Source organism: Trachypithecus francoisi, unplaced genomic scaffold (assembly GCF_009764315.1).
Source record: "Trachypithecus francoisi isolate TF-2019V2 unplaced genomic scaffold, Tfra_2.0 Lachesis_group20, whole genome shotgun sequence".
NCBI classification, from domain to species: domain Eukaryota; kingdom Metazoa; phylum Chordata; class Mammalia; order Primates; family Cercopithecidae; genus Trachypithecus; species Trachypithecus francoisi.
The window spans coordinates 66,233,192-66,304,382 of NW_022681466.1; the positions used below are offsets into that span (position 1 = coordinate 66,233,192).

The 71,191-nt window shown below is 50.2% G+C and overlaps 1 protein-coding gene across 2 annotated transcripts; it reads right to left on the reverse strand.

Annotated features, from left to right (window-relative positions):
• Positions 1-5,866: 5,866 nt before the first annotated feature.
• WSCD1 (WSC domain containing 1) lies at positions 5,867-60,407 on the reverse strand. Of its 2 annotated transcripts, none has more exons than XM_033184886.1 (9): positions 60,148-60,407; positions 49,826-50,540; positions 42,362-42,476; positions 40,293-40,477; positions 35,197-35,318; positions 20,639-20,798; positions 19,470-19,634; positions 12,231-12,431; positions 5,867-9,950 (listed from the first exon to the last, which is right to left on the reverse strand). In XM_033184886.1, the coding sequence occupies exons 2-9, from the start codon at positions 50,250-50,252 to the stop codon at positions 9,598-9,600; spliced, it is 1,728 nt and encodes a 575-aa protein (XP_033040777.1). In that variant the 5' UTR covers positions 50,253-50,540; positions 60,148-60,407; the 3' UTR covers positions 5,867-9,597. The 2 variants fall into 2 exon arrangements, with proteins under 2 accessions (XP_033040777.1, XP_033040778.1); XM_033184887.1 differs by lacking the exon at positions 60,148-60,407 and adding an exon at positions 52,792-53,011.
• Positions 60,408-71,191: the final 10,784 nt, after the last annotated feature.

Below are 71,191 nucleotides of genomic sequence, written 5' to 3' on the forward strand. Positions count from 1 at the left end.
GGTGGTTAATATTAACAGAAAAAAAGTTTTGCTAAAGGTTTAATGAGCTTTAGATAATGAGCTACAGAACCAGAAGAGGAAGAGACGCTGCTGTTTCTCACCTACCCCAAGGCAAAAAAGAACAGTGCCCATCTGCAGTGGAGACTCTGAGTTGGAGCCAAGGTGTGGATTGTGCCATTAAACTGTCGTTCTGAACATCCATGAACAGAGATTTTGACAGGCATCCTAACAACGTGTTTCCTATTCATCAAGAGTTGGGAATAGGTGGTTGATCAAGAACTGTGGCAGCTCAGAACAATTCTCCAGCAAAATGTGGTGGCTGCCACATTTCTTTGCCTTTTACATCTGCAGCACGGAACGATTATAGCTCGACTCAGCTCCTGAGCTTCTCAGTAAACAGCTGGTGGAAAAACCACATATCCTCAGCAACATATCCTCAGCTTGTAATTGGAAGAGAAAGGTACTATTTTCCAGGAAGATATCATTTTCTTGGAAAACTTTAAAAGCCAGGTGATTTAGAATTTTAATCCATCCGTCCTTCTATTTCATTAACATTTCTTGTGCTTCCTGTATACCAGGTCCTGGGCTAGGGGCTAAGGTTACAAAGATAAATGCAAAATACAATACTATCCCTGCCTCTACTGGCTTAAACGTATAATGAAGGCAATATATAAATATAGCTTTTCAGTCGGGCGCGGTGGCTCACGCCTGTAATCCTAGCACTTTGGGAGGCCAAGGCAAGTGGATCACCTGAGGTCAGGAGTTCGAGACCAGCCTGGGCAACATGGTGAAACCCCATCTCTACTAAAAATACAAAAATTAGCCAGGCGTGGTGGTAGACGCCTGTAATTCCAGCTACTGAGGAGGCTGAGACAGGAGAATCGCTTGAACCCGGGAGGCAGAGGTTGCAGTGAGCCGAGATTGTGCCTCTGCACTCCATCCTGGACAACAAAGAACAAAACTCCACTCAAAAAAAATATATATATATATATACACACACATATACATACACACACACATATACACACATATATGTATACATATACATATACATATATGAGCTTTGAGCTGGTACAAAAATCATTCCATGAGATTATGGATATATACACATATATACACACATATATATGTATAGACAAATACACATATACATATATGTGTGTGTGTATATATGTGTGTGTGTATATATGTGCATGTGTGTATATATATATATAGTTTTTCAAGTGAGTAAAAAATGTTGGATAATTCTTTATGGAATCAAACACAGAAAACAAAGAATGGAAGGAATAAATATAAATTATTTTTAGGGTATTTTATTTTTCCCAGGGCACTATCCATTTTGCAGAGGAGACCCGACAAAGATTGAGAAGCCAATTCTTGTGAAGTGAAAGTCTGTCATAATATCATTTGTCGAAGTCTGCGCTTTGAGCTGGTACAAAAATCATTCCATGAGATTATGGTGTGGATGTGACGAGCGGAACTTTAGAAAGCCCAAGCTAGATGAGGATTGCGCCAATTCTTATTTCAAACTTCTAATTTTTAAAAGATTCAGAGAGGGGAAGACACTTGCCCAAGATCACACAGCACATAAATTGTCCTTCTAGATTAGAACATTGGCCTTCTCCCTCCCAGCCAGCATTTTTATGATGATTCTTAGGTCACAAGAGAGCATCAAAGATAAGGTTTTCATGACCAACAACCTGGTTTTCCTGGTGATGGATTAAGCATCAAGGACCTTGTTGACATGATGGTAGGTTCAGTAAGCACTTACTTTGTTCCCTGAATCCAGCTATACAATAACATAGCCACGCTCGAAAATGACAAGAGGCACTAGACTGAACCCAAAACTGAGCTGAAAGACAGGAAGTAGATGGGAAGCTTAGAAGGAACCCACAGCCCAGGACGTAACGAGGAATTCTGCGTCAGAAATACTGGTGCTTCCTACTGGGAGTGGGTGGAATTTGGGGAGCAGGAAGTGGCCTAGTGGTGATTAACAGGGTCATTATTAAGGCGTCACAGCCTAAGACAGCAGGCAGGATGGTTGACACCTCCGCAATTCTCCTCTATTTTCATGAACACACAATCACTAACATTTTGATAAAAATCCAAACCATGAAAAATATAGCAAAATCAACAACTGAAAAAAACTTAACACCCAAGAAAATAGAGTTGATAGAGCAAACAGGACAGAACATTTACATAAATATATTTAATATCTTCAGAGAGAGGTGACAGAGTACCATGGCCATGAAGCACGTCCAGATTGTTATACAAATCAAGTCTCATGAATAAAAAACATAAATATAGAAATCCATAGATGTGTTGAAGAGCAGAATGTGCACAGTGACGTGCAAATTATAAATTTTGACTATTAAGTAAAGAATTCTCCCAGGACCCAGTACAATGGGATTGAGAGATTAAAAGTATGGAAAAAGAGCTGGGTGTGAAAACTAGATTTTTGAGTTCCAACACCAGTGCCAGAATGAGAGATTAAAGAAAAGAGACGGCAATATTCAAAGAGATAGTAGCTAATATGTACTAAAATTAAAGAAAGAAATCCAGCGTAATCCCAGCACTTTGGGAGGCTGAGGTGTGTGGATCACAAGGTCAAGAGATCAAGACCATCCTGGCCAACATGGTGAAAACCCCATCTCTACTAAACATACAAAAATTAGCTGGGCATGGTGGTGGGTGCCTGTAGTCCCAGCTACGAGGCTGAGGCAGGAGAATTGCTTGAACCTGGGGGGTGGAGGTTGCAGTAAGCTGAGATCACTCCACTGCACTCCAGCTTGGCAACAGAGAGAAACTCCAAAAAAAAAAAAAAAAAAAAAAAAAAGAGGGAAGGAAGGAGAGAGAGAGAGAGAGAGAGAGAGAGAAGGAAACAATGAACAAAAGAAAGAAAGAAATTGAAAGATGCACTATGTGCCGAGCAGAATAAATTTTTAAAAATAATACAGATCTGGCCAATATAAATTGGGAATGTTCCTTTACCTTCACAAGTAGATGATTCTACTAACGTCAAGGCAGTGGGTTGAGGACATTAGCTCTGAATTCATTATTATGACTTGGATATCACCGATCCTCTTGGATGATGCTTCAAAATGTCCACTCTGTGCAATACGATCCAATGGCCAGTTCTTCCCTATGGACCATAAAGCATGCTCTGATTGCTGGACTTTTTCCTTATTTGTGTTGTGCTGTACAAATGATCCCCACCTCCTGGTGTTCATGCCTTTGTGCAATCCCCTTCCCTTGGATGTGACGAGGGCCTGTGACTCGCTTCTAACCAGTAGAACGCGGCAAAAATGAAGGGATGTCACTCCTGTTGTTACATTATGAATGTTAGACTGTCTCACTCTCTGACTGGCCTTGAAGAAGCAAACAGCCATGTGGTGAACTGCCTATGGAGACCCCCACATGTCTAGGAATGGTGGATGGCCTCTAGGAGCTGAGGACCTCTGTCCTACAACCACATGCGACTTAATTCTGTCAACGATCTAAGTGAGTTTGGATTCTTCCTGGTCAAATCTCCAGATGAAAATGCAGTCTGGCTGACATCTTGATTGCAGCCTGATGAGATCCTGAAGCAGAGAACTCAGTTAAGCCATTCACAGCCTCCGGACCCACGGAAACTGTGGAATGATAAATGCGTGTTGTTTTAAGCTGTTCCACTTGTGGTCATTTGTTGCTCAGCAATAGAAAACAAATACAGGTGATTCTGGTGAGGGATGACTTCAACCTTTGGCAAGTCCCATGGTACAACTGGATGGTTGAAGGCTTATTAGAAAGTATGTGTATTAGCATCACTATTCTGCTTCCCTGGGCTTCCTCCTAGACACATACTAAATGTGTACCCTGCCTTCCAAAGTGAGGGTAGATTACCCTGTCATTTGGGTACCACAGATCTGACTGTGGGAGGAAGAATTATCTAAGTGAGTTGATGCCAAGGCCCAAGTGACCAGGCTCTTGTCACTTGTAATGCTCAGGATGGCTGGTGTTGGATTTAGAGGGGCAGCTGTCTGCAACTGGAGCTCTTACAAATACACACATACTGCTGAGCTCAGACCCATCAAAGATGCTTGCCTATTAATTAATGTCTTGGAATAACAGGACCTTTCTTTGTCTGGCATTTGGTGACTTGGGGTGAAAACTCTGTGCTCCTATCTTATGGCATTATGGTCCATCTCACTGAGTTCCCTTCTTTGGAAAGGGATTTTTCTTCTGAGCAGGTTGTCAAGTAGTGGGGATGCTTGATAAATGGCTCTTAAAAGTGAACTCAGTTGCCCACCAAAATGTATTCTGGCAAAGAATGAGCGGTGAAATTAATGGACTTGCTTCCAAATGAGCTGTCTGTGCACACTTGTCTCATTTCCAGCAACTTCTTGAAGAATTATAGGTATGCAGTGTGGGGCCAATCAGGTGGTTTAGTGGAAAGAATCCACCTTCTGGTCCCAACTCCACCACTCACTCCTGCAGCATGTCCTCGTATGAGACCCTTTCCCATTCCAAATCTCATTTTACTCTTCTATAAAGTAGTTAAATTTTGGCTAACTCAGTCTCAGACACCACATTTTCTCTTCCCTCCACATGGAAATAATAATGTTTGCCTCACTGAGGCACATGTGGGATGATGTTTGTGGAACTTAGTGACCCAAAAGAATTTTGTTCACTGTTATTGATTACCATTATTCACACCTTCAAACCATGGATCTGTCACTGCTGATGCCTAGACCTGAAAAAAAAAAATTCTTAAGTACTAAAGACACCTTGGAAAGTTAATGCATTCAGCTCATGGTTATCCTTATAACATCAACTGGGATTCTTTTTATTTTTGACAACAAGATTCCTCATTTTATATTGCCTGTCATTTAAGCTGGATCTGTTCATATTTCCCAGGGCAGGGGCCTGGATGTCTGCAATATGTCTGCACATTTGGGCCCCTCCTGAGAACTTCCAGAAGTTCAAAATCTATCTTCAGTCACAAAAGGGAGCACTGTGGACAAATATACTCACATAAATTTCCTGGGATCCTGCCCTTTTTCTACATATTGTATAGATTTTCATCCTGGCATACTGTATAATAGACATTCCAAAGAGAGTATGAAGTCACATATAACTCCCTCTCTTCCTCCGATTTCTGGCACACAGAGGGCTAAAGAGGGAAAGACAGAGGGGGGATCTCGTAGTGGCATCATTTACTTCTCCTCCAACAGCAGCAATTCAGCTCTGCCCCAAGCTTGCATGTCCCACTTCGCAAAATCAAAGCTATATGGTTAACTACACCTACCCTCCCTAGAAGGGAGTTTACTGTCTATAAGCTGTTACTCAAGCATGTCCCCTGAAGGGGCTAAAGGGGTCTAATCCCCAATCCAAGTAGTTTATCAAATAATTCCTTCCAATACCACATCACATACTCCATACTGTAACTTTCAAGAAGTTACAATAACTACAAAAGGGCCATACACTGACAATCATTACAAATTGGAATCCCAATCCTCTCATTTTTCAAGCAGAGATAATAAGTAATAATCACACCAAAGGGTTAAGCATTAAATGAGACAACTGATGGTCTGGACTGGGCACCTCAGAAATTATTGCCTATGGCTATATAGGTAACCTCACCATGTACCAACTTAAAAATGCTACTTGTATTGGCTAAACACAGCTTTCTATTGAGAATTTTGCACTCAGCTCAATTCCTGTGAAAAGCAACCTCCCAATCCTACAAGCTCAGGGTGGACTGAGTTTCAGGCTTTATCTACATCAGCCACAGAGATAGAGAATGTCAGAGTCCCAGGGCTTTTCAATCCAACTCATTTGCACCACATTCTGAGTTATAAGTAACAGAAATTAAACTCAATACAACTTAAACAATAAACAGAATTTATTAGCTCATATAACAAAAAAAGTCCAGAGGTAAGGCCAACCTCAAGCAAGGCTTGATCCTGTACTTAAACAATTTCACCAAGGACTTGATTTCTTTCTGCCTCTCGACTCTCCCTTCTGTGGTGTCAGCTTCATGTGGCTCATGGTCATGATCCCAAGGCCCAAGGTGGTCATCATAAAGACTCAGGAATACTACTACCTTTTTCACATTCAACAGGGGAATTAAAACAGCTTCTACCCAGCATTCCCAAAAGTCTTGAAATTCCCTCTGGCTTCATTGCCTTAACTCACAAGATCATACCTAACCCAGTCAGCATAGCTGGAAAGATGGAAGGTGTCATTGGCTTAGTCTGGGACATGTATTCCACCCCTGGAGAGGCTCTGGCAGATCATAGGAATCCCCAAACAGAAATGGGGGGTTGCTGGGAAAGGAAATGGGGGAACGAATGTGGATGCAACCAGCAAGACCTACCACTTCCCCCATTTTAAAAATGGGAAATTGAGACTGGAGATGGGAAAAGTCTTGTCCAAGATGGCAGACAAGAGCCGGGACTACAACCTGGCCGTTCAGTCTGACGACTCTACATTATTTCCACTCCACTTTACCCCCACCTTGTTCAGACCAACTCACTCAGTATTGAGTGGTGATAAATAGGAGGTCAGATGAATCAATTTCTCCCTATAGTGAAATGAACCCCTTTAGAGTCATCACATTTCAGATACCTCCAGTGGGTTTCCAAACAAGTCAGCAGAAAACAAACCTGTGTCCCAAGAATTCTTGCAGTGATAAGATCAGCCTCGGCTCTTCTCCTCTCCTCTTGGGGACCCCTAAGAGCCAAGTGGCTATTGCTACTTTTAAGGGGAAAATGCATTCTGATATGCAAACATTATCACATATTCATGCACTCAAAATCTAATTTTAGCTGCAAGAGACCTCATTATAAGATGTTCACATAATTAAGCAGCTTTCTTCCCAGGGTTTGGAAGCCTGTCTATTCTTCTCTCTCATTTACACATCACTGGGATTACCAGAATGTGTTTTAGTTTTTTAAAATTATATATTTTGTTTTTCCAAATTGATCCACAACAGGAGATGAAATCCATAAAAATTACATGTTTTAACACAGGTTTGTGTAACTCTGCAGCCCTGCTATTAAAGTTGGCATCTGTAAACGGTCAGGGTTTCTCTGTTCTATTCTAACCGGTTCCTGATGCATTTGCCACACTTCTGCCCTACATACAAATCAGCTTTTATTCCTTGGCTGGTTGGGAGAGTGTCCTCTTTACTGAGAAGTTAAGAGCTGTAGATGAGACCTAACTTGGACAGAAACAAATGGACTTTCCTGCAAGCACAGACAGATCCCTGTTCCTGTTTCTGATGAGATCTCCTACATAGGCAGACCTGGGATGAAGGCTGTGAGGACCACTGCCAGCTGATGGGGCCTCTGCTCTCCTTTGCTCATCCAACATCTGGGAGCACCTGCCAAGGGCCAGGTGCCTTGCCATATGGAGTGACTCAACGTAAACTGGATGAACCCTGACCCTATCATTCTACTTGCCTGCATTCTTCACTAAGGTACACAGTTGTCTACAAGGCCACAGGAGCAGGTGACACTCTACCTGGAGGGAGATGACATCTCTGGGCACCTGGCAGCAGTCAATGTACCAATCCAACTACCAGGAAAAGCCTGGTGCTGTTGCTGTCCCCAGACCCCGGCTCCAGTCCCAGTCACTCCTCTCTCCACACTTTACCCTTCCCAGCCTCCATGGCTTCCCCGCTGCCACGCCTGCCATCGCTTTTGAGGATCTAGGTTTGCTCTGGGATGCAGGTCTGCCCTGGCTACCCCTCCCAAGGCAGTGTGGAAACTCCCAAGGGGTCTCAATTGCCCCATCAGGGGCCTTCGCGGATTAGATCCTGAGCCAATGAACATTTTCAAAGACCTTGGTGTTTCTAGCTTTGAACTGAACTGAGTTGATGCTATGGGAGGGTCAAGAACAGCTTCGCATCAGTGTGGGTTTGGGGGAATCCCAGGAAGGATTTAGAGGCCAGCAGGGGCACAGATGCCCAAACCCACCCACTGGCCAAACGGAAGGTTGGAGGAAGCTTCCATGTGGGGAAGGGCATCTCTCCTGGGCCCTCCACCCCCTACCTGTGCTCATGGCGGGTGGCTCTAGGTTCCCCATCATCAGGCTAGGGAGCAGAAGGTCAGGACATCTCAATGTCCAGCTCTCCCAAATCCCTCACCCTGCCTTCTCCTCCCAATGCAGCTTCGCTCAGGCTGAGGGGAGGTCTCCCTGACAGCTGACCCAGAGCAGGACCATGGGGCCCAGCCAGGGTTATCCTAGGCCTAGAAAAGCCACTGAGGGGCTTCCTGAGTTCAGGCCCACTCACCTTCCCCATCTTCACAGCGGCCAGTGTGCAGCCGGATTGCCACAATCCTCCCTGCATCTCAGCCACCTTGAGCGTTGCTCCCGGGTTGCACCCCTACCCTCCACACTTGAACCTCCTGGCCTCCACAGCCTCACTTGTGAGCCCAAGATGTGTAGCATACGTTGACCCCCCATCCCAGGCTGGCAGGGCCTGACCTAGGGGTCAGACTGAATACTAACTGGCTCTCATGACCCCAGTGTGGGTCCCCAGAGAAAACAGGGCCCCTATGGCTGGGGCACCAGTCCCAGTGATCTCCGAGACACAGCCCTTACAATCTCCCCCGTGCCAACTCCCAAGACCCATCTGCTGGTGTACAGGTCCCCAGGGGTCCTGGGCTCCCCTGGAACTTCAGCTCCTGCCCTCTTCCCTATGCCCCTACGCTTACACCTTGCTTCTGGGGCATGACTTGAATCTCCAGCTTCCCTGGGGATAGTTGGAGGAAGAAGCCAGGCAAGGAGGCCCCACGCCCTGGAGCATGGGGCAGCGGGGGTTGAAGGGGGTGGAGGGCAGGGCATAGACTTAATGTGGCTGGTCTTGAGGTCAGTGTCTGTATTGGCTTGGGTGGGGTGTTGGGCGGTCCTCAACTCTGCCCATGGTGCGGCCAGCCCAGCCACAGAGAAAACAGGGGCAAGGCTGCAGAGTTTGTGGTGCCTGTAGTCACACCACACATACATTTATGGGATGTCAGGCACATGGCCAGGGCCGCCCAGCCCAGCAGCAGCAGTCTTTGCGCCCACCTCCATCCCAGGGGTCCTCGCGGCTCAGAGCATAAATGCCCGCCCGGCCCAGCATCCCAGAGTCAAACACCCTGACGAGGAAGTCTATGCCGGGGCTAGACACAGGAAGCCCAGGACCTCCTAGATCCCAGGGAGTGCATGTGTATCTGTGTGAGGGAGACAGCCAGCCAGCCTCCAGGAGCACATGGCCTGGCACCTGTGTGTGACATCTGTGCGTGGCTGCGTTTGTATCTGAGGGCGCCTGGCACACCCCGCGTGGGTGGCTTCGCTAAGATGGGGCTGTGAGCCTGGAGTGGTGTCTGAGTGTGTCTGAGGAGGTGTGGGTTGGTGGCCAGCTACGTGTCCTTTTGTGTTTGCCTTGTGATGTGTGTCTGTTGTGTCCAGGTCTCCTTGTGCGGGAGGCAGCACCAGGGTGGGCCTGGTCCGTCCACCTCACCCACGGTTCGTCCCAGCGAGGCCACAGGCCTGAGCATCAGAGTGGGGTGCGCAGCCCCGTGGTGAGATTGCGTCACTCAGCGGGGGCGGCGGCGTGGGCCAGGCCTATCATCTGGGCACATACTCCCTGGGAAGCCCGGTCCAGTTGTGGTCACGCAAAGCCTTGTCCACCGTCCGGATGTAGCCATTGATCAAGTCTTTCATTTCCGGGGTGAAGGGCTCAGGGTCGTGGGAGCGCCGGCCGCGCCGCCGGAAGCTGCCCTCCTTGTTGTTCTCCACGCAGAGCAGGCGCTCCTCGCTCACAGACACGTTGAGGAAGGCCACCATCTCCCGCAGCGTGGGCACCAGACTGCGCCGCAGCTCCTCGTAGTGCACCACCAGCAGCCGCTTCCCGTACTTGAGCCAGTCCAGGACGTGCGAGGACCACCACGAGGCATAGCTGTTGACGAAGTCCGGCCACTCTAGAGTGAGGACAGGAGAGACGCAGAGTCAGGGGCTGGCCCTGCCAGGGCTGCCAGTCCCGCGGAGGCTGCTCGGGAGAGGGAACTGGGCAGGGTTTTCCACTGTCCGCTGCCTAGAGTCAACCTGGCATTCCCCATGGAGGAGGACCCTTTGGTGGCCGAGCAGTGTGTCTGTGGTGGGCGGGGGCAGCTCTGGGCATCCTGGTGGGATGAGGACACTGTGCAGGCTCCATTTCCCATCCTAGGTCCTCCTAGAAAGCTAAGTCAGCGTGGTGCCTGATGGGCACGTATGTCTTGTGGTTTGATTGCCAGTTTGAACCTGTGAAACTGCCAGGCAGTAGGACATACAGTGAAGCCACAGGCAGGGGTGGCCTTGGACTTTTGCAGGTAATCTACTTTATGAGCTTTCTTTTCCAGAAAATTAAGAAATTAATTTTTGGGGAGGGCTGTGCAGGGTCCAAATATCAGAAATCATCTCAATAAAAAGTTTCCATAATTGGGCTATTAACATACCTCAAATGCTGTGTGAAGCGTTTGCTTTCTCTAATCTTCACAGTGACCCTAGAAGACAGGGCCTATCCTTATTTTTAAGATGAGAAAACAGGCTCAGAAGACAAGGTAAGCAGCTTTCCCGGAGCTATACAGCTCATAAGAGGCAGAGGAGGCATCAGAGATCAGCCTGCCAGACTCTCAGGGGCTGTCTAGGTAGACGATGATGGGGGAAGGGGAAGACTAGAGGCCAGCAGAGGCCACCCACTGGTTGATCCAGTAACAAGCAGAAAGGGGTGCAAGCCTGCCTGGCCACGGGCCCCTGTGACTACCCCTCTCATCCCACCCTGCCTGGAGACTACTTTGTTTCTGACCGACTTCATTTCTCATCACTTACCACCCAGACTCTATTCGTCACCACCCAAAGGCTCAGCTGTGCGTGTCTTGAGGGCAGAGACCCTGACCCCATTAGCCTGGGCTCCTGGCACCCTGCCCCATGCCTGGCACCCAGGAGGACTTCAGCAAGTGTGAGTCAGAGGACTGATTCCATGAATAAAGCTGCAGTGGGGAACAGGCCAATCTGACCCAGAATCAGACACTCTGGATGTTGGGGCACAAAAGGCTTGTATGCCCCCCAAATTCATGGAGTCCTAACTCACCATATCATGGTATTAGGGATGGGGGCTTTGGGAGGCGATTAGAGTCAGATGTAGTCATGAGGGTGGGGCCCTTGTGATGGAATTAGTGCCTTTATCAGAAGAGACACCAGAGAGCTTTTGGGGACATGTGAGGACACAGTGAGCAGCCATCTCCAAGCCTGGAAACAGGCCCTTCCTGGGAATGGAATTAGCCAGCACTTGGATCTTGGACTTCCCAGCCTCTAAGACTATGAGAAATAAATGTCTGTTGCTTAAGCACCACCCCCTTACCCCATCCCCCAGTTTTGTGGTGTTTTGTTATGGCAGCCAGAGCTTAAGACATTGGGTGTGAGTCCCAGCTCTGCTGCCCACCGCCAAGACCAAGTCCCACAGCCATGTTCTCTGGACTCATCTGGAATGTAGAGCTGATGTGATTCCCCAACCAGACACTGTGAAGAGTCAGTCAGAGACAGCTTAGGAGGGAATTAACATGCTGAGCTCTGACCAGAGACCAGGCAGGCACATCATCTCACTGCTCCCTGAATGCCCCACGAGGTGCAGGTCTCATTCTATAAAGGAGGAACCTGGTGCTGAACACAGAGGAAGGTGCAAAACAGGGCCATGTGCAGCCCATGTGCTCTTCTCCCAGCCCTGCATGAACTCCACTGCTCCTTGAATGCCCCACGAGGCACAGGTCTTTATAAAGGAGAAACCTGGTGCCAAAGACAGACAAGGGTGCAAAGCAGGTCCATGTGCAGCCCACGTGCTCTTCTCGCAGCCCTGCATGAGCTCCTGAGCAGAAGCAGAGATGCAAAGGGGTGCATATCACCCTACTATGCACTCATGGAGACAGAGAAGATTCTTGGTAATCAAGCTGGCATCTAAGTAAAATGCCTCGACATATGGACCTCAGCAGGCATGGGGGGCAAGGGGAGGAGGTGAGCTCAAGCCCAGGCAGAGCAGCACTAAGTCCCTAGCAGGATGGGGTTTGAGTGCCTACCTGTGTATACTGATCCTGCATCCTGCAGTGCCTACCTGTGTATACTGATCCTGCATCCTGCAATGCCTACCTGTGTATACTGATCCTGCATCCTGATGGGCATCCTGCCTGTACTGACAAGCCTCCCACCCCCACCGCAAGGTCCCTGATTACCTTTGCTCTTCCAGTTGCGGTCAGCTGCATACCCCAGGTGCCCGGCACATTTCCTGTTGAATTCTGCCACCAGGGACCTGTATGGGTTCCGGATCAGCAGGATGGCTGAATCAAACATCTCAATCTCCCTCCTGCCACTCTCGTGGGTTTTGACACAGATGGTGCGTCGGCTCCGCCAGTGGTCCTTTTCGCCCTTGAACCCTGCAGGGAAAAATGAGAGGGTCTCTGTGGAGGATGGTGCCCATGGGGCCCCCTACCACAGCAGCAGACAGGTTGGGGAAAGCCAGCATCGGGGCATAAGAGAGGCCCCGTGGAAGGCACAGAGGGCACTGAGAGGACCTATGGATGGTGACAGGAACAGCTTCCACAGGAGTGACCCTTTCCAAGGGGAAGTGACAACAGGAGTTGTCTAACAGTGGGGAAAGATGGCATCTGCAACAGAAATGAGATGAGGTATCCCCTGAAGACCTCCAGGAGTCAGGAGGCAGAGGACCTGTCATTGCAGATGCACGCATATATTTTGGGCGTCTTCATAGAGATAATTTTACGTAAGCATCACAAACAACCTTTGATTTAACCATAGCTGCAAACATAGCTGAATGAACAGACTGAGGCGCCGAGTGAGCAGAGGACTTGCCCAAGATCACACAGCACCATGAAAACAGCACCAGGGCTCTCTCCACATGCCACTGTGTGCCCCTGTGAGGCCCCCAGCTTCCTCTCACCTCCCCACAGTCAGGGCAGGATCCTGACTTACAGGTTCAATGGCTGTGAGCAGGTGTAGATCCACCCTCTGACCTGATGCTGTGGTCCTATGACAGGGCCCAGCCTTGCCCCAGAGCAGGTCTGGTCAAAGCCTCATCCACAGCGCTTAAGCCTGGCCCTGAGGACCCAGGGCCCAGTTTCTATGAATGGAGACTTGTTCCCATTGATCAGCCTATCTGGGACCCTCTCTTTCCTTGGTCCCTTACTATAGTACTGGGCACTCAGAACCTGAATGACTACTGGCAGAGAAGGCCAGACTCCACCCATTCATCCAGAGTCACACATTTATCAATGAAGGTTATTGTGTGTTTGCTGTGTTAGACTTTATTTTGGGGACAGAGGATTAAGATTCAGACCTTGTCTTTAAGCTTATGTTCTAGTAGAGGAAATAGCCTAAGTGCAGGCTATAGGGGCTTATGGAAACAAAGAGCAGGGGTTCCAAATAGTGGGATGTCCTAGAAGGCTTCCTGGGAAGAGGTCTCCTGAAACTAGTCTCCTGGCCACATCCCACATAGCCCACGCACCCAGCTCTGAGACATGTTCCATAAGTGCTCATGTGCTTATCGTGGGCTCTTGGAGACAAAATGAGTGCTACCACCTGCCCATCTGCAGGAACGGCTGGAACGCATTTGTATCTGCAGTGAGCCCTGAGGGATGCTTTGATGCCTGGAAAATGCAAGTCTCTTTTGAATCTGGAAGTCCGGGTTTACCCATTGAAACTCAACAAGCTTCAAACTCATCTCCGCCACAGGCCAAACACCAAAAGGCCTCACTTTCATTCATTCTGTCAAACAGCTGGAAAATGCTATGAAAGGAAAATGCTATGAAAAGAATGAATAAACTTGAGATCTAGTCTTTAACAACCCTGAGACCCAGGGTGCCTTCCATACTGCCTCGGCCTCTTCCAACAACAGCTATTCTGCCTTGCAGCTCAGACCACATGCGACCTACCACAATAGATTTGGCGGTTCGGCATCGGTGATGCTCTGTGAATTGTGCGTGTGTGTGTGTGTGTGTATGTGTGTTATCACTCTGTCAGTGCTCTGAGGCCACTGGCTACATCTAATGGTGCTGTAAGGCTCAAAGATGTGTGTGAGGTATCTCTAAAGTATTTCTGAGGCAGTGTCAGCCCAACCTCTACAGCTGGCAATACCAGTCATTGGGCGGCTTACCTTATGTAGACCAAAACAGCCAGCTGCTTGAATAAGGTAAGGGCCTTGGAGACGAACAAGGTGGGTAACTGCAGCTTGGGCACAGTGGGTGAGTCCCAGGGGACTAAGCCAGAGTGGACGGGGCCATGTGCTCATGTGACCACTTCCTCCCTTACCCGGAATGCGCCTGTAACACTCGAGGCTCCCGGGGACGATGAGGCTGGGTTATATGGACAACGATAGCTTTTTCTCAGAACCAAGATGGTTATGAGTGATTCCAGAATCCAATGCCAAGCTCAGGAAGTTTCTGTTTCTCTAGGATGTTCCTGACAGCATCAACTTTCCTAAACCAAACTCTGGTTAAGAAATCCAGAGAAAATGGGCCGGGCATGGTGGCTCGCGCCTATAATCCCAGCACTTTACGAGGGCAAGGGAGGCAGATCACTTGAGGTCAGGAATTTGAGACTAGCCTGGCCAACATGGTGAAACCCCCTGTCTCTACTAAAATACAAAAATTAGCTGGGCGCGGTGGTGGGTGCCTGCAGTTCTAGCTACTCAGGAGGCTGAGACAGGAGAACCACTTGAACCCGAGAGGTGGAGGTTGCAGTGAGTTGAGATCGTGCCACTGCACTCTATCCTGGGCGACAGAGTAAGAATGAGACTCTATCTAAAAAAAAAAAAGGAAGAAAGCAAGCAAGCAAGAAATTCGGAGAAAATGTTGCAATGCTTGACAACAGAGAAATACATTTTAATAGATTTTGCCAAATTTTATGCCAATGGACTTGTCTGAGGTTTTTCATCCTTAAACAAAACACAGACTCCCATCATTTAACTTAATTTCTCTTATTTCTACAAGGGAAAGATTATAAATCAAAACTCTTAAAAGATTTTTGGAATTTTTTATTACATTTTGATGAACTATTTCTTGCCTCAAAAAAGGAATGAGCAGATTAAATCAGTTTCACCCCTAATTATTGAGGGTTCTAAAAATTAAGGAAAATTCCAGAAATGTTTATAGAGAGAATATTCAAGCTGCTAGTCTTTCCCTTTGAATCCAGAATAGGCACGATCTCATGAAGTTCCACTCTAAATGGGGTCCTAGAACTGCCTTCATCAGGATCACCTGGGAGCTTGTTAGAAATAAAAATTCCTAGGCCCCACCTCAGACCACCTGAGTCAGACGGTCAAGGGTGTGGGCCAGGAACTTAAGTTTTAAAAAGCCCTCCAGGTGATTCTTTTTTTTTTTTTACTTAAAAATATTTTTATTAAAAAAGAATGAGTTCATGTCCTTTGCAAGGACATGGATGAAGCTGGGAGCCATCATTCTCAGCAAACTAACACAGGAACAGAAAACCAAACACTGCATGTTCCCACTCACGAGTGGGAATTGAACAATGAGAACACATGGACACAGGGAGGGGAATATCACACACCCGGGTCTGTGGGGGGTAAGGGACAAGGGGAGGGAGAGCATTAGGACAAATACCTAATGCACGCGGGGCTTAAAACCCAGATGACGGGTTGATAGGTGCAGCAAACCACCATGGCTCATGTATACCTATGTAACAAACCTGCACATTCTGCACATGTATCCCAGAACTTAAAGTAAAATAAAATAAAAATAAATATTTTTATTATTATTTTAAACAGACACATGATAAATGTACGCCTTCTTTATGGGGTGCAATGGGATATTTCAATGCATGTATAAAATGTTTAATAATCAAATCAAAGTAATTAGGACATCCATCACCTCAAACATTTATCATTTCTTTGAGCTGGAAACATTCAAAATCCTCTCTTCTGGCTACCTGAAAACACACAATCAATGATTGTCAACTGTAGTCACCCTACAGTGCTATAAAACACTAGAACTTATTCCTCATATCTAGCTGTAATTTTGTTTCCATTAACCAGCCTCTCCCTATCCTGCCCTCCCTCCTACCCTTCCCAGCCTCTAGTGACCACTATTCTACTCTCCATGTCAGTGAGATCAACTTTTTAAGCTTTGACATATGCATGAGAGCACGTGGTATTTATCTTTCTGTGCCTGGCTTATTTCACTTAACATAATGTCCCTTAGGCTCATTCATGTTGCCGTGAATTATAGCACTTAATTCTTTTTTTATGGCTAACTAGCCATTGTGTATATGTACCACATTTCAAAAATTTACCTATTGATGGATACTAAGGTTGATTCCATACCATGGCTATTGTGTATGGTGCTGCAATAAGCATGAGAGTACAGCTATCTCTTCAACATACTGATTTCCTTTCCCTTGAATACATACCCAGCAGTGGGATTGCTGGATCATATATATGGCAATTCTAATTTTTTTTTTTTTGAGGAGCCTCCATACTGTTTTCTGTAACAGCTGTACTAGTTTACATTCCCATCAACTGTGTATAAGAGTTCTCTTTTCTCCACATCCTCGCCAGCACTTGTTATTTTCTGTCTTTTTGATAGTAGCCATTCTAACTGGGGTGAGATGGTATCTCATTGTGGTTTGGATTTGCATTTCCCTGGTAATTAGTGACACTGAGCATTTTTTCATATACTGTTGACCATTTGTGTGTCTTCTTCTGATAAATGTCATATCATCTGTCAATTTTTAAATCAGATTCTTTTGGTTTTTTTGTTATTGAGTTCCTTATATATTCTGGTTATTAATCCCTTGTTGGAGGAATAGTTTGCCAGTATTTTCTCCCATCCTGCAGGCTATCTCTTCACTCTGTTGATTGTTTCCTTTGTTGTGCAGAAGTTTTTCCATTTGACATAATCCCAAGTGTCTAATTTTGCTTTTGTTGTCTGTGCTTTTGAGGTCCTATCTCAAAAGCAAAAACATCTTTGCCCAGACCAATGTCCTGAAATATTCTTATATTTAAGTAAGTCTTAATTTTGAGTTGATTTTTGCATAAGGAGAGAGATAGGGGTATAGCTTCAGTCTTCTGCATATGGTTATCCAGTCTTCCCAACACCATTTGTATAGCCTCAGTCTTCTGCATATGGTTATCCAGTCTTCTCAACACCATTTATTGAAGAGACTGTCCTTTTCCAAATGTATGTTCTTGGCTTCTTTGTCAAAAATGAGTTGGCTGTAAATGCATGGATTTATTTCTGGGTTCTCTATTTTGTTCCATGGGTCTATGCATCTGTTTTTATAGCAGTACCATGCTGTTTTTTGTCACTAAAGCTTTGTAACATATTTTCAAGTCAGCAGTGTGATGCCTCCAGCTTTGTTCTTTTTGCTCAGAATTGTCTTGGCTATTCAGGGTCTTTTGTGGTTCCATACAAATTTTAGAATTGTTTCTCTCTGTTTCTGTGAAGAATGCCATTGGTATTTTGATAGGGATTGTATTGGATCTGTTGATTGCTTTTGCTAGTATGGTCATTTTCCCAATATTAATTCTTCCAATCCATAAATATAGGATGTCTTTCCATTTTTTGTGTGTCCTCTTCAATTTCTTAAGTGTTGTATAGTTTTCTTTGCAGAGGTCTTTCATCTCTTTTATTAAATGTATTCATAGGTATTTTTTCATAGCTATTTAAATGGCACTGCTTTCTTGATTTCTTTTTCAGTAGTTCACGATTGGTATATGGAAAGGCTACTGATTTTTGCATGTTGATTTTGTATCCTGTAACTTTACTGAATTCATTTATCGGTTCTAAGGGTTCTTGGTGAAACCTTTAGGCATTTCTATATGTAAGATCAGGCCATCTGCAAACAGGGGACAAGTTGACTTCTTCCTTCCCAATTTGGATGCGCTTTGTTTCTTTTTCTTGCCTAATTGCTGCGTAAGACTTCCATTACTAGGCTGAATAGACATCGTGAAAGTGGGCATCCTTGTCTTGTTTCCGTTCTTAGAGAAAAGGTTTTCAACCCTTTTTTCATTTGGTATGATACTAGCTGTGGGTTTTTCACATATTGGCCTTCATTGTGTTGAGGCACATTCCTTCTATATCTAATTTGTTGATTGTTTTTGCCATAAAGGGACGTTGAATTTTATCATTTATTTCTGCTCTGATCTTCATCATTTCTTTCCCCTGCTCTGATCTTCATCATTTCTTTCCCCGCAGTGCTTTTGGGTTTGGTTTGTTCTCGCTTTTCTAGTTCCTTGAGGTATGTCATTAGCTTGCTTATTTAAAATTTTTCTACTATTTTGACGTAGGCATTTATTACTATAAACTTCCGTCTTAGAACTTCTTTTGCTGTATCCCATAGGTTTTGGTATAAAATTAAAAACACAGTTGAGAGCTTTGGTAACAGACTAGATCATTAATTTCATTCATTAAAAATTCATTTTAATTATTCAGCTAACAGATTCGTTTGGTTGTTTTTATGATATCTATTTCTATTGAATTTCTCATTCGGATCATAAAACGTTTTCCTAATATCATTGAATTGTCTATTTGTATTCTCTTGTATCATGCTGAGTTTCCTTAAAATCATTATTTTAAATTACTTTTCAGGTATTTCATACATTTCATTTTCTTTTAGGTCTGTTACTGGAGAATTATGTCATGTTCTGTCCTTGCTCTTTTTATTTTATTTTTTTTTGAGACGGAGTGTCACTCTGTTGCCCAGGCTGGAGTGCAGTGGCGTGCTCTTGGCTCACTGCAACCTCCGCCTCTCAGGTTCAAGCGATTCTCCTGCCTCAGCCTCCTGAGTAGCTGGGACTATAGGCGCCTGCCACCATGCCCGGCTAATTTTTGTATTTTTAGTAGAAATGGGTTTCATCATATTGGTCAGGCTGGTCTCAAACTCCTAACCTCAGGTGATCCACCCACCTCAGCCTCCCAAAGTGCTGGGATTACAGGCGTGAGCCACTGTGCCTGGCCTCCTTGCTCTTTCACGTTTCTTGTGTGACTGCATTGATATCTGCACATCTGGTGGAACAGTCACCTCTTCCAATTTTACGGAGGAGCTTTCATAGGAAAAGACTTTTTCTAGTAGATGTATCCTACAGCGTGGGTTGGGCAGCATGCTTAGGTTTTGGTTCTGGGTGGGGGAGTAGTGTAGTCTCAGTGTCATTTCTTTGTCTGTAATCAATATCAGTGGTGTCTGCAACTGCCTCAGTGGCCTAGATTGTAAGTGTTTGTGGATACAATGGTGTAACTTTGCTGTGGATGGGGACCATCAGGCAGGCTGGTCTTCAGTCCCTGAAGGGTGAGTATGGCACACAGTGGCTCCACCTACAGGTGGTTCTTATGTACACTCAAGTCTGAGATGCACTGCTCTAGTGCCCTGAGAAGCTTGGGTGGCAAGGTGACAGTTTGGTCACTGGGCGCTGCCTTCCATTGTCCCCTGTAGCTTTGACTTACCTTTGTTGTAGAGGGTTCCATCAAAGTAGTAGCTCCCTGTATAGAAGCCAGTGGCGTGCTCAATGAGGTGCCGTGCCCATGTGTTCCCAGCTCCTGGGAAGCTTGACAAAGCCACAAACACTTTGGATTTGTTAGGCAGGAACCTCCTGTCTGTACAGCGAGTGTCTGAAAGTCCAAAAGTCATCACGGGGTTACTCACTTCCATTATGACTCACCAATTCACCACTAAACTCCCTTAGAGGGACTGAAGAACGAAGACTCCCGTTTTACAGATGAGGGAACCAAGACCCAAAGCAGGGAAGAGATCTTCCAACTATACCTTAGCTGCACAGGTCTGTGGCTAGTCAGAGGAAGCCCCGTGATGAGGCCTCCAAGACGGCAGTGCAGGAGTGGGATGGGAATCAGATACCCTGTGGACCCTCGACTCGCATTCTGTCTCTATGACCACAGCCAAACTCTTGCTCCTAAGTTAGCACAGATAATTCCAGATTCTACCAGGGGAAGTGGGAGGGGATTGAGGCTATGCTGAGCAAAGTGACACACCCAGGTACTATCAACAGTCAACCAGAGCTGGACTAATGACAGGCAAGTCATTCGTTGTGTCTCATCCCCAGGGGTGCTATAAGGAGCACATGAAATCACCAAGGGAAAGCCCTAAAACCTCCAGGGCCATGATGGGTCACAGTAGGCACTTGATAAAGGTGGTAACATCCCTCTTCACCTGCTCTTCTTTTCATCAGTTCCTAAGGTCAACAGGGGCAGACCTGATGCTCACACCAAGGAGGGTTCCCAGGTCCTGGAGGAACCAGTGGCCCCTGCAGCTCCTGGGATCCCATTCTTCCCACACCTCCCAATCCTACCATCTTTCTGTTGCTCTCTCTCTGGGACCTGCCCCTCTCTGCTCATCCTCTTACCATTGTCATCCCCAGAGAGACTTAGATAAAAGGTCCGGTGTTTTTTAAAGTGAGTCCAGGATTCAGCCTCTGTGGAGGGTGGAAACCGGACCCTCCCTGTTATCTCCACCACCCATCAAGATGCCAAGACCTTTACACAGACACCTGCCATACCTCATAACTGTATGCTTGGCCATGACTGGCATCTCCCAACCCTGGAAGCTCTCCCCACCCCCCAGACCAAATGCCACTACCAGTCAGGGATGCAGAACCCACCTTGCACAGGCGTCTGGTAGACCTCACAGTATTCTGCCAGCCTCTGTGCCTCAGGGTCCTGGCCACATAGTGAGCTGTCCATGGCATCACGCAGGTTGAACTGGGGGGTAGGGTAAGCACAGTAGCATTCCCAACCCCTGAGAATGGCCAAGGGGAACTCCTGCCAGGGAAAGGTAAGAAGAGAAGCACATTGAGTGAATTTGAGGGTCATGCTTTCCAGGGCTCAGGAATGGGATGAACATGGATGATGTACGGCCAGCTGTGTAGAATCCACAGGAATGACCACCATCCTTCCACCACTACGCTCTGTGCCCAGTTCTGGAGAGATAAAGCTCAACAAGACGTGAGCTTCAAGTAGTTCAAGTAGCCCTTGTTCTTCTAAGCACAGCCCTGCTTGGTTGGTTCCTTGACGAGTCAACAGCATGAGCAGCAATATGACTGAGGGGTGAGTGACGTGAAGAAAGCAGGGGACAGAGGCTGGAACCATGCTTTTGAGATTCCAAGGCATTTGTCAGGAGTGCCAGGGATAGAAAGGGCACTCTGGGCAGGGGCATCCATAGGAGTGGATGTCTGCATGGCACAGAGCGGGGCAGATCAGCTGGCACAGGGCTGCCCAGGGCTCCACGTGTCACACCACTAATGAACAGACCCCGAGCCCTGAGAGAGGACTGAGATTCCCTCTGGCCCTCCTTGGCCAGCCACCTCCCTGGAAAGAGACCAAAACCACCTCTCATGCCAGATGCCCCACTGCAGGGTGGAGAGATTCTCATATAGTCATCTTTCCAAAGACGGAAGGAGGGGAGAAGAACAGACTTTGTTCCCGCCCAAGATGCTCACCCCAAGGAGGGTTCTTAAAAAATGGAGGGGGGTAGGAGAGAGGAGTCGTCTCACTCTGTGGGCCAGCCCAGCTCCCAGCAGTCTCTTAAGTGGGTCCTTGTTCCCTTTGGGGAGGCCGCACCACATCTTGAAGAGAGCTGGTAGCTGTCATCCTGAAGGTGTGAAAGTGAATTCCAGCTCACTTGTAGGCACCCTTGAGCAAGGTGCCTAACCTCTTTGAATTTCACCACTGAAAAAAGTAATAAAATCTGCCTTGTAGGTTTATGGTGAGGACTAAATGAGACGGGTCCAAAGTGCCTAGCACTGGGCCTGCTATGCTATCCTTCCAGGGAGGAAGAGGTCATTCTTGACCTCCTTAACCCTCTGGGCATCAGCTGTGTCTTGCTCAAAAATGTATCCACCCACCACTCCCACATGTATAGGAAAGTCCTCACTCTGCCCCAGGCACTAGCCCCCTTTCATCTCTTCCCTCTCTGCATCCTACAGTCGGGAGATGCTAGGGCTTTGGGAGCGTAGAGAGATGAGAGAGTAATTTGTGAGTGTGTGTGCCGGGGAGGGAGGCAGTGGGGGGAGAAAACTTCTCACTGCTAAGGGAAATGCTGCAGAAACCTTTTTATTTTTTGCCCACAGCAAAAATCTCATAAATAAATAAGAAAAAGAAAATCAATAGCATTTTTTGAGCATGGCTAGGTAAAGCTGAGGATTTTGGCACTCATAAAAGACAACAGACTGAGTCCCGTGCAAGCGAAGATGACGCAGGGCCTGGGGCATTGGTGGGAGGGCGGGTATCTTTGGAGGGAGTGGGGGAAATGCTGCTGGAGGTTGCCCCCTGCCGTCAGGCTGCTCTTGTAAGCGCAGGCCGCATGCTCTCCTAGGTGCCAAGCAGCCCCCAGGACAGCCTCTCCCTGCTTGCCTCATCCTTCTTCAAGCCGAGGAGGCACCTGCGCTGTGAGTAAGTATACGACGGACTATCGAACTTCAGTGGTACCTCCAACTAGACCCATCCTCACGGCTGCCACACCACTCTTCTATGGAAAGCGAGAGCTGGGCCCTGACCCTCAATCTCCACACTGCTGGCTTTTCTAGAAGCAAGTTTCCTCAGTGATGTGAATTCATGAAAGGCAACTTCAAGAATTGCCACCTCCGGTCTCTATAGCTTCATCCACCCTCTATCACAAAACCCTCATCTTGCCTCATTCCACACCAACGCCTTCATCACAGTGGCAGCAGAAACAAGCAGCACGGGTGTCCACAGCACACAGCGGGCCGTCCGTGTCTCAGGCACCTCTGTCCACGCTGGCTGCTATGGGCTGAACTGTGTCCCCCAAATTCATATGTTGAAGTCCTAACCCCAGGGTCTCGGAATGGGACCTCATTTGGATGTAGGATCCTTTTTTTTTTTTTTCTTTTTGAGACAGAGTCTCACTCTGTCACTCAGGCTGGAGTGCTGTGGCATGATCTCAGCTCACGGCAACTTCTGCCTCCCCAGCTCAAGAGATTGATTCTCCTGCCTCAGCTTCCCGAGTAGCTAGGACTACAGGCACGCTCCACCACGCCTGGCTAATTTTTGTATTTTTAGTAGAGATGGGGTTTCACCATGTTGGCGAGTCTGGTCTTGAACTCCTGACCTCAGGTGATCCGCCTGCCTCGGCCTCCCAAAGTGCTGGGATTACAGAGATAATTAAGTTCAAATGAGGCCATCAGGGTAGGCTGTCATCCAATATGACAAAGGTCCTTACGAGAAGAGGAGGTTACGACACGGCCAACACACAGACCCAGGGACGAGCACACAAGAACACAGTAAGAAGGCTGCCATCTGCAAGCCAAGGAGAAAGGTCTCGGAAGAAACCAACCCCGCTGAGACCTTGATCTCAGCCTTTCAGCTTCCAGACTGAGAAAATAAACGTCTGTTGTGTACACTGCCTGGTCTGTGGCACTCTGTCATGGCAGCCAAGCTGACCAATGCAGTAGCTTCCCTGCTGTTCCCTGACTTCTCCACTCATGATCCCACCTCAGGGCCTTTGCACTTGCTGGTCCCCCTGCCAGGAATGCCCTTTGCCCAGATACCCTCATAGCTCTCCCCTGCACTTTCTTCAAGTCGCTTTCTCCATGGGGCCTTCCCCGGCCACCCCCTTTTCAAGTTGTAAACTCCTCCCACCATCACCAACACATCCTATTCCCTCACCATGCTTTCCAGTTTTGTGGAATAACCTATCTGATGACATGCTCTGATCCCAGGTGCACCATTCAACCAAGACAGGCAGCACATCCGTGACACCAGAGGCCCCTCTCCCCATTCACTGTCATCCTGCCCTCCCCAGAACAATCGCTTTTCAGATTGCTATCGCCACGGATTCAATTTATCTGTGCTAAAACGTCATATAAATAGAATCACCCAGCACATATTTTCGTGTGCATGGCTACTTTCATTCAGAAAAATATTTGTCAAATCCATCCATGTTGTTATCTGTGTCTGTGGATCATTCCTTTTTCATTGCTGCGTAGTATTCCATCCAAGGATGCACTGGTTTGTTGATTCATCCACTTGTGGACTGACATCTGGGCTGTTCCCAGTTTTTAGCTATTGTGAATAATGCTCCTCCGAACATTCTTGTGCAAGCCTTTCAGTTCATAAATGTTTGCATTTCTCATGAGTAAACACCTATGATTCCTACTTCCTCTTCCTCCACGACATGGATCACCATACAACATACTATATAATTTACTTATTTACCTGGTTGGTTGTTTGCCTCTTTCCACAAGAACATAAGCAGCGTTGTTGCATTTTTTGCGTGCTTTGTTATATTCTCAGAATCTGGAAAAGTGCCTTGCACGTGGCAGATGCTCAATACATGTTTGATGGATGAAGAAATGAATGAATGAATGAAGAAAGAAAGGAATGTCCCTTCCAAATCCCAACCACACCAGAAGCTGCTGGAAACTAACTTGGGTCTGATTTTTCTGCTGGTCATTGGGTTAACTGCACCACAGGCAGGAGGGAGAAGAAAGCCCGCTGTCTCTAAGCAAATCTTCCCCACATCAGAAAGCCCAGAGGGGGCTCTGCTGTCCTGGGATTCCTGTTCCAAGGAAAAAATATTTCACCAGCATATGGTAAATCTACTCAAGGCACGTTGGCTCCGTCTCCCTCCCCAGCAGTAACAGCACCGCTGACGTTGATGCCTCACAATCTTATATCCCAGGGCTGGAGAATGGGCTGCCCCCAGCAGTGACCCGAACCTTTTTGCTTCCTTGAGTGGATTAAACTGTCAAGTTTCCGGGTGTTTGCAGAGCGACGGGAGAGCTGCAGACAGTAATGTGGTTTTATTTACAACATCATCGCTTCAGCAACATCACTGGATTCTGAAAACACAGAACAATTTTCAGCCCCTTGGGGATTTCTAGGACATGATTTCCATAAAAATTAAATATTGATGAATCTTATCTCTCTGCCAACTTCCCTGCTCCCCCCACCCTACCCTATGCTTCAGTGAGAGAGAGAAAGGGCGCTTCAGTGAGAGAAAGAAGAGGAAAAAAGGATCCAAGAATGCAAGGCAGAAAAAGAAAGTGAGAAGATAGATTTGGGCTTGTTTCAGACAGGTGAGGGGTGAAAGACAGACCTGGCTCAGCCTGTGTCCGACGGCAGAAAGGAAACGCATCCTCATCCTGATCCTGCATCTACAGCCTGAACCTGGCTCAGTCTGAACGCAGGGCTAGTGCTGGGCTGGGCTGAGGTACGGGTGGGCACTCAGCCTGCAGCAAGGTCATGACTTAGCAAGGGCAGGGCTTGGGGCTGGCCGGGATCCACATGCAGGAGGCTTGGTTGGTCAAGGAGTGAACATTCCTCCAGGTAAGAGGTAAGGAGCAAGGCCCCAGGTGGGACCCCTGTAGCAAACCAGCCCCTCTGGGCATCACCTCCTCCGTCATCATTCCTCCTCTAGCACTTTTCTCAGGATCGCCAGGATTACACAGAATGACAGATTTCAGGGATCACAGAAGGGGAAACGGAAGCTGGGAGGTGGGCAGTGAAGAGCCCAGGATGCCCAGTGGGCCAGGTGAGTGGGAAAAGGAGCCAGCCTTCTAGACTCCGAGTCCAGGGCCTTGCCACATCAACACAGCTCAACTCCTGAGAGGCAAACACATGGATGCACTGGGTTTCCAATGAAATCTGCAAACCAGTGTGGAGGTTAGCTCTGCTAGTCTCTTGCCTCCAGAGCAGTTCCCTTCACTCCAGAGGCAGATCTGAATAGTCAAGGTACAAAAAGGAAAGAAGACACCCACAAAGATGACTTCAAGGATTGGGGACAAAGGGGGCAGACTTCCGCTCTCAAGCATTTGTCAGGTTGGCTGAAAACGTGTCCAGTGATGCTGTAACTGAGAATGGGGCCTTGTGATTTGGAGAGGCCGATGCTGGGAGTGGAACCAACCCAAAGCTTGTCACCAGGAACTGTGGGCTTTGAATCCCACCCGTGGACTGCCAACGAGCAACTGGGCATTGGCGTTATCATCTGTAAAAGGGGCAGTTTAATGACTAAGGGCTCTCACAGAGTTTGGATGTGTGTCCCCTCCAAATCTCATATTGAAATGTGACCCCTAATGTTGGCGGTAGGGCCTGGTGCGAAGCATTAAATCATACGGGCAGATACCTTATGAATGGCCCAGCTCCATCCCTTTGGTAATGAATGAGGGAGTTCTTGCTCTCAGTTCACGGACAGCTGGTCGTTTATACGAGCGTGGCACCTCCTTCCCATCTCTTTCTCCATCTCTCACCATGAGATATGCTGGCTCCCCCTTCACCTTCTACCATGATTGGAAGCTTCCTGAGGTCTCACCGGAAGCAGATGCTGGGGCCATACTCCTACAACTTGCGGAACCACGAGCCACATAAACCTCTTTTCTTTATAAATTACTCAGCCTCAGGTACTCCCTTACAGCAATGCAAATGGGCTAACAGAGGCTCTGGCGTCTCTAGGTGTGAGTTTCAATTTAGCTGAATTGAGTCTTGGTTCCTCCATCCGTATGGGGGATCTGGGGATTGAAATACTCTCGAAGTGCCTTTCAGAGAGTAGATACTCAGTAAACATGGATGGGCTGAGTCCAGGGGAGGCAAATGCATGGGGGCAGAGGCAAGGGCTTCCCCACACCCCCACAGCATCCACTTTTCTCCATGTGAAGAGTAGACTCACCAGTCCCCTTCTCCGGCGCTGTCGCACACACTCTAAACAGAGGCTGCAATATCCACTCTATACATATGACAGCAGGCCAAGCATGATTGTTTGCGGCAAATGTCAGAGTGTCTCCAGAGGACCCTGTGGGATGTCTCCAGGGGTGGGATGTCTCCAGGGGCGGATGGCCCTCTGAAGACCTGAGCCCCAGACAGCAGACCTACTTAACCCACCAACCCACCCCAGGCAACACCCTCCCTGTCAAAGCCAAACGAACATCCTTCAGACAGAAGAGTCTGTGAAACATGGTGGGACTCAGAACCACCCAACCACTGGGATTCTGAGGTGCCTGGCTTTCCACTGACCTGGGAAAGGACTGGCTCTTCATCCCAGGAAGTTTCTCAAACATCCCCCACACACTGAAAGAACTAGGGGATGCTGAATAATCACGACGATCATAAGCGTTGTCTGGAACATTTGCTACTCCAGACACACCCCAAAACATAAATCACAAAACTGGTCGTGTCCACAAAGTTACTGAATCCTCATCACAGTCTGGTGAGGCACTTTCATCTCCACCCATGCCATTTAGCAGACGAGAAGACTAAGGCTCTGTGTTATGTGATCTGGCCAGGATCCCAAAATGAGAAAGTGGCAGTGTAGGGATATGAACCCAGGTTACCATGATTCTAAAGCCCTTTTACCAGTTCAGAAGGATGAGGTTAGAACACACACTTCCCAAAATGTATGAAAAGTCTTAAAAGGGCTCATATAAAATGCATCTATCTTTTGCCCCAGCAATTCCTTATCTGCCAGTATAGCCCAATGAAACACTTATGAATGTGCTCAAAGGTTTATCTTCAAGGATGTTTGTGGCAGCATTGTTTATAATAGCAAAAAGGAAAAAGAAAAAAAAGAAAGGAAATGGCCTAAATTTCCCTCAGGGGAGGACAGAATGCCAATAAGCCCTAAGGCATAGCACAGTGAAAGAAAATGCTCACAACATATTAAATGAGAAAAAAAAACAAATGTGAGAAGGAATGAGTCAATGTTTATAAAACAAATTATGTAGAGAACAAAAGATCACAAAGATGTTCAATGTTATTAGTTGTTACAGGTGCATTCTATTTTTATTTCTGCACTTGGAAAATTTTCAAATTCTCTAAAATAGATAGGTGTTAATCCCCCCCAAAAACAAACAATACATGTTTTTGGAAATACACACAGAGTACAGTATCAATAGGTTTACCACAGACTCTTTATAAGCAATTCAAAGCATATCCAATAGCTCTTAGAATGACTACAGCATTCTGTCAAAGAGAAAATTCTTATTCTCAAGGCTCACAAAACCCAGACTCTTACACATCCAACCCTTGGCAAAAACATGAACTTGGGTGCTCCATGGAGACCATAAGGCTATTAGCTTGGATAGACTGCATCTACCGGGATCCAAGTGGATTTTGCAAGAATAGCTGCCCAGCTGAGAACAAACAGATTCCATATTAATGCATGCTTTTCCATTTGAAAGGTGGCTGGGTGAGCACCACCATTAAATGACCAAACAAACAAAAAAACTTAGAAGAAATGTCAATGGGAAAACATCCAGGTGATTAATGCATAAAGAATTTAGACACCCAAAAGAGGCTAAAAGAGGGGAAAACGAAAGGGCACCACCTCTCTTCCTCTTCTCCCTGTGATTCCTTTATCAGTAGAATCACTAACAGCTACTGGGAGAACAAACCTCATATCACAAGGTATAATGGCTGGTGGAGTGTCTCACATTAGTAACCTATTTGCAGATGGTGTTAGATTTCGCTCATCGGCCTCCTTCTGGAGCACCCCCACAAATGGCCTATGTCCTTGAGCACAAATATCAGGCGACAAAACTAATTACCCCAGATCTGAATTGATAGCAATGCAAATATCGAAGCTGCCCCCTGCTCACTCTCGCCTTGTATTGAAACAAAGGAGCAAACAGGATCCTGAAGAGGACTGAGAAGGAGCAGGTCTCTTTCCATCTCTAGTACGATCACAGGAAATTAGACAAGATCATTGGACTGGGCTTTAAAAACACATTACATTGGTCAAGTCCCTCTTGCTGGCAGAGAGTCAGATCATTAAGATGCGGATATCGCCTGGAATGTTCTTTTTCTGTCAAACTACACTCGTGGAGCTCCCCAAATCCATTTTCGCTAACTAGCAAAAAACACTAGACATTTTATCTGGGGCCACAAATAAGCCTCAGATGGTGCTCAAAAGTGGGGGCACTACAAGGAACCCTCCCCCTCTTTTCCTGTTTCCAAGCTCCACCTCTCACATCTGCTGCTCCCCGCCCCAGGGCACAGCCAGCTCTAATTAAGCCCCTAGCTTCCTACCCTCAGGCTCAGCTCTGCCCCATTTAACATTCTACTGTGAGCATTTTCCATCATCAAAGTCTTTCCATCATCAAAACATTTTCAATGGTTGTATTATAGTCCACTGTATGGCCGTGGCATAATTTAACCATTCCCACATCATAGGACGTTTGAGCTTGTTTTTCGGCCAAATTAGGATGAGACAGAGCTGCCACTGGGACTGCCCGGCAGCCTCCACACCACGGGCCTTTCCAAAGAGGACGTGCTTGGCACTTCAGAGGAGGCAAATACAGCCAGACATCCCCAAATTCACCTCTCCTGCCACCCTTAACATTCAGGAGGGAAGAGAGGATACCATTCCCTGCAGAGAAGTCCCTGGCCTCTGCAGGTCTGGGTCAGATCAACTTCTAACCAATTTCACATCCATCAGACCTCAATGTTGGAGGCAGAATTTGCTTCTCCATCCTCAGCAATGGTTAGAAGAGACCGTTGCTCCCCAGGATTCAGCCCCACAGGGATATGGGCCATGCCTGGGCATGGCTTCCTCGCATCTTCAGGTGCCTCTCCAGGGCTGTGGTTCTCCACCGGGGGTGATTTTGCCCTCCAGAGGACATACGGCAACGTCTGGGGACTGTGTGTCACAATGGAGGGAAGATGTGCTATTGGCATCTAGTGGGTAGAGGCTAGGGATGCTGCTAGATATCCTACAACGCACAGACAGATCCCAACACGAGTATTATCCAACCCCAAATGCCAACAGATCCAAGGCTGTGAACCCCGGCTCCAGAGTGAAGTCGGAATTCCAGCAAAACCCCTGCCAGGCATCTGCAGAGCTCAGAGCCGAGGGGCTAACCGTTCAGAAGGTTTGAGTTCAAGTTACACCCACATCCAAGGGCGAGACAAGGGAGAATGGATGGACAGTCTTGGAGCCAAAGGCTCGCTCCGTTGGGCAGACAGTGGCTTTAAAGGCATGACATCCAGGGCACTGTTCTTGCCCTACCTGAAATCCCTAACTCCGGAACCAGGTCACAGGTCGACCTCTGTGGCAGCTCTGCCAAGGCATCTCTGAGGGTGCCCCTGAGAAATGCTGTCTCCCAGAAGGATCCGAGGAGAACTTTCCTCCTGCATTGGACAGGTCAGCTGCCTCACCCCACCCCCAACCCTATCCATGCCTCATCCTCCTCCCTGGAGGTTCCCACTTCTTCCTTCAGGCCCCCACATCCTCTCTTGTGGATTCCAACCCTTAGTGGTGTCTTGTGGTGTCTCTTAGACCTACCCTCCTTTATTGGCTCTCATGCTCTCCCTGCTCCAGAACATCCTACCTGCAGCTATAAAGTGCCACACAAGCCATACCAGCCCCTCCCTGCCACACCAACAGTAGCTCCCTCTCACCCACTGAAAAACCTTGAGTCAGGCATCCCAGTGAGACGGCTCTGATGACTGCAGGAACACCAGGGTTCTTGTCTCATGCCGGTTTAGATAACTGGGTGGGGTGATTTTAAGGAGTGAAAAGTTTAATAGGTAAGAAAGAAGGAAGAAGAAAACAGCTCCCCCATACAGAGACAGAGGGAGGGGGGGCTCGAACGAAGAGAAAACCCCCGTGCGCAGCGGAAAAGTGGCTGCTTATATTGGGATGCTGGAGGAGGCGGTGTCTGATTTCCATAAGGCCCAGGGGATTGGTTTGACCAGGTGTGTCATTTACGTAGCCCTGGAAAAATCTGGCCCTCCCACCTTAGCCCTTTACTATGCAAATGCAGGTCTCCATGATGTTTGAAACACATGGTGATATCTGGAGGTGGCTATGACACTTGGTACACCTGGTGACAAGGAAAGAATCACCATACTGAGTGAACCCAGTTTCTTTTCTTTTTTTTTTTTTTTTTTTTGAGACAGAGTCTTGCTCTGTCACCCAGGCTGGAGCACAGTGGTGCCATCTTGGCTCACTGCAACTTCTGCCTCCCGGGGCAAGTGATTCTCCTCCCTCAGCCTCTTGAGTACCTAGGCCTACAGGCAGGCGCCATCACGCCCAGCTAATTTCTGTTTTTCTCGAGACAGCGTCTCGCTCTGTCACCCAGACTGAAGTGCAGTGGCGCAATGTTGGCTCACTGCAAGCCCCACCTCCTGGGTTCAAGCCATTCTCCTGCCTCAGCCTCCTGAGTAGCTGGGACTACAGGTGCCCGCCACCACGTCTGGCTAATTTTTATATTTTCAGTAGAGATGGGGGTTTCACCATGTTGGCCAGGATGGTCTCGATCTCTTCACCTCATGATTCGCCCACCTCGGCCTCCCAAAGTGCAGGGATTACAGGCGTGAGCCACCGCGCCCGGCCCTTTAAGCCGCCTTTTCTGTTAGAAAAGAGATTGTTTGGGAGTTGTTTCTTATTACAGGAAAATTTCCACCCAGAACCTTACAATCTGCCTAAAATAACTTCTTAATAACTCTTATAACACAAGGCCCTCTGCAATTTGTGCCCCCTGACCTTTCACAGCACCCCAAGTAACCCTGCACGCTGGGCCCCCTGGGCTGCTTTCCCGCCACCTGGTTCCCACTCAGCAGTTGCCTCTTCTTGGAACATACTCCTCAATCCCCTCAGCCACCTGCCGACACCGCCCCGCATCCTCCAGCTCCAATCGTTCCCAAAAGTTGCAACCATCTTCCTTTCTCAGCCTCCTTCCAAGCCTTCTTCAGCCTCTTCAGGCACTGCCCTTACTCTGCCTCCAGTGAGAGTCACCCGCCCCTGGCTGTGCCCAACGTCTCAGCCCTTGCGTTTTGCCAAGTCCCACTGAATAGGTGCGGCCGATACCCACGTTAAACTTTAAAGCTGGAAACGATGACGCTGTTCCTCACAGCTGTTGCAGCCGTAAACAATGGAACTCAGGAAACGCCACCCTCCCATCCCACCACACAGAGGCGGCCGGATAAGGATCAGGTGTCAGCACCCACTCCAATGTGATGAGTGCGAGGACAGAGGCTGTTTCTGAGAAACCTGGATGCTCTTTTCATGTAGTTCTGGCCCAAACAACTCATGACTGCTCCGACCAGAGCAGAGAAGGGAACTTGTCCTTGAAATGCATGGTGAGGGGAGATGGACAAGGTGCTAAGGTGTAATGGTACAAGACATCAAGAGCCCGCGTGTATCTTCTGGCACGTGCTCCAGTGTGAAACTGCAGCGATCTGGATTTATGCCAGTAAATATGAAGAAAGGCTGAAGATACAAGTTGAAGAGTTTTAAGTCTTTACATTCTTGTCTGTAATCACAAATACGAACTCTCTGGACTAGCCGGGCACAGTGGCTCGTGCTTGTAATCCCAGCACTTTGGGAGGCCAAGGAGGGCAGATTACTTGAGCCCAGGAGTTCAAGACCAGTCTGGGCAACTTGGTGAGACCTCCGTCTCTGCAAAAAATACACAAAAAAATTAGCTGGGCATGGTAGTGAGTGCCTGTCGTCGCAGCTACTCAGGAGGCCAAGGTGGGAGGATCACTTGAGCCCAGGAGGCAGAGGCTACAGTGAGCTATGATCACACCATGGCACTCCAACCTGGGCATCAGAGCAGAAAAAAAAAAAAGAACTCTCTGAGCCCTAACAAAGTACCCAAAGGGAGGAGCCCCAGAAAACTGAGGCATCTGCCTGAAATGCTGCTTTGAACCCCTCAACACACACAAAAGACGGGTTATGACGGTGGCTTGCCTCCCCCTCACACATCACTAATCGGGGTATAAAGTGAATACAATCCTTGCCAAGGACAACTTGGCAAAGTTTACCAAAATGATTAAGACACTCAGTCTTTGACCCAGCATCTCCAAGGAATATTTTTCTTACAGAGTCACTCATACAAAGTGATCTATGTACATACACAGGCAGTCCCTGCCGCATTGTTTGTGAAGGCTGGAAGTAGGCGAAATGCTTCACAGCAGGGAACTGGTTAAATACATGATAGGACATCCGTGTAATGTTAAAAAAGCATGAGAAAGCACTCTGTGTCGCGTTGCGGGACAATCTCCGAGACAGGCTGTCCAGTGAAGGGTTCAGTGTAGAAGGGCGGGTGCAGATCCTTCCCAGCTGCGGGGTTGGTTACAGAATGGGCAAGGATACGGTTGCTTGAATATTCAGTCTCTGTGGAAGTAGACACGAGAAGCCAGGACAATCCAGGCAAGGAAACACACGGAGTGAGAAGAAGGCTTCCCTGCTATGCCCTTTGGCGTCTTCATTGTGCTCCAAGTAAGCACGTTCCTATTTAAAAATGGTCTGAAACACTAATTGCTCATGGCCACAATGGCCACCCCTTTTCCTCCTCTTCCTCCTCATCTTCTCTGTCTTTTCCCCCTTCCATAACGCTGAGTGGCAGCAGTGTGTAAAAGCACGGGCTATGTGTGGCGTCAGGAGCAGGGCCTGCAAAGCCGGCCGCTCTGTGCCTGTGTGTGAAGGCTCTCAGCTCTGCATACCTGCCCAGCCTCTCGCAGCAAGCAGGGATCTTCCTGCGAGAGTATCTCCCATTGGGAGCTACTGGGAGGATCAAAGCAGATAACCCCCTGCAGGAAGGCTCCTAGTGCCATGCCCAGCATACAGCAGGAGTCTCCAAACTGGTTGCTCAAGGGAGGCCTGCTTTCAGCCCGGTCTGGCCCACAGAGTTCCTTTGATTCCAACGAGAGGGCCTCTCAAGGGAACTGCTCTGAGCTACAGGTGGGAGGGAAGCCCTGGGAGGGTGGCTTATTCTCCTGAGAGCACCAGCAGGGCCGGCAGCTGAGCGGGCATCCTTGCTGCCTCTACCCATCGCTCTGCTCCCATGAGGAGGAGACGGGATGAGGAGGTCCCCAGGCCAGATGTCTGCAAATCAACAAACTGCCTTCTTGGCTCATTTCATTGTGTCGTGGGTGTTCTGATGCCCAAGACATCCTTGGCTGTGGTTTTAGAAATGCAGGTGATGCAGGAGAGTCACTTCAAAGGATGCACTTGGACAAGAAGAAAGCACATGTGAAAGGCTTTGTTCTCCAGCTCCCTCCAAGAGAGGTGTCCCCAGAGCACAGTGGAACACGGGAAGCAGGGAGAGTGGGAGTAGTGGGTGCAGCAGAAGAAGGCTGTGCTGCTCCTGCAGGTCGGATCATATCTGCTCCCATTGAAGTCCACCCCTGCACCCTTCAACCCCAAGCAGACTATGGAGCTATCTGAGTTCAAATCACTTACTGGCTGTGTGGCCTCAGGCACGTGGCTCAAACTCTCTGCCTGTTTTCTCCCCTGGAAGATGCAGATAATCACAGCACCTACGCTGTAGGGTTGTTAGGAGGATTACATGAGTTAACCCATAAAGCGCTTGGAACAGTACCTGGCATGGATGAGTGATTAACGAATGGCAGCTTCTGTTGATTGTCATCATCGTCGTCATCATCCTGGCCAAGGCCATCCTCTCGCCTTAGCCCTGTTCTATTACATTGCCAAGTACCAAAGCCACATGGAGGGTACTGCAACCCCAGCATATGTGAAACAGCCCCAGCACCAAGCCTACTGCCACCGAAGGCCATTTCTACAGCCACAGCATCTGCCCCAATCTGGAGTCTGCTGGACTGCAGCCTGAGACCTCAGTGTTCTTTGGACAGAGTCTGCCGGGTCTCCCCAGCCTTGCCTCACACACTCCTGGCCCTGCTTTTTGCAAGCCCCCTGTGGCCTCGACCAACTTTCCCCACCCCAGAGCTGGCATGCAAGGCAGGGTCGGTGGCCTTTGGTGCCTAGCCCTGCCCCTCCATGGGGTCGTGCTCTACTCCTCAGCTCAGGCTGAACCAACGATGCAAGTGTGGCTCCAGCCCCTGTCATCAGATTCACAGTCCAACACTGTCAGCACCAATAACAGAAAATCCATCAGCTATCCCCAAGTCCCCAGCCAGCATCTTCTGGCTTCCAAACCAAGTCAATTTAACATCTGACACTTGTGCCAAGAGTTGGCATCCAGAAAGGCACTCTCCTTTCGGCTCCTTCCGTCAGCCTTGCTGACAATTCCCCACCCAGCCTCACGTGGCGGACAGAGGCGAAGGGCTCCCCGCCGGTTCCCTCTGTGGCACCTGGTGTATGCCTGCCTCCCACCCATGCCCCCATCCTCTGCTCCCATCTGGACTGCCAGAGTGGACACCCGCAGCCCAGCACAGGTGTCCCCGTCTCTTCGGACCACCACACACACTTAAAGGAAAGGGTTGTGAAATGATCATTTGGTCTTACTTTCTGGGAACAAAAGCCCGAGCAAGTCTCCACGGTCACATTGGCCTGTATCAGGGAGCTGGGGAAGGCGTGCGTGATGTTCTCTGGCAGTCGGAAGCACCCGCGGTAGGTGGCGGTCTGCCCTGGGGGGAAAGAGAGGGGTTTCTGGTAAGAGATGGTGTCCAGTTGTTGGTGCCTGTCACCAGGGAAAATGCTGGCTTTAGGGCCCGAGACAGGTATAAATAAACTGAGGAGACGCAGATTTCTAATCAGGGAGGGAAAACGGCCCTGGGTGGGACATAGTCATGCTGAGCTCCTAAGAGAAACCACGCATCAGGACCTTGACTGTCCAGGGTCACCTACAAGGGACCACGTGGCTGAAACTGCAGCGCTCAGCTCTTGCTTCTGCCAGTTCTCCGTAAGTCATTCCTCCCTCCCTCCTTCCCTCTCTCCCTTCTTCTTCCCTCCCTCCCTTCCTTCCTTCCCTCTCTTGCTTCTGCCAGTTCTCCATAATGCCCTTCCTCCCTTCCTCCCTTCCTCCCTTCCTCCCTTCCTCCTTCCTTCCCTCCCTCCCTCCCTCCCTTCCTCCCTTCCTCCCTTCCTTCCTTCCTTTCCTTCCTTCAACAAATTTGGATGGTGCGTTTACTAGGTGCCAGATTCCTTCCATGGTAGGTGACCTGACAGGCTGATCCCGTGAAAACTCCAAAGTCTTCCCAGAAGATGCATTAAAAGAAAAGCAGACATAGAAATCTGAAACCCGGCTATGTTTGCTCTTGCCATGCCATTGGAGTCATCCCACTGCTTTGCCTCTGTGCAAGGTTTGCCTCTCTCTGATCTTGAACTCCCACTCAATTTCTAGGAACACTCCTCAAGCCCATGTTACAAAGAAGCCTCCTGCCAAGCCTCCTCCTGCTCTGTAGAACCTCCAGGTGGAAAAGTCCAGTGCCCTAGCTAGCCAGCTGAACAAACTTTCTGGAATGTTCTTGCATCAACTGCTCATATTTCTTCCAGACTCGTCAGGGTTTCTCTAGATGGCATCCTGATTCTTACCCCATGCTCCTTGCCACACGGGGTCTCCCAGGGCTGAGCATCTCCCCCGGCTCTCTAGCTGCCACATCACGTGGTGCAAGCAGAAACCCTCTCACCAGCCAGAATCTGCCAAGTAGGCCAAACCCTGGATCTGGAAGCCCATCTCAATTGACCACAGCACCTGTGGTCCACGTGTCAGGGCACGACCTATTAGGGCACAGACACCAGCCTAGTGTGAGGAAAACACCAGGGCTTAGGGTCATAAGTGCTGAGGTTCAAGTCCTTGCACTGCCAGTGACTAGCTCTGCAACTCTGCCATGTCTTGAGCTCAGACTCTCAATTTCCTCACCTACATACAGCGTAGCTCCTAGGGCTGTCATGAGGAACAATGTATACCCACACATATTCCCTGATGGGGCCGCGTCTCCCCACCAGCATGTTTCTGCCCTGGCTTTTGGTGTCAAGGTCGAGGGTGGTGGCAGGTGCTGGGCTCACAAAAGTCTTTCCTGTTCTTTGGCATTATTGGAGCCTCAAAGAACAAACATTGCAATGGACTGGGCACTGGTCCTCAACCAGCTCCACAGGGTAGAACAGACAATGGGGACAGTCAGCAGGGCAGGCATGATCCAGAGATGGGGGAGGGATCAAGATTCCAGCAAGTCCCGGGCCACAGGGAGGGACAAAAGGGGGCTACGAGGCCTCCAGAACACAGCTCCTGAGGGGAGGCTATATCCTGGGTGACCCCTGTCTTCCCCATACCCAGCCCCGATCCTGACACACAGCAGGCACCCACTATGTGCTGAGCGAATGAATGAACTGAATGAGATAAAGCAGGAAGGCACTGCGTATACTGCAACAGGTGAGTGATCCATGAGCCGCTAAAGAAGGAAGCCTTGGCTGCCTCTGATGCAACTCTCAGGACACAGGTTGTCACCTGGTACAGTCCGGTCTCCCTCACTCCCCAGGTGGGAGCCTGAGGGCCACTTGGGGCAGAATGATGCCTCCAAGGCGAAGACGTTGATGACTTGCCCAGAACCCACTCTGATTCCAATCTGGGGAGCACATTCATGAGTCTTACTCCTTGTGAATGTTCCTTGCTGGCAGAAGCTGCAGCTCACAATGGTGGTCACGTGGTCACCTCTTGATCCTGTCAGTTCCTCCCCTCAAGAAGGGGGCAGGAAGGAAAGGGTACCTCACTGGGCGCTCCACAGCCTGCCCAAAGGGGCAGCTAGGACACCATCTTCAACACTAACCATGACAGCAAGTCCAGCCAACTCCAGATCTAGGGCTGGCTTGAATGATTGGACCATCTGTCTCTTAATCCATGGGTGACCTAAAGCAAAACAACTGCCTCTCAGAACCAATGACTGAGCAGGCAGGTGGGGTTGGGAGGGCCAGCAGGAGTCTACATATAGAATTGGTCTTACTTGGGGGCAGGAATGTTGTTTGAAACCAAAGAAATAAAAGCTCCAAGAAGCCAGCGTGGAGCAGTTTGGTCTTCAGGAAGCCTATTTGGATGTCCAAGTGGCAGGACAGTACTCTGCCCATATGCCATGAAGAATCCCTGGGTGAGGTCAGGGCCTGGCAGAGTAGGTGTCGATGAGAAACTGTCGAGTTAACGGTGTCACTGGTGAACCCGTAAGCTAAACAGTGTGTTGTCAGTTTCTCCGTCCCTGTCCCCATTGCCCCATCTGGACCCCTGAGCTCCCAGACACATCCTGTTTGAATGCAAGAGGCACCTAAGGTCAGCTGGGGTCAAACACGGAGCGGCTCTCCCTGGCACTGTGACCACACAGATATTTGACAGCCAGGCTGGCTTTTAGGTTCAGCCACAGTTATCAGGGCTCGGCTTCTGTGCTGCTTGGAAAACCCATTCCCTGCTAGGACAGCCCTCCCAGAACCCCTGTGAATCCTTAGCTTTTGATCCAACACCTCTTTTGTGTGTGTGTGTGTGTGTGTGTGTGTGATAGAGTCTCACTGTGTCACCCAGGCTGGAGTACAATGGCGTGATCTTGGCTCACTGCAACCTCCGTCTCCCAGGTTCAATTAATTCTCCCACCTCAGCCTCCTGAGTAGCTGGGATTACAGGTGCCTGCCACCACGTCCAGCTAATTTTTGTATTTTTAGTAGAGAAGAGGGGTTTCACCATGTTGGTCAGGCTGGTCTCGAACTCCTGACCTCGTGATCTGCCCGCCTTGGCCTCCCAAAGTGCTGGGATTACAGGCATGAGCCACCACGCCCAGCTGATCCCATACCTCTTTACCTGGGCTCTGCCCCATTCTTGAACTAATCTGTCAGCTCTCCTGGAGCCCTGTTACTAGGGCATGACCAGAGGCGGTCATGTCTATGAGTCAGCAAGCCTGGACCCAGGGCTGTGCCTCTGCCTCCATCACCGCTGCCCTACCCTTGCCAGTGGTGGGGGTGGTCTCCCAGACTCTGACTCCTTCCCAACCCGCCTCTCCCAATCATGAAAAGAACGGTCCCCGGCATGTGCAATGGTGCACAGCCCTACTATTTTATCAAGGAGCCTTCTGTGATTAGAGGAAGTGGATTTGTGCTCATCATCTTGCAGTGAGGACAAATCTGAGTTTGCAACTCCTCCTTTGAGTTGGGCCCCTTCAGAGCCATCTCTATTTGCTGGCCCTTTGCACTGAAATTCCTTGGAGTCCAATCTTGCTGCCTGACGTGTCAGCTTGGTTGACTGTTTCCTCGTGAGTTCCACCACTTTGAACACAGCACTCAGTGAGAATTCGCCTCTGGGCACCGCTACGCTTGGGCTGGTGGCACAGCTCTCAAGGGGACACTGCATTTGGCTCTACCAGAACCTCCAGGTGGCCCAGAGCCAACTTTTATGTTGAAACTTTCAGGCAGATCATATAAATTCGAACTCCCAAATGCATACAAATGCAAGCCCGTGCGGTGGTTACAAATTCTTAGGAAGACGTTTATCTTCACCTGAACTCAGGTCAAGACAGACAAGCTTTGTTCTAACTCTCTGAATGGGTGGGAGATGTTTTTTTTTCATCTAAACTTTTGCTGATCTTTTCAGTGAAATTGAATCCCACTGTATACAGAAGTTTCAATCCAATTCCTTGCCCTGAGAAGCCCAAGGCCTCCTTCCCTATCCTGCTTAGACATTAAGATCTAAACTGAGTGGCCACCCAGCCTGGCGGCTTCCCTCCGCTGAGCCCCAGGGCCACACAGCGTATCTCTAACTCTCTCCACTGTGGCTCTTTGTTCTTTCTTCATTGCTGGATCCAAAGGATTGTCTTACTTTCCTGCTAGTTCAGCTATGCATTTACAATAATGTTTGCTAAATGTTACACAGCATTTCTAGGTGCTTTATAGTTAGGGAATTTTCTGATTGTCTGGCTCACACCATTGCTAGAAATCTAGGTCTCCCGGCTGGGTGCGTGGCTCACGCCTGCAATCCCAGCCCTTTGGGAGGCTAAGACAGGCAGATCACCTGAGGTCAGTGATTCAAGACCAGCCTGGCCAACATGGTGAAATCCCGTCTCTACTAAAAATACAAAAAGCAGTAGCCAGGTGTGGTGGCGGGTGCCTGTAATCCCAGCTCCTCGGGAGGCTGAAGCAGGAGAATTGCTTGAACCTGAGAGGTGGAGGTTGCAGTGAGCCGAAATCGTGGCACTGCACTCTAGCCTGGCCTGGGTGACAGAGTGAGACTCTATCTCAAAAATAAAAAATAAAATATAAAAATTTTTAAAAAATAAAGAAATCTAGGTCTCCCTCTGCAATTTGCAAAATAGACTATAGTTCAGAGAGGGGCAGTAAGCTGCCGGAGGCCACACAGCATGTCTGAGGCATACTCAGGCCTCCTAATCAGTCTATCTCTCCTGCAGGGGACAAGCAAAGGTATGCTTCAGTGAGGAACTCAAGCAATTAAGCCTTTGATGGACCCTAGCCCCATCCCCGCCCTGCCAGGAGCCTGTCCAGTGATGGCAATAGGGAAGGGAGGGCAGAGGTTGGCACAGGTTCCATCCCAGGTAGTTTGGAATGAGAGGTTGTGGGAGACGGGCAGCCGGAGTGAGTGGGATGGACAGAGCTCAGGGAGAGGCTAGCACACTCACGCTTCCTGGAGCCCGGCTGCAGCTCGTCTACACGGTACACGGAGAGCCGGTCCACAGCGCCACACACAGAGCCCTTCTCGCCTTTGCACTCATGGCTACACTCTTCCAGCCCGACGCTCATCGCTGGCAGCCGGTTCCCGCAGTAACACTCCGCCCCGGCCTCCAAGCCGGCGTAGACATAGGACCTGAAGGGAGACAGGGCCTGGGTGAGTCCGGACCTTGGCCCAGAGCTAGGGCTGGGGTCTAAACTGTAGGCTGTTTCAGCTTGATCTAGACTAGAAAGTATGTTTAAGTAAGGACCTTGTCTTTTCTTTCTTCTGCCTCAGATTCTCCATCCGTCTAAGACGGATAACTCGTTGCTACTTGGCAGACTGTGGAGAGGATTTACGTGGTCATGCAATGGCAACTGGGTCTGGAGTTGGGATATGGGCTGGACTTGAAGCTGAGTTTGGGCCTGGGTGAACAGGCAGATAGGGGCTACAGCCGTCAGCCTATGGCTGGCCTTAGGAATCAGTCTCCAGCCAGACTCAAGGGTCACCTGGCTAAGTTCAGGGAACAGTCTTTGCTTTGTGATAAACTAATGGAACCAGCCCCATTGCTCCCTCTCGCCAGCCCTGAGTTCCGCCCTGCAGGGTGCCATGGTTACAGGTTATAATGGGTCTAAATCTGTGATGTGCCTATAAACTGGTTCTCAGTATGTGACAGGGAGAGCTCTGGTTTGTACTGTTTGCCAATTTCTGTGGTGTAAACACTCCCACTGTAGAATATTTTAAGCTACCAATGGTTTTATAATGGGCTCACCACAACTCTAAAAATTTAACAGTTTACCCTGGTGAGTGGCCATGAGCTGGTCTGAATTGCCTGCCACATGTCACGTCTTGTTACACACAGCCCTCATCTCCACAGCCATTTCTCTACTTACTTTTACCTAGTTGTCACACCGTAGGTAAAGAAAGGTTGGAAATGGAACCCACAGTGAATCACACAGGACTCCAACTACAGAAAGCAGTCAACACTTTCAAATCAGTGGATCTAGATGTGAAAAGCCCAGTCTGAAAATCCAAACACAAGCTTCAAGTCCCCATTTGACCACATCCTAGCGGTGAGACCCCGAATGTCACTTACCATCTCCGAGTCTCAGTTTCCTGATCTATTAGGAGACTAAAAAGAGAATGTATCATCCTGTTTCCACTTTATCTAGACTATGACATATGTTTACGTAAGGACCTTGTCTTTTCTTTCCCCAGCCTCAGTTTCTCCATCTGTAAAATGGGGATAACCCATTGCTACCTAGCCAACTGTGGAAAGAATTTATGTGACATAACAAAGGCAAAAAATATCTGTGGGATAAATAAGTGAAGGGTGAAGTCTGATTCTGTTTAACCCACCTCTCTCAGATGTGTGACACACACACACACACACGCAGTCAATTGTGAGGGCCTTGACATTAGGGACCATTGTCCTGGCATATGACAAGTGTCTGACAACTACTGGGTGAGCTGGAAGTATCAGAAAAAGTAAACCTTGTTATACACACAAGGTGAAAATACTTTTCCTACCAGACCTGGAAAGATCCTCTCAGAGAAATCTCAGTTAAAGCCCTTTATCTTATTGTAAAACATATAAGTAAACGGAGTCCCAGGGAAGGAAAAGAACTCACCAAAGTCACACGCGGAGTCCCTGCTATGGCTGGACTGGAAGTCGCATCTCCCTGCACTCAGCACCAGCACCCAAGCTCCCAGCACCCAGGTCATCACCCAACTCCCAGCACCAGGCCATCACCCAGCTCCCAGCACCCAGGCCATCACCCAGCTCCCAGCACCCAACTCCCAGCACCAGGCCATCACCCAGCTCTCAGCACCCAGGCCATCACCCAGCATCCAGCACCCAGCTCCCAGCACCCAGGCCATCTGCCAACAAACTTTCTTTCTTCTGGACAACTGGGGTCTGATCAGTGCGTTCTAATTATGCTATGACAGCCAACTGGTAGCTGATATGCCTCCTCATTCTGGAACTGTCCCTGGACCTTCCTCCCACTGGAATCAACAGTCCAGGACCCCAGCACTCACCGCTCAGCACACGCATCCTGGCAGTGGGAGACAGTCATCTTTCTCAAGTCATAAAACACAGCTCCTTTCAGAGTCCTCTCGTGGCCATGATCACTGAAGCATCCAACGTAGGTGCCTGCAGAAAGGGAAGCATGGCTGAGACCAGAGGCCCAGGAATCACGGGCCCACCCTTAGGAAAAGCCAGGGGAACTTCTCCCTTCCTGGCCAGGGCCACTTCTCAGAGAAACCCGGGGGATGAGTGCTGCGGGCTACCTCCCCCTCAGTGCTGAATCAAGTGAGCATATGACACCTCCCTCTTGTTTGTTTCCTGCCCATTTTCTCTTAGTTAATGGCCCACTGTCCACCCAGACAGATCTGCCAGGAGCCTGGCGTCAGCCTGACCGCTGCTTTCTTCCACTGCCCCCAACTCACAAGTTGGGAAGGCTGGATTACCTCTCATGGGCTCCAACCCTCCTCTCCAGCCCTGCCCTCCCTGGGCTCAGAGCGGCCTCTCTACCTCGGCAAGTGTCCTGAGAGACAGGGTCCTTGCCTCCTTGTGGGCCAAAGAGAAGAAATCACGTAGGGCAAGTTTGATTTTAGCAAATTCAAGGAAGAGCTTTCAAATGGGGAAACCTTGAGATAAAGTCTGTCATCCCAAGAGGGAGTAAGGCCCCATCTCTGGAGTGTGTCCGCAGAGTCTGTTAAGAGTAGGAGAAAGTAGCCTGTAATCCCAGCACTTTGGGAGGCCGAGATGGGCGGATCACGAGGTCAGGAGATCGAGACCATCCTGGCTAACACGGTGAAACCCCGTCTCTACTAAAAATACAAAAAAAAAAAAAAACTAGCCGGGCGAGGTGGCGGGCGCCTGTAGTCCCAGCTACTGGGGAGGCTGAGGCAGGAGAATGGCGTGAACCCGGGAGGCGGAGCTTGCAGTGAGCCAAGATCAGGCCGCTGCACTCCAGCCTGGGCGACACAGCAAGACTCCACCTCAAAAAAAAAAAAAAAAAAAAAGGAGAAAGCGTCCTGTGTGGGAACAGCAGGGCCAAGTGACCGTAGAGGCCTCTCCAGGCTGGTCACCTGCACACATCCCTGGAAGGGGAGGCCGGGGACACCCATGCAGCAGTGGCAGTGAGAAGCCAGCCGTGCCCGCACCAGCGAGAGTCTCTCACAGCCCTGCCCTGCCACCCCGAGGGAGGGAGACATCTCCCAGAGACGCGCAGAGAAGCTCGGAGATGGCAGTCCCGATGCAAACGCGGGTAGGCACGTAAATGTCACACGCACCAGTGTTTTGAAGGAGCGGCACGGGAAGCTGCAAACACGCCGTCACACAGCCCCCAAGCTGTGAACGCACACCCACAATAGCTGCGCCGAGATCTGGATCGGGCACCTGTGATAAAGGCACCGCACGTCTCTCCAGGAAGGGCTGCGTTCGGCTCGTTCATGTCGTCTGGGGCGCGTGCCGCTGCCTCCAGAGAAATTAGGCTGTTTCTGGGAAGTAACAGGCCCAAGGCCTCCCAGCAGCCTGCCAGCGGCTCCCAAGCGGCGTTTCAGTGAGGAGAAAAGTCCCGATGGTCCACAGGCCTGGGTGCTCCATGAGGGCAAGGGAGACTGTCTTTGTTCCTGCCAAGAGCCTGGTCCGGGGCAGTGGCTGGGGGAGCCGGGGCACCACTGAGTGGCCTAGGGGAGGAAGCCTGCCAACCATCCGCTTCTGGCCCCTAATCCAGCAGTGACTTGTATTTAGCAGAGAGCCTAAATACAAAGGTGGGGGCCGGGCGCGGTGGCTCACACCTGTAATCCCAGGACTTTGGGAGGCCGGGGCGGGTGGATCACTTGAGATCAGGAGTTCAAGACCAGCATGGTCAACATGGTGAAACCCTGTCTCTATTAAAAATAAAAAAAAAATTAAAAAAAAAAAAAGTATCTGGGTGTGGTGGCACACAGCTGTAATCCCAGCTACTCCAGAGGCTGAGGCAGGAGAATCACTTGAACCTGGGAGGTGGAGGTTGCAGTGAGCCAGGATCGTGCCACTGCACTCCAGCCTGCGTGACAGAGTGAGACTCTGTCTGACAGTAAACGCCACATTTAATTCCACCTCTGCCCTCGCTAAATAACTTCAACCTTCTGTGCCACGTTTTCCTCACCTGTCGAACAGGTATGTGCCCACCCACACTGCCTCCCCTTGCTCAGGCTCATGTCTCCTGCCCCCAGGTTTGGGCCTGTCACTGCTTATCCCTCCTACCTACCCTTTGCTTCCTGCCTGTCCTCAGGCCTTACATCTCCGACCCTGACCATGCCAGCGCACAGTGGCCTCCCCTTTCTCTGGGTTTTTATATGCTGTGCTTGAAAAACCCGTCCACCATCTATACCTTGCCATTAGCTGTTAGAGTCAAAAATCTTTGACACCTGGCCGGATGCAGTGGCTTGTGCCTGTAATCCCAGCACTTTGGGAGGCTGAAGTGGGTGGATCACCTGAGGTCAGCAGTTTGAGACCAGCATGGTCAACATGGTGAAACCCTATTTCTACTAAAAATACAAAAATTAGCCTGGTGTGGTAGCACACGCCTATAGTCCCAGCTACTCGGGAGGCTGGGGCAAGAGAATTGCTGGAACCTGAGAGGCAGAGGTTGCGGTGAGCCGAGATGGTGCCACTGAACTCCAGCCTGGCGACAGAGCAAGACTCCATCTCCAAATATATATCTTTTACACCTGTGCGTCCCATCTCTGCAGCATGATTGAAGGCTCCTAGAAGGCAGGAATCACACCTTTACTAGAGCTGGTGACCCCCCGGTGACTCACCAGGGATAGGTGCAACGTCAACGTCCACACCTGACTGTGAACGGTGGGTCCCAGCTCCTAAAAACCATGCTGACATGCCTGGAGGGTGCAAAGTTAGGAGCCGAGAGCCTAAATACAAAGGCTGGGGTCAGGCGTGGTGGCTTACACCTGTAATCTCAGCACTTTGGGGGACTGAAGCAGGTGGATCACTTGAGGTCAGGAGTTTGAGACCATCCTGGCTAACATGGTGAGACCCCGTCTCTACTAAAAATACAAAAAATATATATATACAAAAAATTAGCTGGGAGTGGTGGTGCATGCCTGTAATCCCAGCTACTTAGGAGGCTGAGGCAGGAGAATCACTTGAACCTGGGAGGTGGAGGTTGCAGTGAGCCGGGATCATGCCACCGTACTCCAGCCTGGCGACAGAGCAAGACTCTGTCTGAATATATATATATATATATATATATATATATATGAATGAACAATTATAGTACTGTTTATTATTCATGGGGACTAGCAGTAATGCACGAAGTACATAAATACATATATATATACACACATATATATACACACACATATATATACACACATATATATGAAGGCGGGGACGGTCTTACTGAGTGCACCAAGGTGCAATATCCTGGGCCCTAGGTTAAGGCAAATCAAAGGAGAACAAGCAAGATGGCAGGAGACAGGACTCCCCACCACACCAAGACCCAAGGGACCCGGAAGACCCTCAGACCAGAGAACCCCAGGGCTGAGGAGGGAACAACAGCCACCTTCTCCAATGTTTGCCTGGTTCCCTGCCAGGCTCTGAGCCTCTTGAGGTCACCTTCATCTGGGGACACCCATCAGCACATGTGGCCATGCCCACAGGCACATGCTACTGCCCCCCGCTGCCCAGACATCCAGCCCCATGTGCATCTCTCTCCTTCTGTAAGTCTCAGGTCCACCGCCACTGGCATGGACCACTGCACGGAGCTTTCACCCACGTCAGTGAGAATGAATCCTTCTCCTCCGCCTGCCTACTTAGCAAAAGAAAACTAATATTTGAGAAATTTGTGATGGGTTACTCAGCAAAGGAGTTCCATTTCAGCTTTCAATTAAACAGCCAAAGCATAAGCTCAGGATTATTCAACATTTATCACTGTAGATGGGAAATTAACCACAAGGTTTTCAAGGTGCTTGGGCTCAAGACCTTCCCAGGCTGAGACTGCATGTTGCTGTACATGCTTCTCAGGCTGCATAAGCTTCTGGGGAAGTGGATGGAAACAGCCTTTGGGAATAGGCTCCACCACTATCTAGCTGTGCCACCTGGCATGTGCGGCTGCCTCTCTCTGAGCCTCAACTTCTCCATCTATAAAATGGGAATATGGTTCCAATTCCACGAGGTAGTTGTGCAAATTCCATAAGGTAACACATGTGAAATGTCTAATACAAGGCTTGGCATGCAGTCATTACTCAGCAGCGATTGTTTTTACCGTTAGTATATTGTTATTAATAATGAAAACATTCAAATTACTTTTCTTCCCTGAAACTCAAATTCTTCATCATTAAAACAGTGATAGCACCACTTACATCATAAGGCTGTTTGAAGATTCAATTAAATGAGATAACAGATGTATGTCTATACAATACAATGCTTGGCACATAACAGATGTTCAAATAAGTAACAGCCATTATTATTCTGATCCTACACTCTAACCTGGGATGTGTGATGGATGGATCAGTAAATATTGGCTGAATAATTAACACGTTAATAAAAGAGAGAAAAAAACATTGTTTCAAGCAGTCAGGCTCTGGTTCTTCTGGAAACAAGGAGTGGCTCACCTGTGACCAGCCGGCCATTTGATGGAGGGCGAGCTCGGGCCTGGCTGGCCCCGTCTCAGCGTGCAGCAAGGGGCCTGAGACACAGACAGCCCCTCTGTTTGTGAGGAGGAGGCGAGCTCTTTTATCTGGACGCAGAACGAACAGCTTTTCTAACTCCCCGACAGAGGCGAGAATGTTCAGGAAAGAAAGAACTTCCGAGGGATACACTGGGACCCATTCTGAGGCGGATTTATTACTTTCGGCTGAAATGGAGGCATTGCCTTATTGTTTGTGACTCTGCATCTGTTCATTTGCACATCAAAATGGACACTCCGTGAGGCTATTAACGATGGCTTTGAAGATATTGGAATGTCTTTGGAAATTACTATCAATAAAAAACAAACTGGCTATGGAGAAGTTACTATTTTTCCCCTAGTAAACTTACTGACATTTTATTCCATTATGGATGTTGTCCAAGGTATAATGAAATGCTCAGTGATTGATGGTGCCTCCTGCAGCTTCCGCGCCTTGCAGGATCCCCTTTCAGGAGGATGGCGGGCTGCCCGGGCCACAAAGAGACACCCGCTTTGTTTGCAGCCCCAGCAGCTGTCCCGAGGGCTGGGCCGCGGGCTCTCTCCACCAGTGAGGCCCGACTGGCTGTGCTTGGCCCATGGAGCCCCACGACAAGAAGGGGCCCAGAGGGCTTGCAGGTCAGCAGTCTGCCTTCCCCCATTCTCTGATGACCATGACGGCACAGCCTTCCCAGACCTGGTTCTTATACTGTTCAAAGGAGAGCAAATTCTTCCTTCAATCCTGGCACACATTCACAATACTTGACAACCTATGGAGGGCACCGACCATTCGGAATTGCCACCATCTGGTACTGGAATCACATTAACCCTCTCTTTGCTGGATAAGGGGGAGGTCTGGGGGCCACTGGGGAGGTAGCCAGAGTGTAGAGGCACCCCAGCGGCCCAGGTCAGGAACCATTTACCAACCAACCTGGAAGTATTGCAATTATTTTAACAACTGATAAGACCATACTGGTATATAAATGTGGATATCAGTCCTGCTTATATCTAGCCACAATCTCTCTAGCTTTTACTGGAGTCCCTTCCATCACCTCTATAAGTCATTAGGGGTAACTTAAAGTAAAGGGGTGCCACTGGTTCCCTGAGACATACACGTTCTGCACTCAGGGCTGAGCCCTCCCCTCTCCTCGTCCGTTATATTTTTATTTTTATTATTATTATATATATTTTTTGAGACAGGGTCTTGCTCTGTCACCCAGGCTGGAGTGCAATGCCACGGTCTCGGCTCACTGCAACTTCTGCCTCCTGGGTTCAAGTGATTCTCCTGCCTCAGCCTCCCAAGTAGCTGGAATTATAGGCACGTGCCACCACACCTGGCTAATTTTTATATTTTTAGTAAAGTCTGCATGATTCAGCGTGAAGAGCTCCAACCCGGAGCCAGACTATCCTCACGCTGGAATCCAGCAGTGTGACGATGGTGGACCCTGCCATGTCCCTTCCACGTCTCCCAGGCCTGCCACTTCCAGCGGGTCCTATGAGTGCTCTGGCACTAAGCCTCCAGCCGAATTCAGTCCCGTTGCCCATTTGTAACCTGTTTGATAACACGCCCTTCACTGGCTGCCTTCTCTTCCCTCTCCCACTTCCCACGCCCCCACGCGTGTTCCCGGGGCTCACATCCCAAATATACTGGATGCATGTGAATCCTGGTTTCAGGGTTTGCTTCTAGGGAACCCAAACTAAGAGCATAACCTTGGCAGTTGACTTAACTTCTCCATGCCTTGGTTTCTTTACCTGTAAAATTGTGATATAATAATAACACCTGTAAATAGCAGACTTACAGGTGCACAGGAAATCCCATATGCATTAGCTGCTTCTATTGAGTCATGATAACTGCCAGTTAGAGCCCCAAATCATACACCAGGGCCTCTGTCCTGGGAGTTCTCAGCTTACGAGCGCACCAGACTCACCTGGAGAGAGCGTTAAATACAAAGCCTGCTGGCCCCCACCCCAGAGTTCCTGACTGGGTAACTCTGGGAGAATCTGAGAATCTGCACTTGTGACAAGATCCCAGGAGGAGCTGATGCTGCTGGTCAGGGACCCCACTTTGTGACCCACTCCTCTGTGTTATCACACGTGCTCCTCACAATAGCCCAGGAGTGGCGTCTTTAGCTCCATTTCAGACAAACCTGGTGACACATCTATTTTTTTTTTTTTTTTTTGAGACAGAGTCTCCTTCCCAGGCTGGAGTGCAGTGGCCCGATCTCCACTCATGGCAACCCCCACTTCCCAGATTCCAGCGATTCTGGTACCTCTGCCTCCTGAGCAGCTGGGATGACAGGCATGTGCCAAGACACCTGGCTAATTTTCATATTTTTTAGCAGATACGGGATTTCACCATGTTAACCAGGCTAATCCCAGACTTCTGACCTCAAGTGATCTGCCCGCCTCGGTCTCCCAAAGTGCTGGGATTACAGGCGTGAGCCACTGTGCCCAACCTATTTTCGTATTTTCAATGAAACTTGTCCTACTAGATTCTCTGAGATAAAAAAATAAAATAAAATAAAATAATAAAATAAAATAAAATTGTTGGCTAGGATTCCAGCCAACGCCTGTCTGAATCCAAAGCCGGAGTGCTAAGTGACCTGCTCACAACATCTCAGCCTTGAGTCCTGTGGAATTCCAGCTGGTGAGTGAGCAAAACCCTAAAGGACTTCACGTCACAGGCCCCTCCCTGTCCTGCCCAGCAGAAGGAAAGAACCATCTAGCGGTGAAGGCTATAAGCCTGCAGAGAGAAAGAAGACACCAAACCTGTGACCCTGAACAGGGGTCCTGGGAATGGCTCTCCTAAATGCAGCTGAGCGCCTACCTCGGCTGTGGATGGCGGGCCTGGGAGCCTCGGGGCCCAGGGCGGGCGGTCCCTGGGAGTCACTCATGAAGTGGTGGAACCAGCGACGACGCAGCTGACGCAGCTCCGAGTTGCGGCTCCGGAGCCAGCGGGGGCCGGGACGGGGCCGGGTCAGGGGGCTCTGTAGCATGTCCACGCCCAGCAGCAGCTCTGGGCTGACTCGAGGGTCATGCAGTGCTCTGCTGTTCAGCAAGCCCACACCCAGTGCCACGGCGGCCACTGGCAAGGTCTGCAGGGGGCCAGGTGCCCGGGGGCCCTGTGGGAGGGCCACTCGGGCCCGCTGCAGCAGCAGCAGGCTGCCGGTCATCAGGTAGGCAGCCGTGAGGAAGAACAGCAGGAACTGTGTTCGGCGGAGAAACTTCTGGAGTCGGAAGAAAGGTTTGGCCATGCCCCTGGGCAGCAGGGCTCCTGGCTGGAGCCCCAGGATGGCTCCTAGCGCCCAGGCGGGAGGGAGGCCAGGGCCTCCGGAGACGTCATCCTTGCATCCTGGCTCCTGGCACCTGCCTGTGCTGGCCTGGGGTCACTCACTGTTCCTTTCCCGTTTCCAGTAGGTGTCCGGATGGCACCATTACTTATCTCCAGTGGCCACAGGGTCCTGCAGCTGCAGCTTCTGCCCAGGCGTCAAGGACATCTCCATTCTAGGGCTCTACCAACCCTCGTCTCCTGGTGCAGAAATCTGGAAGGTGGAGAAAGAACACTGGGATGTAATAGGAGGGTCTACTACGCGGTACTCCCAGGCTGGGACACCCTTCACCCTGTGCTTGCTTGATCCAAGGGACCAGCTGTGTTGCAGGAGCACTGGACAAAGCCAGGTTTAAATCTCAGCTCTGTTACTGGCCAGCTGTGTCACACTGGGTAGGTTGCTTAACCTTGCTGGGCCTCAGCTTCCCCATCTGCAAAATGGGGATAACAGCTCTGCCCTTGAGGGGTAATGAGGATGATAGAAATAATAAGGAGGAGGAGGAACAGCAGCAGGGGCTCTTTCCTCAGCCCTTCCTGTGTGTCAAGCACTCAGCTAAACACTTCGCATATTATCTCACTTAACCCTGAAACCAATCCAGCAAGGTAGAGATATCATATCCCTGTTTCACAGATGAGGAAACTGTGGCACAAGAAGGCATATTAGCTAGTTTTCCCCAAGCCACAAAGCTGGTAAACAGGAGAGCCAAGGTTTGGAAGAGTCTGTGTGCAGAGCCTGGACTCTCAATGACTACACGGCCCGGCCTGCAATGAGACACTACCACATATAAATGCACCTAGCCCAGGCAGGACTATGCTGCAGGTGCTTGATATATGCATGCAATCAGCTGACTCCCAGCGGTGCACTGGAGCTGTGGGCCCGGGTTGGAAGGAGCTTCTGCACAGGCTGGTCATTGGCTTTTACATAGGATGGGGTCCAGGGGAGGGAGGGGATTGTGTAGCCTTCCCAGGCCTCCTGGACTCCAGAGGCCAGAATCAAAGGCCCAGGGCAGCGCCTGAGCTGTGCACCTGCAAACAGAGGCCGAGCAGCCAGAGCAGAGAAGGCGGAAGGCTCTCTCATCTGCCTTCCATGGGCCTCTCCACTCCCCAGGACTCAGCTGTCACTCTGGGTTTCGGTTCCCATTGGCGGCCCCTCTGAAGTGTGCTGTTGGGGTTGGCAGAGGGTTTTGCAGCTGCAACGACCTGGGCTGCTATGTGAGCGAAGCCCTTAGCACAAGGACAGGCTTATCCCAGAAAAAAAGGCCCCTAGAAGCGTGACTAAGCCACTGCCCGTAACTAACTTGGCCCGGGCCCCCTGCCAGGCCTGTGCAGCCACTCAATGGCTGCTCTGTGCACCAGGGATAGACAACGGGTGTGAGAGGAAGGACAATGTTTGAGCTGGCATTCCAGGCCCCCAGAAAGCTTGGAGGCTTGGGACAAAGATCCCAGATAGGCATGAGCCTCTCTGATTAAACGGTGAGGGCCGCCAGGTTCTGAGGCCCTCGGGGAGGGCAGAGATGTGGAAATACGGGTCAGCTGGTCCTTTAGGCTGGGGCAGAGGTAGCAGACTCAGTAATCAGCAAGTGCAGGTGGAATTAAATTCTGGGTTTGGAAATTGCGGACGGTTCTCCAGAGCTTCTATTTTCTAGGCTGACGTATCTGCCAGGCCCACCCCAGACAGCCTCATCAGATTTGTAAAACCACAGAGAAAATCCCAAGAAATCCTGACTGATCTCTCTGCCTCCAGCTTTGGACCCTCCGATCCATCTTCCACGAGGCTGCCAGGGTGATCCTCCTAACACGCAAATCTGATCATGACGCACCCCTGCTTAAAACCCCGTTCAATAGCTCCCCGTGGCTACTGGATAAACTCTAAGCTCCTCACCATGACATACAAGGGCCCCTTCGTGATCCAGCCCATCCAGCCTCATCTCTTGCCCGGTCTCACTCTTTGGCTTCCCCATCTCAAATGCACACATGCGCACACACACGCCACATTCCAGCAGAACCACCAGGAACCACAGCACATCTGCCTCAGTGCCTTTGCACAAGCTACCCTTTATTTATGCCTTTTCCTTCCTCTTCACCTATCAAACCCCTGTGTATCCTCCAAGGCTCAGGCCAGATATTGTTCGTCAGAGAAAGCTTCCCTGAAGATTCCTCAGTCTTTCCACAGCCCCTGCTGACCCTCAGCCCAGCACTCGCCATCCTGAGACTGATCAGAACTGTCCATCTACTTGTCAGTTACCCTCCAAAGTCTGTCATCTACCTAGGCCTAGAGGCCATGCCTCTGTCATTTTCCTAACCCCGGCCCCAGCACGAGGCCTGGGAGTGTGGATGCTCAGTGATCTTCGTTGATGAATACATCTTAAAAACGAACGAGACCACAGATAAATTGATACGTAAATCCTGACATCAGAAACCTGCTCCTATGGGGTCAGGGCAGTGAAATCTCAAATTCCACTTACCCAGAGCCGTGGATGAAGCCTGAAACGTGGGAGAGATGGAACAGTGCATAGGCACAGGCCCCCAGGCAGTCCAGGAACACAGCTTGATGGAGCTGAGGGCTTTCAGAAGCATGGAGTTAACACGAGTGCCTGGGCTGAGCTTTATGTCATCCTTTCTATGATGTACTTCTATGAGGAGGGGTCTCCAGGTCTGTTCACAAAGGGGCTCTGGTTATAAACTAGGGATCACATCCATCCTGTGCAACTGAAGGGGAGAGGGTAGCACTCCTGCTGTGAGAAGGTTTCTGATGAGATGGAGCAGAAAGGCAGGCAGGAGCTCAACAGTTCAGAATTTTGAAGGCAGGGTATACTGGTGAATTCTGTATAGATTTTCTAGATAGGATTTGGATATACAATACAAGTAGGGCTGGGGTGGGGAGTGGTCAGAGCGGATGAATCAGGATTCAATCCATCTCACCCAGGATCCCACGGTCCTCCAAAGTATTTTCTGGTGCTCCCCTTTCCCAAAAGAGGCTTCCCTGGTCTGGGGAGGTAGGTGCTGGTGTGGACACCACAGACAGCCATGTGCAGGCCAGATTTCCATGGCCCAGGTCTTCTATGAAGCAGGCTGCATTCCCAACTTTTAAAAATCACAAAGCAGATTCCTAGCCTGGAAAACTCACTGCGGGTAGGCTGCTAGGGGGAAACAAAAGGCTGGGCGCGGTGGCTCATGCCCGTAATCCCAGCACCTTGGGAGGCCAAGGCGGGCGGATCACAAGGTCAAGAGATGGAGACCATCCTGGCCAACATGGTGAAACCCTGTCTCTATTAAAAATACAAAAACTAGCTGGACGTGGTGGCATGCACCTCTAGTCCCAGTTACTCGGGAGGCTGAGGCAGGAGAAACGCTTGAACCCGGGAGGCGGAGGTTGCAGTGAGCCAAGATCATGCCATTGCACTCCAGCCTGTTGACAGAGCAAGATTCTATCTCAAAAAAAAATAAATAAATAAAAATAAGCATCAGGAACTTGTCACCCTGCCCTGGACTTCCATCACATTTTATAGCCAACATCACAACATGACACTCTCTCTCCTCAAGGCTGGCAGCCCCGCTCCAGGGCACAGATCACACCTGGTTTATCTCCATGTTCCCAGATCCCAGCACACAGCTAGCAGGGCAGGGATGGTAAATGTTTATTGAGTGACTGAACCCACAAGAGGCCTGGGGGTGGGCTAGGAAACTTGGAGCATCTGCACAAGGGCTCACAGCCAAGCCATGAGGTAAGTCAGAGAGTAGAACCGGCCAACACCTGGGGTTGGGGACAGAATCCTAGCCATTGCTCGTCTGCATAGGGCCTGGGAGGCCATCAGCTATATCCACTACACCCGAAAGCCAGAAGGCTGTCCATGACAGTAAACCTACCTCGAGCAAAGCATTGCACAGGGCAGGGCCTCAGGCTCATCGTCTGTTAAATGGGGGTAAATGTGCTTTGTGGGATCAAATTAGGGAGTGGATATGAATCCTCTGTGGCTCTGTTCCCTACAGACTGTGGCATGGCTTGGTTATGAATGCAAAAGAGGCAAGCAAGGAAAAGCCAGAGGATGGGCCTGTAGTAGCTGTGCCACTGGTGAAGTCAGACTCGAGAGGCCTCTCCCCAGCTCTGAGCCCCCACAGTCCCTGAAGTGCACCCAGGATCCCACTCTTGCTCGCAGCTGATCCCCATGCTGAGACTGCTGTTAGCAATTGCTTTGTCAATGCCACCATTTATGAAGCATTTGCAGTGTGAATAGGTTGAACTGGGCTGTACCTGCACCATCTCATTTCCTCCAGGCAACCCACTAAGCAAATGCCCTGTATACCCCATTTGAGGACTGAGGTCTCTGAAGCTGAGCCAGGTGATGTACGCTGCCCAAAGCCAGACAGATCAGAGCCAGTACCAGAGCAGGCCACCTGCTCCCAGAGCCTCCATTATGCCCACTAAGCTTCCTATTTCTCTCCCCTTCCCAGCTCCGGCTTCACACAAGGCAAGATGTATTCTTGAGAGGAGTTTAGTGCGCCTCCATCAGCACCTTTTTGAGGTCATGCCGGGCCAAAGCTCCTAGAGATGATGCCCCACATGGGGTCTGCCCAGCCAAGCCTTCCGGACAGTGCCTTGTTGGTGTGTTCACGCCCCAGCCCACTGGGACTGGCAGGCAGCCTGGGGCCCTTTCCCTGTGAAAGTCTGGAGAACTTTTCCCCAAGGTGTGCTTCCCGTGGGCACCTCCTGTCTTGGAACCCTGTAGAGTGCATGAGGGGAAGGCTGGGGCCGGGAGGCTGGGGGGTTCTATCCCTGCCTGGGGCTTGGCCTTATTGGGGGTAGACGAGGCACACCAGGGCTGGACAAAGGTGCACGCTCACTGCCCTGCCCTGGGGTCACCCTAGAGAAGAGCAGGGCCTGCAGAGGGAGATCCTGAGTTCCCTGTCAAGCATGAGAGGAGAGTAACAGAACAAAGGGGCTACTGGAAGTCTCAGGAAGGGAGCAGGAGTCCAGAGCACCTGGGGACTCAGACAACCTGAGCTGTTGTCTATTACTTTGTTGCCCTCTGGGACCGAGGGAGTGGCAGTTGCCCAGCCTGGCTCAGGCTGGTCAGGTGGCCACTTCTCAGCCAGGCTAGGGGTCCAGAGACCCAGGGGTGGCAGCAGGGAGAGGAGAGGAGGCAGTCCCTGGGGGTAGCGGCTGCAGGATAGAACTCAGAGCTGGCCCAGGTGCAGCTAGTGGCCACTGGGGTTCAGTCAGGTGACTCCACCTCCCTGCGACCCCCGGTCAGAGAGAATAGGCCGTGGCAGCTGAAGGGAAAATGACACCAGACATCCCCAGAAGGATCTCAGCTACTGTGGCAGCTGCAGTAAGGGCTGCAAATCTCTTGGGACTCAGAGCTGCCTGCTTTTTGCAGGGCAGGAGCCCCAATGACCAGAATAGGGCTCCGAATATATTCCTCTCCGAATATGAAGGTGATGGGCACCTGGGTCCTAGAAGGTTGGAGTCTCAGCCTCAATGACTGGCAGCCAGGGGGTCTTGGCTTTAGGGCCTGCGCAGAGTACATGCAGGAGCCTCCAGCTGGGCTTACAGCTCCTGGATTCCCCTCCTGTGACTTTCCCCTTGCCCCTGCCCCTGCCCTGCTCAGGCACAGTGCCTGGCTTCTGGACCCCATCCCCTCTCCAAAAGGCTGTCCCTTTTCATCTAAGAAAGTGATCTTTCTAATATGAGGAGCTAATGATGCTACAGCCTGTAATGGCTTCCCAGGGATACCCAAGCAAGCCCTGTATCCCACCAGAGCATCACCTGGTTAGCGAGAGATGCCTCAAGCATCCTCACGCATGCCCTTCCACCAGCCAGGGATGCTTGTGCCCCATCTTATGGCTCTGAAATGCTCCAGGCCATCAAGTTTCAGTTCCCATGCCACCTCTTCCATGAAGCCTCCCTGATCTCTGGAGCAGAACCACTTCTCAGTGCTAGGCACTAAGCAACAAGGCTGGATGCTGCTACAAAGTGTGCCTGGATGGTGTGTGGTCTTGAGTCAGGGTTCCCTGCTAATGTCTCTACCTCTCCTTCCAGCCTGAGGGCCTCTCAAAGGCACAGTCAGTGCCTCTGCCCACCTCTGGGTGGGGCACAGGGAATGCCCCTGAAAATAAGTACCTGCTGGACTGGACGTCCTTCAGTGCTGAGGGCCATGCTGCCATTACTCACAGGCCTCACGACTCTGTGTCTTAGAGACTGAGAAAAAGAGCAAGAGACCCACTAAACAAAAATCTGCTGTGTCCTTTGGGGGAACAAGGTCTGGGAAATGCAAATGGAGTGGGAGCCTTGTCTTTGATGAGACAAATCTCTTGAGAGTTTGAACTTCAGAGCTTGAAAAAAGATTCAACATTTTAATAGGTTGCTAAAAGGATATAAAACATAACAGGTCAAAACTCCATTCCATGCAAAAGAGGAAAACCCCTTCAGTTAACCCACTGCTGGGGTTCATATAAATAAAAACTTTAACCCACCATATGAGAGTTCAAGGTACTTTCACCAACTGTCAACTGGATGAATGGTCAGATGGAAAAATGAATGGGTGATCTCCCCACATATCTGTGAGGCCAAAATCATTACCATCCTCATCATACAGACGCAGAATCTGAGACAGAGAAGGCCAATTAACTTGAACAAATACAAACAGCTATTGCTAAATCGCTCTGATTCCAAGTGCATATTATCATCAACCATATCACATGATCTTCATGTGTGCAATACCAAGGACAGAGCTCCTTCCAAACACCGTGCTAGGGGCTGGGTCCACACAGAAAGACAGAGCACCAGCGCGGGAGCCGGCATTTTTCCTTTCCTGGCACCTGATTTGCAGCCTTTCTCACTTTTGAAACAGCCAGTCTCAACCTTTTCCAGCCTATCTCTGGGCTATCCCTTTTATTTTTATTTAGTTTTATTCATTTTTCAAGATCGAGTCTTGCTCTGTCACCCAGGCTAGAATGTAGTGGCATGATCTTGGTTCACTGCAACCTCCACCTCCCGTTTCAAGCGATTCTTCTGCCTCAGCCTCCCTAGTAGCTAGTATTACAGGCACACGCCACCATTTTTGTATTTTTAGTAGAGATGGGGTTTTGCCATGTTGACCAGGCTAGTCTCGAACTCCTGACCTCAGGTGATCTGCCCACCTCAGCCTCCCAAAACATCAGGATTACAGGTGTGAGCCACCACGCCTGGCCTGAGCTATCTCTTTTATAGAACCTTATTTTGTTCACTGGTTCATGTGTTTCTTCCACCTGGTGCTGAAAGCTTAAGGGTCATCTCAAGTCCATCTCAGAATCTGGAAGGCAAACAGGTGTTCAAACCCCACTGAGTGAGTTGGATACAGGTGGACAAATGAGTGGAGTGCCCAACCAGAGTCAGACCTGCCAATGGGACGGGGGACTCGGGCTATGGGAGAGAGCCCAACACACCTGGCTGCACATCCCTGTCCTCAGAATACTCATGACCCCCTCATGTCAAGGGAGCCACCCTCTGGGAGGGAGCTCACATCTCCAGTGGCTTTCAGCACCAAAGGAAGGGAAGCGAAGTAGAGGGGAGGGGTCTTAATAGCTACCAGCAGGTGTGCTGTATTTTATAGCTGATGAAATTAATCCAGCCCATTCTTCCATCCACTTCTCACATCCACACCAGGAGGCAGGACATATGCAGAGTTCCTCCCTGATCACATTCTCCAAGTGGCACACTTCCGATAATTTTTCAGGCATATGTCAACACACTTAGCAAAGCCATGATGAGGAGAGATTAAAGGAAGAATGTGAAGCCCAGGAGGCCCAGGGAGAAGGTAGTGAGTGCAAGGCCACGTTCACTCCCTCATTCCCTAGATGAGCAGCCCTGGATGTTAAGGCCATCTCTGGCCCTGCTAGTGTACATGATTATCACCTGCATTTTAAGGCCTAAGACCCTGAAGGTCTAAACATTGAGCTGCCCCAAAGTCCTTGGCATTGACCTCATTGTACCTCCAGAGAAAGAGTCGGGGAGCTGGTCTCACCAAGGCTGATGGGAGTCTGAGCCGGATGGCAGTACAAGCTTGGGGCTTCTGTGATGAGAAATAGCACTTCCCAAGAGGCCCTGCTCGGAGGGGTTCCATCAGGGCCTGGAGGCTCTGGATTCAGAGGCTCTGAGTCGTCTGCTCAGGCCGATGCCATAAGGAACCAGCTCTGTGACTCACTTCCCAGTGCTCTGGCTGAACTTATCAGGTTGGAGACTCAAGCTTCAGCAGCAGACCCACTGGTGGGCCTGAATATCCACTTCTGCTCGGTTAGGAAGACAGGAGTCTGGCCTTCTGCCTTATCCCAGCTTCTCTTCACTTCCAAGCAGACATGCTAAAGGCCGCAGGACAGTACCCCATAGAGCACAGTGCCCACTAAGAGAGGGATCCCCTCACCCCAGAATAAGGCATTTTTACAGAGGAGCTGTGGAAATGGCCCTGCTGAGGGCTAGCGGATGCAGCCACAGGTGAGGGCCTTCTGGCAGGGAAGATGAGGCAGTCAGGCTCAGCCACCAACCCAACCACCGCCAAGCCCCCGTGCCTGGGAGAGCGCCTGCTCTTCCTCCTAGAAATCCTGGGCTCTGGCAGCCGGTTGAGGCCTCTTCCCGGAGGATCTCCTGAGGGCCAATCTAAGTGTGTGGGGGTGGGGAGCATGCTTGAGAGAGACAAACCTCATTCTACCATAGCCCAAGGAAACCTCCCCTAGCTCTCTCCCCAGCACCTGCAGCCACCGGGAGGGGGTGACTGCAAATAGCACAGGGCAAGCCAGCTTTATACCTCCTCTAACTTTCACTCCCCACCACCCTTTCTATGCCTGACAACCTAGGCAAATCAGAGGAAAAAAGAAAGGCCCCCACTCTTGATCCCAAAGTGGGATAACCCAAGTGCCTCCGTAAACCTAAGCACGCTGTTCCAGCAACAAGAGGGATGCGGGTATCTCATGTTAGAAAAGTATAGGGGAGTCCTGCATCTGTCCATCTTGGGAACTGCAGGGGCAGGGCCAGTATGGGGAGCAGCTGGATCCCAGTGCAGGGCTATGGGGCTAGAACTCCTATATCAGCCTTCCCACCGCTCAGCGGAAGGAAGCGCGGTCCTCTTCCCCACCCGCATTCCGGATCAGCAGAGCAGGCATCATCCCAGGAGCACAAATGCTCAGGAAAACAAGCAGCGAGGTTACCGGAGGCAGAGGACCCAGCCAGGTACGCTCCAGAGTAGCCAAGAAAAACGCAGTTTAGCAACCTCCAGTCGTGAGTCTCCGTCCCAACCTACGAAGACACAAAGCTCTACACTGGGTAATTTTCCGGACAAAATACATACGTTTTGCTTTTGCCTCTGTTCAAGTTCACCAAGAGACGGAGCAAACCCTCCGCTGACCGGAAGCCTCTCTTGGTAGCGGAACGAGAGGGAGCTGCTTCTGGGTAAACGTCGCCGCCTAGGAGGGAGGCTGTGCGCACCCCACACCCTGCCCTCGCCCCCTCCCCGGGCCCAGCCGCAGCGCCCTCCCAGGAAACGGACGGGCTCTCAGGACTCCGGAGGGCGACGCGGCTCGTGCGGCGCCTCGCGCACCCCCGCCCCATCCCGGCCGCGCCGAGCGCCCCCCGCACCCCGCACGCACCTGCTCACTCTCCCCTGCCCCGGCCGAGCCACCCCGGGCCCCCGGGAAGGCGTCCTCCGCAAGCCCGCCCGGCAACCGGAGCAGGTGCAGCCCCGCCGCGCTCCCAGCGGCATCTGCACAAACTTGTTTGCCCGCGGCGGGGGGAACACCCTGCTCCCAGCCCGCGCGGGGGTCCGGATGGAGCGCCGGGAGACAGGACTCACCCAGCGATCGCGGCCGGCTGGGGCGCCCGCACCGGCGCCCACGGCCCGCCTCCCCCGGGCGCCGAGCCCGCAGCCCCCGCAGTGCCCGGAGCCCAGGAGCTCCGGCGCCCGCACGCCCCCGGCCGCCCGCGGCGAGCGGACCCACGCGCCCGAGCACAGGGCGCCGCCGCCTGGCTCCCTGGGGCTGCTGGCGTCCGGGCTGAGCGGCGGGGCGGGCTGGCGGGCGCGGAGCCGGGGCGGGCAGCGGGCGAGCTGCGGGCGGGCGGGCGGGCGAGCTGCGGGCGGGCGGGCGAGCGGGCGCCGGGCTCTGCACATGCTCACTCGCGCGGCCCGGGGACAGCGGCCGGCCGCCGCCGGGTCCTAGAGGCGCCGGTGCGCACCGCCCGCCGCCCGGGGGAGGGGTCGCGGCTTCGCCGGAGGGGGCCCACGCCCTGCCCGGGCCCGCGAGACACGCGCGCGGGGCGGACCACACGCGCCACTACCGAGCAGAGACGCCGCCACCCACTCTAATACACACACACACACACACACACACACACCAGTCACCCAGAGCCACAGCCTTTCATCGGAGCCCCACGGGCTCTAACACACGCACCATGACGCTCACACCCAGACACAGATCCACAAACACACGGGGCACTGCCGCGCAGGGGAGCACGCCGCCACTCTCACTCCGATGCAGACTCACAGCGACAGCCGCACACTGCCTGACACACACATCCCGAACCACTGTTTCCCAGACAGAGACACCGACACCCACACTCAGACACACACTCTTGGGGCTCTGCCCCACTCACCCAGAAGCAGGCTGGGCCACCGTGACAGGTGCGCACACGTACACACACAGCCACACAGTTTGTAGCACTCTAATACACACACGCACACACACACACACCGGATCACCGTCCCATGCAGAGCTAGAGACAGACAGTCACAGCTTCACACACATTCACACTCAGAAACAAGCACCTGCTGGAACACACACACTCTCACACAATGTACACAGAACAGAACCGCAGCCCTACCAACACCCTGACACCAGCTCCCATGTCTACACACTCAGGGGTCGGCCACCGGCTTATCATCCTGCTCCACACCGCACACAGTGACAGACCCACGCCTTGACATAGTCACCCACAGAAGCAATGCCGCACACTGGTGCCTACTAACAGACACACTCTCGGATAGAGGGGCACACTGGGCAATTGACCCACAGGTTCTCTCTTTGTCTCTCTCTCTCTCACACACACGCACACACACACGCCAAGGTGGAAAGATGCTGAACAGTCACACAAGTCTATACACAATCCCCCTCTTTAAATAAAGGCTGGATCCAAACCTAAAGATTTTTCCCAATGAGGAGCCCCACCCTGTTCCCCCAAAGCCCCCAAGTCACAGCATCTACCCTGCTCTGCCAGGTGCACCGGTGGACCCTGTCCTCACCTGGGGCTGGCTGCTAAGATGCTCCCAGAAGCTGAGGACAGCAGAGGCAGCAGGAGCAGGTGGCGGTGCTTCTTACGGGGTCTTCCTAAAAGGGAGTTTCATGCCTCCGACTCCCGCTAGGGGCAGAGCTGCTTGGCCTGGTTCCGAGGAGCTGGCTTGCAACAGGTGCAGGTGGCAGGGAAAGCGTTGCCTGGGGACCAGTCACAGTCCCTCCTTACGCGGGTCAGTCAGGTGGCACCCAGAGTGGGAAGAGACTCACTGCAGTTTGCATAGCCATGTCTGGCCAAGTGCAGAATTAGAGCAGAGTCTGCACCATCGGCATGAAGGCCGAGTACTCTGAGGATCTTGGGGCACCTGGGTTTAATATCCTTAAACCCAGGAAGAGGATACAGTAAGTGAGAGATGAATTCTGTGCTGCCTCAACGTCCCAGCCTTGTAGAAAAGCCCCCTTCACATATATATCCTTTACAGAATGTGAATGTGTGTGTTGTTATGATTACAACAGCAACCCACTGTGCAGTCTCGCAATGCTGTTTGGTTTGCAAAGCCCTCTCCATGACCAGCTACATAATTTGAAGGGCCTAAAATAAAGAATTTCAAGAGATCAAAGGAGGATATGAAACCAGTACAGGTTCCTTCTGAGCACAGATTTCAGAGCCTTTCACAGGTCTCATACTTATGAAGCCAGCCCTGGCCCTCTCGTACCCACTGTCCCACTTAAAACTCATGATAAGTCTATAGATGCCTTCATGTGCCCATTTGACACAGAAGGCTCTAAGGTGGGTGATCACAAAAGGCTCACAGCCAGTTGAACCCAGGAGAACTCAAGCCCTGCTCCTCTGGGAAGCCAGACACTTCCCGGCAGCTACTATTCAGGAGAAGGGGCCGTCTGCAGCAGCAGACGCTTGATACAGAATAATCAAGCAGAAGAGTTGATGTGGCTGCCACCAGGGAAGGAGGTGACTCGAGAAAGGAAAAGGCTGCTGGGTATCCATGCCATCTGTGCCGATGTCACGATGCACCTGCCCTGCAAAGCGCCCCCCCCCCGCCCCCACCAGGGGATCACCAAACAGCCCCTGTGTGGGTAGATGCTAGAGGCCACTACTGACTCTAGGGAGGGAGGCTGAGGAAGGAAGTGCATGAAAGAACTCAGGAAGTAGTTGAGAAGGACTTGGGAGTCAACACGGCCAGGAGTATTTCAGTGTCAGGACAAAGCCCTTCTTTCTAGTGATGGTGACCAGTAAGAAGTGACAGGGAAGACTGATAACAGAGTCACTCCTAATCACAGTCCAACGCCTTGCCCCTCAGCTCTTCTCTCCACATAGTTGGGACTGTTTCACAGTCACTTGTATACCATCCCTGTCCCAAAAGCAATGGGTCCCACAAAGCTGCCGTCATATGTCCATTTACTACTGAGAAATGTATCCCCCCACCCCCCAGAAGTCTGGGACTAAGAATCAGAGAGGTCTGATTTCACAACAATCCCATCTCTCTGTGTTTGGCTCTTGAGTCGTCTGCTCCTCTCTTTGCAGACCTCAACTATTGGATCCTAGGTATTTACATCACCTCCTAACTTCATGTCATCTGATGGCTTATTCCTCCTTCCTTCCAGCCAGCCATCTTTTCATTTATTTACTAAGCAAGGCACCCATTGTGTGTTAGATTTTGTGTTGAATACTGGAGAGTCTTTGATAAAAAGAATCAGTCCCCTGCAGGAGTTTCCAGTGTGAAGAACTGGACGAGAAAACAGACCAGAGTGAAAACGTACCACAAAGAGAGAGCTCTGCTGTATCAGTCAGGATGCCTGCAGCCTCAAGTAACAAATAGCAAAGTAAAAGTGGTGTCAATCAAAGGGTTTATGTTCTCAGACAGCAAGACGCCTGGAGGTAGGCAGTTCCAAGGTTGGGTGATTCAGCAGCTCAATGATGTCAGAATCAGGGGTGGCCTCTCTGTGCTCCTGGACCGCCCCCTCCTGACTGCAAAATGACAACTGAAGCACTGTTTGTGACTTCCCCAAATGACAATTCCCTAAGTCAAGAAAGAAAGGAACATTTCTTCCCATGAACTTCTTTTTTCACTGGGTAAGGAAACTTTTGCCAGGTCCTCCTTCTGGCATGGCCCATTGGCCAGAAATGAATCCTATGAATACCCCTCAGCCAATACCTGGCCAAGAGGAATGGGTTTGGCTAATTATAATTCATCTTCTGGGGATAGGCCAGTCTTCTCAGAGCACATCCCCACTTGATCAAAATTGTTTCTATGTTAGTAGATGGCTGCTGGGATGGCAACTAGCTGTGATAGATAGAAGATAAATAGATAGATAGATAGATAGATAGATAGATAGATAGATAGATAGATCAATCGATAGATATAGATGATAGATAGTGCATTGGAACCTAAATGACTCGCAACATCAGTGTGGAGGAATTCAGGGAAGACTTCATGGAGGACGTGACATGTAAGCTGACTTTCAGAAGAGAAGTGGGCATCACCTGGGTCACCAGGTGCAGGGGCCATTCCAGACAAGGGTGGGGGGGGCATCCTTTGCAAAGGCAGGGAAGTGTGAAACACACAGGATGTCACAGAAACTGCCAGTGACTTTGCACTAGCTGGTGCAAGGTCAGAGGTGGTTGGAGAGGAGGCTGAACCGTGACTGGCCACTGAACCCCCATTCAGGTCATTGGCACCAGTGGACAAGGCAGGGCTGCGGACCACGCCTGAGCCACCACCCTGATGAGCTCCCTTCACGGTAGTCATCTAATCATCATCAGCCGTGGAAATAGTCATTCAACCGGTGATGAGTCATCATCCATCCCACACTTCTATGTCATGTTGACAAAGGCAGCCTGACCAGTCATAGCCACGGGGGTGACAAGCCCAGGTGGGGGTGAGGGCCAGGGGTGGGGCTCATATCTCTCTCGCCTTGACCAAGTCACAATCTCTCTGGACCTCAACACTGTCATCTGCAAATCAGAGAAAATGCCTCCGTTATGGGGGTGCCTGTAAGGACCAAATAAAAGATCTGTTGAGTGTGTAAGCAAAACAACATTTGCCATAGAATATGCACATAACACATTTTAGTAAATATTACAAGAAGGGGTTTTTTCCCAAAGCTTTGCTAAACTCCAGAAATGCCACATGTGCAATGTTCTCCTGAGCCACCAAGCTTATGATACCTTCTCTTCCTCCAAATGCCACCTCCCCAGAGCCTGCCCTGTCATTCTGGCTAAAGCATCCACCTCACTGTCCAGTTTCCAGTCTTCATGACACTCACTGTCCTATCATCTCTCTGTGTATTTGTCAGTTTATGGTGTGTCTTTTCCTCCCCGACCCTCCCAGCCCACACTGTTAGAATTTAAACTCCAATATGGCCCGGGAACTTACTATCACATTCAGAACTGTATCCTTGGTGCCAAGTTTAATTCTTGGCACATAAGCATACTCACTAAATATTTATTAAATAAATAATTGTGTTTTTAAAAACATGATGTGCCTAGCATGACACATTTTTAATAAACCCAAGAAGGCTTCCCACGGTGGTCATGTTTCTTCCCAAGAATTCAAGAGGCTGCTTCCCCTTGCTCTGGTCACAGACTGATCCCTGTACCACAGACTGAGTCCTGTATCCAGTCCATTGGATTCCACTGGCCACCAGGGAGACCCAGAGGGTGAGTGCGGATGGTTCACTGCACTGCGTGCCCCTGCCAGGGACTATGGTGGGATGAGGAAGCAGGTGCTCCATCGACATCTAGAGGCACCTGCGTCTCAGTAATCTCCTCCTTTACCCATGCAGCTCTTGGCTGCTGCTCCACCAGGATGCTGGCCCGCAAGGTGACACAGGCTTGACTGTCCCACCTGTGAAGGTTGTCTTTTGCTCCTCTGGACATCGCATCATCTGAAGAAGCATCATTCAGAGATGGAGAGAAACTTTGGCAACATCTCCAAAGGGAAGACGCAGTTTCTTCTTTCTTTGCTTTGCTTTTCCCCCCATAGTGCTGTGAAGTGATGCCCGCTCCGTGCAAGCAGACCTGAGGCAGGGTTCAGCGCTTTGCTGGGCTGTGTATTTACTTGGTTTCTCCTGTGAGTGCTGCAGTGACTTAAATATGCCTCTGTAAAGATGCCAGTGACACAGATGGTAATTGTACCCCCTGCTGAGCTGTGCCTGCAGACACGGGGGTGTCGGGGGTGGGAGGGAGGGAGAAGTGGAATAGGGAATCTGTACCTGACTGGGAAGGGAGGAGCCTCCTGGAGCACTGGTCTGGTCTAGAAGCAACTAGACTTCCTAGGCATGGGCCATAGGTACCCAGAAAGCTTCAGTAATGCAGAGGTGGCAAAGAGAGCACAGTGAGGAAGCCTGAGTTCCTTTTCTGGCTAGAGGTGAATAGGCTGTGTGGTCTCACGCAAACCTTACCTCTCTGAGTCCTGTTTCGCCCTTCTGTGAAATGGGCAGGTTGTCTAGTTGCTATTGAAGAGCCTTTGTTTAAGGAAGGCAGGGGAATAAGAAGAGAGTGATTTGGGGCCAGTTGTGCTTTTTTAGTTTGGGTAAATGACATCATTTTCCCAGATGTAGTTTTTTAATCTGCAAAATGGGGAAAGTATTTTATTTCTAGTGCAGAGTTTCTGGCATAGGGTTTATAGCCAAGAAATGATAGCTATGATGATTCTTCCAGCGCTAACCAGTTCTGGTATGGGGTGTGATATAGCAGGTGCTGGAATAAGGGTTGTCAGATCTGGGTTTATAACATCCTGATCCCACATCACCTCCTCTACTGGCACAGAGGCAGCAGCTGGGAAAGTCTGAGGGACAGAAAGCATTGAGGGACCACGGATTGCAGAAGTCGGTGGAGTTAGAGGAAGAGCCTTTGGGATCAGCCATCCACCGGCAGGTGCAAGGGTGCTGGGGCAGCAAGAAAGCCCTGGGGCAAGAGGATGACAGAAGTGGTCCCTGCTTTGCTCCTCTTGCCACCTTGGGTGCACCAGCCAGTAGACACTGGTGCTTAGTGACAAAAGTGCCTTGTCTTTATCCCATTTTTATGAATTTTCCTATAAGTCACTCATCAAAAGTCTTGAACTTGCAAGTCATATTCTACATTAAGCTATTGGACACCTCAAGCTGATAGCATTGATAAGAGAGGAGGTGGGTCCACTTTAATAAACTTTTCGTTTTGGAATAAGTTTACATTTACAGACATGTTGCAAAGAGAACAGAGACTGCTCACGTACCCCTCACTGGTTTTCCCCATTGTTAACCTCTTTTATTACAACTGTACTTTTTTTTTGTTGGAAACAGAGTCTTGCTCTGTTACCCAGGCTGGAGTGCAGTGGTGTGATCTCGGCTCACTGCAACCTCCGCCTCTCAAGTTCAAGCGATTCTCGTGCCTCAGCCTCCCAAATAGCTGGGACTACAGGCTTGCACCACCACGCTCGGCTAAGTTTTGTCTTTTTAATAGAGACAAGGTTTCGCCATGTTGGCCAGGCAGGTCTTGAACTCCTGGTATCAAGTGATCTGCCCACCTCGGCCTCCCAAACTGCTGGGATTGCAGGCATGATTTACCGTGTCCAGCCTACTATAGGACTTTTGTCAAAACAAAGACATGGGTTGACATTGGCACATAGCTATTAACTAAACTCCAGACTAAGTTCTACTGGTTTTTTCACTGATGGCCTCGTTCTGCTCTAGGATCCAGTCCAGGGTACCACACTGCATTGCGATGTCATGTCTTCCTATTCTCTTCTGGTCCTTGATGGTTTCTCATTCCTGCCTTGCTTTTCGTGACTAGGCGTACTAACCACGTAGAGTGTCCAGTGGGCTCATTTCAAACAATCGGACATCACAAACTAAAGGAGATTTTGAAGCCGGTGGCATCATGTGACTACTGCTACCGCCTCTTGGGATATGGGGCCTACTGGCCAACCTCCAGTGACAGAGAGCTGGTTGGTGTCCTGAGGAAAGGCAGGGAGGAGGAGAGGCTGCTGCGGAAGAAACTCTAACAGAAGTGGGGCTGGCAGATGGCTGGTGGCTGAAATGAAATTCTGGAGAAAACATGATGTCAAGTTCCGAATGCGCGGATAACGGATTCCAGGAGGCACACCTGGTCTGGGTGAGGGGCCTCTCCCTCATTCCCTGTGCCCCTCTTCATTCCAGCAGCACAGGAAAGGGTCACTGGAGAGGCAGAGTGGTTTCTCCCCAGCCTCTACTTCCACCTCTGCTCCTTGATCCCATCTGGGCAGATTTATCCACTTAAACAGCCAGTCTCCCCTGCCTTACTTCAACTCAAGAGAGAACAACACACTGATGTCAATGGGTGCAATAAATGCTTTGTAAGCATCCTTTCCAGGGCAAATTCATTCTTTGGAAATATTTTTAAGAAAGTGAAAACACTTTTAGTTCTTTCTAATCCCTTTCCTCGCCCTCTCCTTTTTAAGGCTTTCTGTTGGAGCATATAAAACTAGCTGCACTGCTGGCTCTTTTCTGTGTCATCTTGTGACCAGGAGGTGACAAGCCAACCCTCTAAGGGGAAAAAGCACAAATAAAACAGCATCCCAGGTCCTTGGTGACACGCCTGAGCTTCTCCACCAACGGAGGACGCTTTATCTCTGAACATATGGCAGAAAAATAAAGTATATTTGTACTGGTGAAAAAAAACCTGCTCACTTAGGTGGTTTTTTTGTCTGTCTGTTTGTTTGTTTTCTGTTGTTGTTGTTTTGTTTTATTTTTTGGGTTTCTTTTTGTTTCATTTTGTTTTTTTTTTTGAGACAGAGTCTCGCTCTGTCACCCAAGCTGGAGTGCAGCACCACGATCTTGACTCATTGCAAGCTCTGCCTCCCGGGTTCATGCCATTCTCCTGCCTCAGCCTCCTGAGTAACTGGGACTACTACAGGAGGCTGAGGCAGGCGCCCGCCACTACGCCTGGCTAATTTTTTTGTATTTTTAGTAGAGACGGGATTTCACCACATTAGCCAGGATGGTCTCAAACGCCTGACCTCGTGATCCGCCCGCCTCGGCCTCCCAAAGTGCTGGGATTACAGGCATGAGCCACCGCGCCCAGCCTCACTTAGCTGTTTTTATGAGCCCAAACTATGAGCCCACCATAGCCAGCATGGGATCAGTGAATTCCTAATGGATGTCTGCTGACCAAGTGAGTGGAACGCTTGGAAGCTCATACTCACACTGTTTGAGTCTTTTCAAACACACTTTCTCCATCAGTCACCTCCTCTGTCCAGCCACTTCCGCCTCAATCTCTCCCTCCTCTCCCCCTACTCCTCCTTGAAGCCCCTCCATGTGGAAACCTTCCCCCTTCACCTGTCCAGGTCATCTGCCCCCAGCTGAGGACAGTAGGATTGCTGGGCCTTATGCTAAGCATTTCACATGCCGTTTTATGTCATCTTCCTCACACCTTCTTCAATGTGTCCTGTTTTAGCCTCATTTTGCAGATGAGAAGACTGAGGCTCAGGGGGTTAAGTGACTTCAGTCAAGATCATACAGCTAGAAAGGGAAAGCTGGTTGAAGCTCACGTCTACTTGGTTTTGAAGGATCCCCATCCCCATGGGCTCTAACGAGTCACCCACATCCACCCACCTGCCCATTCCCCACCACCCCACCCATGGAGCACACTGGGACAGCTGCAGCTCCTCTCAGGGAAACCTTGGCCTCTTTCCTCTGTACAGTCATCTCGTGGCCAGCACACACGTGCTTGTTCTCCATATCTCAGATGATGAAGGGAATTCCACGGAAAGGGCACTGCTGAGTCATTACTCACACAGGGCATGGCCAATGTCAATCCCGTGAGCCCAAGGGATCAAGGAGGGAGGATGAGCTGCTATTCTCTTCGAAGTCCTTGAGCTCGATCAAGGGATCCTCTAGGGAGAAGAAGACGGAGAGAAAAGAATCCCCAGACTCAGCCCTGCATCCACCCAAGTGCCAGATCCCCTAGGTCTGTGGGCTCGCTGTCAAGAGAAAATCATTCTATCACAAGATATAAATAGGAAGGGAGGGCAAAGTAACCTGAATAAATAAAGAACTTCTATCACAAGATATAAATAGAAAGGGAGGGCAAAGTAACCTGAATAAATAAAGAACTTCTATCACAAGATATAAATAGAAAGGGAGGGCAAAGTAACCTGAATAAATAAAGAGCTCCTTTGGGTTTTTGTCTATTTCTTTCTGTTTCCACCCATGTGTTCTCCCCAGAGGGAACTGAGGGATAAAGTGTCGAGAAGAAACAGAATGCCTATAATCCCAGAACTTTGGGAGGCTGAGACGAGTGGATCACCTGAGGTCAGGAGTTCAAGACCAGCCTGGCCAACATGGTGAAACCCCATCTCTACTAAAAATACAAAAAGTTAGCTGGGCTTGGTGGTGCATGCCTGTAATCCCAGCTACTCAGAAGGCTGAGGCAGGAGAATCGCTTGAACCCAGGAGGCAGAGTTTGCAGTGAGCCGAGATCACACCACTGCACTCCAGCCTGAGCAAGAAGAGCAAAACTCTGTCTCAGACACACACACACACACACACACACACACACACACACACCAGAAATGCAGAAGATCAAGACTCTCCACAGACCAGGCTACTCTGGTACTTGTGATTCACATGATCACGTGTTCCTCAAGTCTTCTTACCCCTCAGAGCCTCAGTTTCCTTCTCAGAAAAATGCAGATCATGAAGTTAGAGAAGAGAAGACCTGTTGGGTATTTGCCTTGTGACTCACACCTTCCAGGCATGATTTTACTTATTTCTTTTCCTTCAGAGATTTTGTCCTAATTTGTAGTTATATTCTCATGTGGGTACTTACTGGGTTAATGTCTGCTTCTAACACTGGACATATCCACAGGCAGGGGCCATGCCAGGGTTGATGAATGCTGCTTCCCCAGAACCTAGACAGCATCTGCACAGGGCAGGGCTCAGGAAGGATATGTTTGATGAATGGTACCCAATAGCTTGCTTCTCCGTCCATCCCCTCCATCTCTACCCAGGGCTGTGTTGAGGTAGGACTATGTTTCCACGTCTGGGAGGTGTGAGATTTGGACACCGGCTGGGGTGGAGGAGGAGGTGGTCAAGGGCTGGGAGCCGGTGGAGGACCTGGAGACACAGTGGGTGTCCGTAGCATTCAGAAAGGCTCTGCCCATCCTGCTTTCATCAGTGTGGGCCGCTCAGAAGAACAAGGAATGCATTTTCAAAGAATAGGAGCAGCGTCAGAGGAGAACACTTCAAAGAAGTGGATGGAGTGGATGGAGCAGATGAGTATTCAAGGATGACGACGGGATGGTGTGGTTTGCCTGGGTCTAGAACAGCAGACATATGTGGAATGCTAGGGGAAGGGGAGAAGTTCCTGGGGTGTGAGCCCGGGTCGAGGCAGGAGGCTGGAAGTGCGCAAGGAACCCCAATGCACTTGGCCTTCTCCTGGAGCTTGGTGCTGAGACCGCTGGGCATTCTTCACCAGTGGGTGGAAGCCCTGATATAGAGGAGGGAGGGAGGGTGCATCCTGACCATCGCCTGGGTCTGCCGTTGTCATGGCAACCGGTAGTGGGGAGCGTGGAGCAGGGTCTTTTGGTTTATGTATGAGTTTGACCCTCAGAATCCCAGTCTGAGCTTAGGACA

What these genes read in the sequence shown, in the direction of transcription:
- WSCD1 (XM_033184886.1), bottom strand. Translation starts at nt 50,252, where the DNA reads ATGGCCAAACCTTTCTTCCGACTCCAGAAGTTTCTCCGCCGAACACAG. An exon ending in GCAGCCGGGCTCCAGGAAGC is followed by an intron (nt 35,319 to 40,292) that starts GTGAGTGTGCTA and finishes CTTTCCCCCCAG; the next exon opens with GGCAGACCGCCACCTACCGC. An exon ending in CTACCAGACGCCTGTGCAAG is followed by an intron (nt 19,635 to 20,638) that starts GTGGGTTCTGCA and finishes TTGGACTTTCAG; the next exon opens with ACACTCGCTGTACAGACAGG.